At 39.1% G+C, this 72089-nt stretch overlaps 1 long non-coding RNA gene across 2 annotated transcripts; it reads left to right on the top strand.

The window, feature by feature from the left end:
• LOC110395290 lies at positions 22017 to 46568 on the top strand. Of its 2 annotated transcripts, XR_002436299.1 has the most exons (5): positions 22017 to 22104; positions 22433 to 22496; positions 22831 to 22951; positions 42528 to 43206; positions 43743 to 46568. It is a non-coding gene; the product is annotated as an uncharacterized LOC110395290 (long non-coding RNA). The 2 variants fall into 2 exon arrangements; XR_002436298.1 differs by having other exon boundaries at positions 42528 to 46568.

Here is a 72089-nt window from a genome sequence, read left to right as displayed (position 1 = left end):
CAAACATAATACAATTAGAGTAAATAGTGGCAAACAATACTGACTTCTTCAGCCTTAATAAGCTGATTAAGGACTGTGTTAAAACTCAATTTTATGTTACTGGAGATTTCTGTTCATAGCACTTTAAACATTTTTTGCTGTGTCAAAAGATGAAGTCAGGAGAAGTAACTTTGTTTCTATTTTACAGCTGAGAATTAGGCGGATGAATTGGAGTTAGTAGTCTCTTGTCATTGAGCTATTCTATTTGTTAATTTCATTAGAACTTCAGTGAGTCATTGTTTTTCTTCTTAACATGTGTTGTTTTCATATTTTTTTTGTCAAAAAAAACACTAACTTCATAAGAAATACACTGATTTTGAAACCTGTAGTTTAATTTCTAAAAAACTGAGGTCAGTTATGTCCTGTACCAACTTTTACACATTGAAGGCTTAATAATAATTATCATAGAATCATTGAATGGTTTGGTTTGGAAGGGACCTTTAAGATCAGCTAGTTCCAACTCCCTCCTATAGGCAGGTACACCTCCCTCTAGAACAGGTTGCTTGCAGCCCCATCCAGCCTGGCCTTGAATGCCTCCAGGGAGGGCAGCATCCACAACCTCACTGGGCAACCTGTTCCAGTGTCTTACCGCCCTCACAGTGAAGAATTTCGTCCTAATATCTAGTCTAAATCTACCCTCTTCCAGTTTAAAACCATTTTCGCTCATCCTGTCGCTACATGCCCATGTAAAATTATATGCAATTTAAACACAGAGCAAAATTGTTTCAGTGTTTTGTATTAAAAAAAAAAAATAAACAAGTGGCTCAACAAAGCAGTAATATCAGAATTTCATTCAGCAGATCAGATTCCATTAGGAGCAGCTCTAAGTTGTTTAGACAAATGTCAACGATGAATTCTGTAGAAACAAACGTTACTCTTTAATGAGTTTGAACTCATTAATATACAACTCTTTGAATAAGTAAACTGTAATTATATTGGAATATAATCCTCTGATGGAACAGCTCCGAAGTTTGTATCTTTCTAAAAGCTTTTCCTAATGCCTCACTGATTTCTGTTTCCTACTCAATAAATTATGTTCTAATTAGTGTAGAGCTTCATTGCAGAGAAACAGCTTTCACTGTTTAAATGTCAATCTTCTCGTATTTGTACTTTCAACAATAGTCTGTCTACAAGTGATGCTGTTCTTCATTGAAGTTACCACTTCATTTATAGTTGCAAAATGCTGAGGTGATAAGAGGTGTGAAAATCATGCTTATGCACACATATGCGTTTACTTGTTTCGCAGCTGTCTATGTATTATTTAAAGATAAGGCAGGAAATGAAATTCAGGAAGAAAAATTGAAGAAACAAAATTTTTTCTTAGTGACTATTATTATTACTTATTTAAGACTTTTACATTAACTTCCTTCCAGTGCAGTAGAAAAGAAAGCTTGAACCAGGATAGATCTCTTGCCTAGATCCAAGTACAGGCTCTTGGCTCTGCTGCAATCTGGATAAGGCATGAGCTGGAACCTGTTTCTATCAAGATGTGTGTCTTAGTTTACCTTTCAATCTCTCACAATACTAATATTCTTAATATGATTAAGATCTGATTAATCTGGTATTCTAAATCTGAACAAAATTTCTACTTGAACCTAAGAAACCTTTCCAAGTAAGATTTATTTCCTTAATTATTTCTTTCCTGTAAAAAGGCTTGTCTTTAACAGGTGGATATTTTCACCCCAAAATATATATGTGTATTTCCTAGAATGTGCCTAGTCAGCTCTATTGTGCTGTTGCAGGAGGAAAGGGGAGCAGTTTGCTACCATAAATCAAGCACAGCACTTACAAATAATTTGTGAAGCAATTAAAATAGCTACTAATATTTTATGGTGTGCAATTATGTTTCTTCCTTCAGAACATCATTAGGGGGAAGCTTGTTTACCCTTGCAAGTAGAGCTTGTTATATATAAAGAAAAATGCAACTTCCAAGCAATAAAGGGCAGATTAAGGGATGAATAAGATGTCCAAGGAGTTCTTTATGAATGAACTTTTTTTGTGTGCTCAGCTTTTGGTTTTGTATCCTTTCCTAGAAATAGAGCTAAGCAAATCTACTGAAGCCCAAATAGTTGGCAGACAGTTTTAAATGCAAATTCATGGATGAGTAATTAAAGATACCAGGTTATAGTAAAGTTAAAAAAAAAATAGCATGTACTGAAATTGTGTATTCAGTAGTATATTGTGACATTCCCCTGTTCATTCAGACATTTAGTCAATCTCTGAAAGGCATGTGTATGATTTTGAGGATTGTTGGAAAATTCAGGCTTCAGAATGTCTAGTTCAACTTTCGTCTCAGTGCAGGATTAATTGGAAGATTGGACCAGGTTGCTTAGTGATTTGTACTGTCAAGTTTTGAAAACCTCCGAAGGCAGAGACTGAATGACTTTTCCGGGCAGCCTGCTCTGCTGCTTGACTGGACACCAGATGGAAGTGTTTCTCCTTACCTGGTCTTACTCCTGTTGTCTTTGTCTTCCTTCTATGTGCCAGTGAAGAACCTGGTTTTGTCACCTTAATAAACTTCCTATAGGAAACCTGTTCTAGTTTCTCACCACCCTCACAGTAAAGAATTTCTTCCTAATACCTAATCTAAATCTACTCTCATCCAGTTTATCAAGAGAGGTTTGTTGCCAGCCAGGAGCTTGAATATGTGACATCACTGAAAGTTTCGCAAGGCTTGTCCATGTGTCAGACTACTACCCTCTGCTGCTCTTCCATGAGGACACTAACGATACTAAGAGCAAACTGAAAAAGATTAATTGGGATTTCAAAGCTCTGGGGATGGTGATCAAAGGTCTAGGAGCCCGGGTCATTTTCTCTTTTAATCTTGCGTGTGTGGGGGAACAATGTAAAGAGGAGTAGATGGAGTAAAGAACTAGCTGCATCAGGAGAGTATCAACAGGATGGGGCCAAGTTGTTTTCTGTGGTGCCTAGCAACAGGACTAGAGGCAACAGGCTCAAACTGAAACACATTAAGTTCCATCTGTACATGGGAAAAAACTTCTTCTCTGTGAAGGTGACTGAGCATTGGAACAAGCTGCCCGGAGACGCTGTAGAGTCTCCTTCTTTGGAGATACTGAAAACCTGCCTGAATGTGATCCTGGACAATGTGCTCTAGGTGACCCTGCTAGAAGCCGGGCGGGGGGGTTGGACTAGGTGATCCCAAGTGGTCCTTCCAACCTGTTCACAACCTGCTCTGTGATTCTGTGAACCACTTCTGAAAAACAATTGATGGGAAACACAGACATACTAATATTATATATACTAAGTCATCCTTCATTCTTTGTCAGAAACTTGAGCTTTTAACTGAAATTTTAAAAATCCAGAAAAGAATTAGTTTGAGATGTTCATTCTATTTAAACCTTTGTTGGAAAACAATAGAAACTGAGTAAGAATAAGGTCTGTTTATCCAAGAGAAAATTTCCAAATTGTATGTTCATGTAAGGTGTCCTCACGTTTTAGGGAGAAAGTTAAGGAAGGAAAAAAAAGCTTCTCTGTTTACTTGAACGAAAGAAGAGTAAGCTTTTCTGTTTCCTTGGCAGGCTGTTTAAAAGTGTTAAAATATGCTTCATTTCTTTTTTTTTTTTTTCTGACCAGTGCTCCTGAAGAGAAATAGAAGTAGTAATTCTTCTCTGCAACCGTATACTGGATTTCCAAGTATCCACACTGAAAGTGTATTTAATTTCTCTTTGCAGGCTACAGCTGAAAAGCCTACTATTTTGGCTGGTACTGTTTTCTTTCTGAGGCATGGCAGTTCATTTCCTTTAACTTCTGCAGATAAATTGATAGGTACTCAATAACTTGAGTAATAACTTCCACACAACTTTGTTAGGAACACCCACTCATTCTCCTCAGTTGTATTGGCATCTCTTACTAGCTTACTAGAATGCGCTACATGTGAACATGGGGTTTACAAATTAATAAAAGGATAACTTTCTGCCATAAATAATTATGAATCTAAATTAAATGTAATGCATCAGTAAGCCAGAGTTAGAACAATAATTTTAACAGCATCTGTCAGAATAACAAAGTAGCTTGTATTTGCAGATTCTTAAACCTTGTTTTTAAAGGTAATGTCCAGAGGACAATTATGATGCATTAATCCATGTTCTGACTCAAAAAATCTTGGAGTTTTCTGGTATTAAAACCACATAAAGTGGGATTTTAAGTTCTACAGGGTGGAACTCCCACACACTTTATATTTCTGGATATGCATATGACAACCAGTTCCAGACTGAAGGCTTGTTTGCATTTACAGTATGTGTAGGTTATTTCCCAAACATTCCTGCTTTTGGTGCTCTGTGAAGCATCATACAAAAATGTATGATATTTCTCGCTTCCTTTTCTCATCAACCACCTAAGATAAGTGGAATATTTTCTGTGTAGTTAGTATACAAGATTTTTATTTGTTTATTCATTTATTTATTTATTCTGTCATCGACCACCAATGGCCATCTATCCGGTGGCTAACCATTCCCAAAAATTACTGCACAAGCAGGTCCTGGCGTTGCTCCCTGAGTAGTGAGACTGGAAGCCTTTTTTCAGCTCTGTGTCTGGAATGCCTTGTGTCTTTGGGCACCGCCAAAGTTCTCTCATCCCAAGTCTTCAAAGCCCCTGAGAGGTCATTTGCTCAGTGACCTTGCATAGGAGATCCTGGTCCTTCAGTTTCTCTGGGTAACCCATTAGCAAAGTCATTTCTACATGCTCCCATCAGTTTGTGAACTCGTGACACAAGATTGTATTATGTGTGCTTTGCCTTTATCATCTTCCCCTTTCTGAGGATCTTTTTCATGAGATAAGTGAACCTCTGAGAGCTCATTTCTCAAGCTCCTCACAGTGTCAACATTGCATCTCTTTAACATCTTTCTAGTTTTGATAGCATCACCGGGAAAGTTAAGAAAAAAATAATAATAAAATGAGTTCTGTGGCAGATACTCTTGTCTTTGCAGAGAGAGTATATTGTATGATCCCTGCAGTTTCTGAGATCCATCTCATTCAGAGAACCAGTCTACCTGTGTTCCGTACAAAGCTTTATATCCCAAAACTGGAATCCTTCTTCAGCAATTTCAAAAGGGCTTTGCTTTTCTCCACATGAAGCAGTCTCCGAGGTTGTTTCTGCTGGCAACTAGGAAACCTAAATATATTATTATCTCCTGCTAGAGAGTCCTAAACTGGATAAATGAGTTGTGTTGTGGTCCAATGAGACCACAGTGTTGGAGACTACCCTGAACACTCACTGGATTTCAACAAAGGCTTTGTCTTTATGAATAGATAGCTGTATGTAGTAATGATACAAGAGGAGTCAGTAGTGTTGCCATTACTGACAGCTACCAAGCTGCTACTTTCATCCAAATGCAATTTATCAAACAATATAATACCTCAGTGCTTTGGGTAACTGATAAGCGCTGGCTAGTTTGGGCCTGCACTTTCTGGTTTGTACAGCATATGTCCAAGATTCATTTTGAGTCATACACAGTATGAATGTGCATATGGGCAATGACTCAGAGATGTAACAAAATGATTATTCAGCATATATACATTCATATGCACTACTGTGCTTTACTGTAAAATTAAAAACAGCATTGCTCTTGAATTGCAACTGCAGTGGGACACGTATGCATCCCTATGAACCAGTGATGTATTTCTTGAATCTGATTTATGGAAACAATGCTTTTGATAGACTGATGGAAGAGGAAGGCAGTCTGAATGCAGTTTTGTAGTGCCAATCCCTGAGCAGTAATCACAACAAATTTCTCAGAAAATCTAATTCCCGCATCTAATAAGGCTGACTGATGTTGACTAAGACAGTATGTCCTCTTCCAGCACCCGTGTCTATTTTTCAGGCTCTTGGTCACATGTAGACTGGTAGAAAGTTGGTCAATCTTTATCTCAGCATCTGAATACTCTATTCTCTTGTTCTTGAGTCTGGTTCCTTCTTTTCTCATTTTCTTGGCTTTCCCTTGTTCTTGACCATGCAGCTCCTGTGTTCACTGCCTTTTCTGCCTCCACTCCTGTCATAGCCTCAAAGCCCTTATTTGAGCCAAATAAATGATCTGATGACTCCCATCAAGAACAACACTGCTCAGAAAGGTTTCAGACCTCTAAAATATACTTCTTTTTGACTTCCTCCTCCCTCTTTTATTTTCAAATCTAGTTTTTTTATATAAATGAGTTAAGATGAAAGAATGGTTGCTGGAGCTGTTACTGTTCATTTTTGAGTAGTTATTCTTATGTCATCTGTTTATTTCTGCAAGAGAAGCACAAGGAAAAGTTCATTTTAGCAATGATGAGATTTTAGGATTTGAATTCAGGGAAAGTACTTTAATCTCATTATTTCTCAGCAATTAGCAACATTTATCGCACTGTCCTTTTAGGTGAACTTTCTGAGTCGAAGACCTAAATTAAGAACACACATTCTGATTTTTGAGCTGTGAAATCAAGGCCACAGTGGCAGCCTCTGCACATTGGGTAAGAAGGTGATGGATAGACAGTTTATTTGTGTGTGAATAGTTGGAAATAATGGATATAATGCATCTTCCAGCTCTCTCTGTATGCACAAGTATTAAAAAAAAAAAAAAAAAAAAAAAGCCTTTTTTATGAGTCTCGTGATTTATTCTCTACTAATTTAGTGACTTGGAAATTTCAAAAATCAGTTGAAAATTATTTTTGATTCATTGATTGCTTTATTCTGGTTTGGATTTAATATAGTCATTGTTTATTTTTAACAAGCTGAAAGATGACAGTAATTTAGCCATTTAGCAATTTTGTCATTGTTATATTTTTATTCACTTATTCCTGCAAATCAAAATCCATACACAGCAAAGAGAATATCTTTTCTTCACAAAAAGTCTTTCAAATTACATAATTAACTGCAAGATTGTGAATAACATAGCAAATAACTTCAGTTTTTAAGTCATTCCTCTACATTACTACTTTTGTCTGCCAGAAAGGCAGTCAATACTGAAAGGCAAATGAGAAAAGTTGATACATCTTGAGGGGAAGTTATTCAGTGGTAAAGTGCAAAATAGAGCATGACTTTCAGCGTCAGTCAGAATCTACTAGTGCCCTTTGAGTAGCACAGGATAACATGAAGTCTCCCAGGGATGCTATGAAAGGAGGAAACTTGACATTTGGACTGTCCTCCCATGTCCTGGGTTCAAGCTGTGTAAATAATATCCTGAGCAATCCTGTGTAAATACCTCTGAGTAATTCTGTCTTGTTTCAGGCAGCATGAAGAGCTCTGTGTGCCGGGAACAAGGCTTTCTCAGAGGGTCATTCGAGAGCAATTAATTCAGCTGCTCTAATAACCGTTAGAAAGTGTGAGCACTCTTTGATCCAAGCGTAAAACGTGCTTTTTTGATACCTTAAGATAAGCCTAGAAAACATAGACACTGAGCTCTTGCAGAACCGCTCTCTTTCCTCCCATCCCCCTCACATTTTCACTTACATAGCTAGAGTTCATCTTTCTTGAACATTCATTATCTGATACCTACACATGACTTGGAATGTGGTTTCTCCCAGTTCTTGCTGGTAATTAATACTGCTCTAATCTATTAGCATCACTTTTTCTGATACGTTTCCACAGCATCTCATTAATGGTTCATTTATTCCATGATGGATTCAGACTCCTTTAACTTAACTGTTAAGTTTTCTGTGGTTTTCAGCTAGATAACTGCATTTTAACACATTATTTTCAAATGTGTAACCTTCTCTGCTCTTCTCATTTTGGTACATCGTTATGTTTTGGTACATTTGATGTTTTCCCACTTTGTGTCTGTCCATTAAGTTTGTTATTGCATTCCTTTAATTATGAAAATACTGATATTCTTAAATAAGATTGGAAAACCTCCTCTGTCCTTTTAGTTTAAAATGCTGTAATTTTCCTTAATCCAACTGCTGATGGCTTATTTGGTTTGCACATAACTATGTTTTTTTTTTCCCACATACGATGTTAAAAAGATAATACTGTTCCTAATTACCACGTTATAATAATGCTGTTTGTCAGGTGCAGCTGTCAATAGATGTGTCCATGGAAGACCAGACTGCTGCATATGCTAACTACATTATTCTAATTATTATGCATGAACATTTGCCTGTTTATACTTCTTGAGATACTCTGAGCTACATCTCTTTTTTCCTCTAAGAAAACAAATATACCCATAAATCTTGAGACTTGGCCTTACACAGTATAGAGTGCAGAAAAAGTTCTGTGATGTTCTCGAGACGTATTATTCCTCACTTCATATGACAAGCTTATAGGAAACATTCATGGTAAAATGTTCTGATTTATTGCCTTTCCATGGTAGATTTACTGAATGCATAAGAGTGCAGTGAAATTAAATAGGATTTTCATGAAATTATGCATGCAATAGCATTTTGGTGTTAGATCACAATTTCAATTTTATTTTAATGTGTGCTTTGATCCTTTATCAGTTGCATAGTCTTTTCAGCTCTGGTACTTTATTGTAAATACTTCAATCGTGCTCTAATGTATTTATGAAAAAACATGGGAATTTAAAGTACTAGGACTTTCTTTAGGTGTTTTATTTGATGGGTTGTTAATCTGTTATAGAAGAGCATGCATGCGTGAAATAAAAAAAGAGAAATCTCATCTCCTCTTAACATCGTCCGGTGATGTATTTTAAGCAGAGCTCTGCTCATTGACATGAGGAAGGGGCAGCCCTCTCTCACAAGCAGTCAGTGTAGTGTGTATATGGAGTGAGTGAAGCATTAAAGCTCCTTGAGGGCCAGCTGCAAGAGAAAGAGAAACATAGGTGTGTTTGCTTTAAAACAAACAAACAAAACCAAAACAATACAAAAAAAAACCAAATGAATGCTCTCTTAAAATACAAAACATTAAAAACATAAAGACCACATGTGATTAAAACTGAAAGACCTTCAGTAGGCTGAGACCAGAAATCATGCCCTTGGAAAGAAAAGAGTATTCTAGTGCAGTGTATTCTGTAAGAATAAGTATAGCTATTTAATTGAAGGCAATAATTAAGTGTTCCTTGGAAACACTGTGAATTTGGAATAATTTGTAGACAAACATATAGCACTGGTTTCAAACTTGGCAATGCATTCTATGGTTTCAACTATATTTAACTATGTAACTCCCCTGCACTGAACAGGGACACCTACAGCTAAATCAGGTTGCTCAGAGCCCCGTCCAGCCTGACCTTGAATGTCTCCAGGGACAAGGCATCCACCTCCTCTCTGGAAAGCCTGTTCCAGTGCCTCAACACACTTATTGTAAAAAAAAAACTTCTTCCTTATATCCAATCTAAATATCTCCTCTTTTAGTTTGAATCCATTTCCCTTTGTTGTATCACAACAGACTCTGCTAAGGAGTCTGTCCCCTTCTTTCTTACAGCCCCCCTTTACATACTGAAAGGCTTCTCTCTGGTCTCCACGTTTCTTTTAATACAGCCCAGGATACGGTTGGCTTTCTGAGCTGTGAGGGCACAGTGCTGGCTCATGCTCTCCTTACCATTCATCCACCAGTGTCCCTAAGTCTTTTTTAGCAGGGCTGTGCTCAATCCTTTCATCTCTCAGCTTGCATTGATAGTGGGAGTTGCTGCAACCCAGTTGCAAGACCTTGCATTTGGTTTGCTGAATCTCGTGAGGTTCTCCTGGGCCCAATGCTCGAAGTGGTCTGCATCTCTGGATGGCATCCCAGATGTGCCGACTGCAGCACAGAGTTTATGTGTTATAAAATCACAAAAATAATTCAATTTTTTTTTTACTTCAGATCCCTAAACTAACATCTGAATTTTAACATAGGAGATAATTGTAAATTTTAAAGATTCTTAACAGAGCAGTGGTAATCAATCCATATAGTCATCTTCAAATTCTAAATCTTCCCTTTTATTGTTACAGGTGAATAGGCCCTGCAGTGGTTAAACAGTAGGCATTCTTTCTTGGTAATGTGTTCAGAAAAATCAGTCAAAAGTAAGAAAACTTTTTCTCTCCAAGATCTTTCTCCCTAGACTTACAAAATGTACTTATCAACAACATCTTACTTCTTAATCTTTTATGCTGTAAACCTAGGGAAAATCATAATCTTCAAAAGGTTTGGATAATTTTTGGTTTTGAACATTTTCAGCGTGTGCCACCAGGGATGTGTCATGATCACTGGAGCAAGACTGACATCTTTTATTCATCAGACTCCAATAGGAACAAGTTTAATGGCAAGAATCACAGAAGCTTAACCAATTTACTTTCTACAGTAAAAATGTTTTGCAATGGAACAAATCGTCTTTTTTAATTTTTCTGTACTGCATGAAGTACTTTAAAACAATTGCCAAATTGGTGTTAGAGTTTCTTTGTAAACTATTCTTTTGGAGACTGCATTGAAATAAGAGACAAAAGCACAAAACATGAATTATATTTTGTGTAAATGTGAACGTTAGGAAACATTGCAAAACCAAAATTTTGGTAAAGCTTTTATTCATGTCTCCTGCAAGAGCCACCTATCTTTACTGACTGATATATATAAATTGCAGTAACCCAGGAGTTCAGAATTTGACAGACTCATATCTGAGAAGTAACTTAATAAGTTTTATTACTTCATAAATGAATGTCAATACAATCTGCGCAATTATAATGTTTGTACTTGGTACAGTTTGTCCCCTGGAAAACTCTTTTACTGTTGAGTAAGTAGGTTGAATACCAGGGGAGCAGAAGGGAAGTTTGAAAAAAACCCTCTCCATGCAATGCAGAATCTCAGCAACACTCCTACATCTCTCTGTCTTTGTTAAATTTCAACAGTGTGCTGTAGTTGAAAAATAATCCCTGTAATTCATTATTTCCATTAAGTTAGGATTTATTGATTTCATTTCATTTAACCTTTCTGCCTTGTTACTGGAAATTGCATCAGTTTGCATTTTTGATGTAAGACAATAAAAAAGGGCTAAGATAAAATATGATCAATCGTACAAATGTTTAGCAACAAGCGCTATATCTTTGTTTCAAAATTTTTAGTAGAATTCTTTAAAGTTTCATAATTATTGAAGCCCTACTTCAGTAACCTTCAATAGTCTGCCAGTGACTGTTGCCTTCCATTCTTCTGTGGAAGTTGTGCTTCAGAATTCAGGAGATAGGACAGATTTGGAGCTAGTGAAGAAGGTAGTGCTGCAGGAGGTTTGAAGGAACCCAAAAATGAAGGTGGTTGTGGCCTGTATTGAAAATGAGGAAGAGTGGACTCTCAAATCCACACTTTGTCAGGCACCAGAAACTGCAGAAAAACAATGAGGGAGCGTTTCTGCTGAAGGTTGTTCAGCTGTAAGTGACTTAAATGAGCCCAATGTTTCTCAGAGTTGGGGCATGTTGTCCATGTATATGATATGACAGTGAATCAACACCAGAGAAATGCAATCAGTTCATAATTTCACAGAGGTAAAACTATTGACGATTATGTCTTGCCATTTCTATTTTTTTTTCCTTAAAACAGAATAAAACTAAGGAAAAAAAAAGAACTTTCCTGTCCCACAGGATAAAAATAAGTTTAAAAAATTAAATATATGAATTTTTTTAGTTTAAAAAATCACATAAAAAAAATGTTACTAAATCATATTTGTTCTTTTAAAATGCAAATTTTAAATCTGGAATACTTCTCCCAGCAGGATTATTTTACAGCTCAGTTTCCTGGGATAATATTTTTATCGTAATTGCATCTGCACAGAAGTCAATAAATAAATAAATGATGCATATTTTGTATTCTAAATCATAAGAAAGCCATAGCTTAATGACAGAAATATTGCTTTATGTGGTAATAAAAACTCTGAGATTTGATAATGAAGCATGCGTGCAAGTTACAGTGAAGTACATGCAGAAGACCTCACCTAATTATGTTCTTTGTCAGATTTTTAAGATGAAGAATCACTGTGCTGTTAAAGATCCACTTTACATTTATTGCGTATCCCATACTCTCACTAGAACTCTCAATAAAAGGGGGAATTGATTAAGATGGAAGAAAACCCAAAGGACTTCTGCTTTGGCTCTTCGGTGTGTTTTAAAATAACACTGGGCACACCACGTAATATATCACGAAAGTTTCATAAAGCAAACAGAGCTTGCATTTCTATGAAATTGAAGGGTTGCTGCAGAGAAACACAGTTTATCTGCTCTGAAAACACAGTAGCTTTTGTTTTTTCTGCACCAGTATATAAAATTTGTGCAGGTTTACTATGTGAATGTCACTTGTTGTAGCATGATGATTTATACACATCATTCTGGTAGCCATAGCAGGAGGATTTACTATTGCATGTTACATTTCTCAGCCTAGCTAATGAGGAAAAAAAAATATGATGAAATTATCTGAGCAACAAGAAAACAGTATATCTCATTTTGTTATGGCCATATTCTACATCATGCCCTTGTGTTGTATGCATACAGCAACATACATTAGGCTTTTGTCTTACACCAGCAAAAAAGTTCTGTCAGTACATGGGCATGGCAAAGAGCAGAATAGCAGGGTGAAATTTAGCAGTTTCTGAATCGGCTTTGGAAACTTTCGGAAAGAAGCTGGTGAGAGGGAGCTGCATGATGAGAAAGAAAGGGAAAGTAAAATGGGTTTCAGTGTCAAAGGCTAAATTGTAAAGCAAGTTCTTAATTTAAGCCAGGGGCTCGGATAGGGAGAAAGTCTTCAGGATATATAGCGCAGTACAAATAGAGCAAATTGGGGTGAGGGCAAGATCAGAGGTGCTGAATGAGCATGGAGGAGGGTGCGCAAAAGAGGTCATAGAGTCAACTGGAGATCCCTAAGAGAAGGAGGAGAAGTTTTAATTTGATTCAAAAATACCACAAAGACTATGGAAAGTGATTGATAAGGTGCAGCTTCTACATTAGTAAGTACACCCCACTCGACATGCAGTGTACTTACAGGGAAGGTCTTAAGAGAGGATGAGGAACAACCAAGATGAGAAAGACTACAAGCCTGAAAGTATTTAAGAAGACAGTTAAGACAGACACTGGGAAAGCAAGGATGAATTGTGTTAAGGTTTCAGGAGTGGGGATAGGCTTCATTACAGTAAAAATGATATGACGGAAAAGCATTTGTTAGCTATGAAAGCCTGCTAAGCTTTTCCTGATAATTGGGCTCTGAGAACAAAGTCAAGGCCTGAGTTTCAGAGCCTTATCAAGGTGCTCAGCAGAAAATCATACATCTGAGTCTGACTGGCCTTTTGCATATCTTCAGCCAAGGTGAACAGAGAGCAAAGCTCAGTGAGTAAGGAGAAACAGCAGAGTATGTCATTAATTACAAGATAAAATGAATACGCTCTTGTTTCTGTAAGCTTTAGGCATTCAAAATATGCGATCTAGGCACTCTGAGCCTAGGTTTAGATAACTAAATCTCATATGAACAGCAAGGGGAAAAGATTTGTTAAATTTTCACAGGTGTGATGTGAAGTCACCAAGAGTTAGAGGAGAGCACCAGTGTATGAAACTAACCAAAGAGGGAAATAGAATAGATAAGCTGGAAGCCTCAGCTTGAATGCTAGTATTCACATTTTTTAAAGAGCTGAGAAGGGGTCCCTCAGGTGTGTGGTGGCTACTCTACACCACAGCTTGTATGACACCAAAAAACCTTTTGCCATGCTAGAGAAATTCTGTCTCAACTGAGTGTCACTTTTGAGTGTTGCTTTTTCTTCTCATTGAGCTTCATGCAGACTAACTGGGACAGAACATGAACCCAGGTTTTCCCCTGGTTGTTTAATTTTTCCAATCCCTCTTACTGCTACTCGGCAATGTGCTAATTGCTAAGAGTTTTTGCAGCCTCAGCAGCACTAGTAATTTGTTTTATCTTTTGCTGTGCATGTTAGAGAGAGTGTTTTCTCCACCTGTCTGGTGTAGGTGATAAGTGAAAAGGGCACAGAGCTATCACAGCTGTTTCATTGTTCACCAACATCTGAAATGAGATGACAAAAGGATCCAGAAATTAGGCAGCTATTAAGGAGAAATTTGAAGATGACTGGAGTAAAATGGAACGTCTGCTCTATATGGAAGCCAGTAGCACTATACTAGACGTAAAATCAGCTCCCTTTAAGCCAGATGTCTCTAAATTAGGAACAGACTAATAAAGACTTAAGTATTGATATACTGTGTTGAGATACTATAATGCTGTTTCTTGGATTTTGTTCCTGACAAAGGAATCCAAAGCACAGTTAGGTATGCAGTCATAATAATCATTCAGGACTGTCTGTCCTGTCAGGGTGATATCGAAACAGCTAAAGCACTGAGCAAGGTGTTACGTAAAACTAGCTCTGCAGAGGAGAAGAGGGCTGTATGTTGAAGTCCTGCCTTGAAATTTCAGCAGGCTTCTTCCCAGTACCTCCGTGCAGACCCTTCTTTAGAGTTTGGTTACCATGTGTGTAGCCATCTCCACAAAGCATGTGACTACGGTTTTTCATAAGCAAAGGGGCAAGGCTCACTCTTTTCTTTTAAAGGACATCTATTTGGATGTGTCTCCTACTTCTTACGTGCACCCAAAAAGCTGAATATTCTAAGAAAGAAGTCTTAGGTTTGATGTTCTTAGTTGCCTGTATTCCTGGTTGTATCCCTTCAGAAGAATATCGTAGCCGCTTTCATTGTTTTAACTTGCAGTGTTTCTCTGCTCCTTTGCAAAATGGAATGTGAGTTATAGCGTTTGTGAGAGAAGATGAGTGAAAGTCTGGCAGCACAGCTGTTACTGTGGTAGCCAAGGCACCACCTTTTTCTGGCAGCAGCACTGTCTGTAGCCCTCTCTGTTGGGGATACTGGGCAGAGAACAGTGGCTGTAGGACTAGGGCAGGGCTGAGACCCAGCAGGGCTCAGAAGTGCTTTGGGTACAAGCAGTGGACAAGGCAAAAGTATGGGAAACTTTCAGGAAGGAAGTCCGTATCATTTTCTAGTGCATGACATTGAGATTGAGAAGAGTACTGTGAACACTGTGGGTAGGCATCACTTTTGTATTCTTACTTTGTGCATGTGCACGAACAAAAGGCTCTATTGAATTTTATGCATAGGCAAAACACAAATAGATTTTGTCGTAAACAATTTTTGAAAGTGAAATCTGGAGATAACAAGTGTTTGCTTCTTCTCTAAGGAAAAAAGTGTATCAGATTGAAAAATTAAGTCAAAATGGCAAATACAGATTGCTGGTTACAAGACAATTTATGAGATACTAATTGGCATATGGTGTATTTGGAAAAAAAAAAAAAAAGCATTACTGAGTAGAAAGAATACCAGCTGGTTATGTAAATTTTGATGAGACCATACATGCAACACCTCATCACGTCACCGTGATTGTGTAGCGGTCACAGCTCTGTAACCAGAGGAGCAAGGAGTCTAGGTAAGTGAAATACAATCCATGCTTCCTGTTCACATTTTCAGTTCTCATTAGTTAATTACTTTGGCAGGTATGCACTGGTAGAAGAAAATTATTATATTCTTTGTACAAGACTATGTCTCTAAAAAATCAGATGAGCCAACTGACAAGACAATATTTATTTAATGGATACTAGCAAAAAGATGAACGTACTTTGTGAAATCAGAATGAATGTTACATAGTGCTAATTAAAAATGCAAATGGTTCAGGTTTGGGGGACATAAATCTTTGGGTTTTGTAATGGCGTTGGCACGTCCTTGATTAGAACGATCAAACATCAACTGTACCTGTTTCTGGCAGTTTAATCTATAACATATGGATCAGCATTTTGGGGTAACACATTGTAATGAAGCTAGAATAATAGCAGCAGTTAATTATCTTCAAAAGGAGGAATGAAAGAATATTTAATAGAAGGGAGACATAGTTAGAAGTGAGAACTTCTTGGCAGCAAAGCTATACATTACTTTTTTACCTTGAATCTCATTTTTCTCATAACATATATTATCAAGAGTGGAAAGGGAATAAAATAAATAGCAGCGAGGATTGTGTTTGGGATTTTGTTGTTGCAGTTGTTTGTTTTTTAATATTGAATGTCAGCCTTTGTCATAAATACACACAAAAGTATTAGAATGCTTTCTCATCATTAGTGTTTTCAACTGAAGCAAGACAGTAAAAAAAAATGTGGCTTATTGAAATTGTACATTAAAAAGTTGTGTGCAGTTTGTATGCACATGTGTAGTGTTTGTTTATATTATTGCAGAGATCAGTAGACCTTATTCTAGTGCTTGTTATCCGTGGGCCAGATGGTACTCTGACTTGCACAAGGCAAAGAGACAATTCAGTATCTTTTTAAGTGAAGCGATCAATATAATACTGGAATGCCTCATTTGGAAGTGTTTGTCATCCAAATTCAACAAAGGGGCTGTGGTACAAAGTGCAGGTAGATCTGATTGTGTGTAGTGAAAAAAGATGACTGTATGTTGTTGTCATGGTTTTATGATTTTTGTTATTGGTATTCCACATCATAGCATCATGTAAAACACTGGGAGTTAAAGAGTTAAAGCCCCAGTTCCGTGGACTGCTGATACCTGGTTCTCACAAGAGAAGAAGAACAACATACCCCAGAGGACTTTGCATTCAGAGGGAAAGATAAAACTGCTCGCGAGTCACAAGACTGTCTCCTTTTCTGCTGGTCATCTTGGCAGTGCGTGTTCCCCAGCCATTTCTCCTTCAGTTTAGAGTAAGGCCTTCAGTTTCGGACACACTCTCTCTCTCATTTTATTTGATTTATTAGCCTCAGTTCCAATTATATTGTATTATATTGTGTTATCTTGCATTCCAGTATCATATTTAGTAAATTAACTATCCTCCTCAGATCATTGCTGCTGTTCTGTTTTCAGGCCCATCTCCCGTCTCCCTACCCTTCCCCCTTTTCCCCTTTCTCAGGGTGTTGGGTCTATGGGTCCCCTGCCCCACTAGCCACAGAACTGGGCCAAACTGGCCTGTAAACCATCGACAACCCTCCCCTTTTTTGGGCCTGTGGGCCTGCTGTCCCCCTGTCACGAACACAGGTATACTAGAGATAACCCTGTGACAGTTGTATAGCAGCAGATTTACTCTAGTTCCTGATTGTGCTGGTATTATCAGGACTGCTAAAGCTTTTTTCGCCTGCAGAATTTATACAGGCTATAAAGAATCATGTGGATCAAAACCAACTAAAAACTTGAAAAACACAAGGCTTAAACAAATATTTAGTGTACTGACATGAAGTGGGATAAAGTAATAATTAGGGAGACATAAAGATTATTGGTCTTACACATCACAGAGAACTGTGAGGTTTCCTCCTTCCTTCGCTCATACTCTCTCTTTTTTTTTTTTTTTGTAAGCTTTTTTAGCCTATTTATTAATTTATTAATCATTGTCAGTTACTTGTTCTCCACAAAGCAGTGGTAAATTAAAGTATGACTAAAAAGGAATGTGGTACCACAAGCTATATACAAGAAAGAACTGCAGAACCACAGTCTGCATGTAAATTATCAAGTTTATAAGTAGCTTCATAGAAACTCCCTGAGTTTTGTTTACTCTTTTTTTTTTCCTTCTTGCTTTCTAATATATTTACGAATTTACAACATCTCTTCCTTTCCATTCCTCTTAGAAGGAAAATCCAAATAATTTCATTAAATCTCTATGCTGTTAGTCCATTTTTTTTTTTTTAATAAGCAAGGCTTGGTTTCGTTCTCTTACAATATTTTGGCCTGTATTGTCTTAATACAGTCTTACTGGTTATAATCATCCTCCTGTATCCTTTATAAGGGCTAGAGGAGTTTCTTGCAATATGCCAAATGCAATAGTACATTCATGATAAGATGTAATTTTGAAAGGGTTCCTCAGGAGTTAAATGAATCTGTTGGGGCGAGATCAGCAGATGCCTTATTTTTTGAACCTGTCCCTATTAACCATCTGAGCTTAACTGTATGGAAAAAAAATGCTGCGTACTGAAAAATTACATCGAATTCATGAGAGTCTTTTCAAGATAATTTTTTTAGTTGCCATTTCAGTTTCAAAAACATACTTAAGTCCTTTCACTTAGCATTACTATATAAAAATTGTATTCTGTTGTCTTTGTTCACCATAAACAAGTGCTTGCTTATGTATAATGACTTAATAAATCAATATAAATGAAATTCCTGGGTTAAAAAAAAAATTTAAAAAAAAATTAACATATTTCAAGAAATTATTAGATCTTATTGGTGTTGAATGATTTCCTACCTGACAGCAACTACTTTGAGCTACTACGTTTAAGAACTTACAACTTTTCACTATTCTTGAAGTAATAAGTACTTGCTCACAATTGCTGCACTCAAAACGTCTGTTTCACTGCACATAACAGACAGACCTAACAGCCCCAGTTTATAATTTATTTATGGCCGAACCACACTGCTCCAGAACACCAGAACCACTAAGCTGCAGGTGCCTGAATGTCCCTTTGCAGATGTGCCTCGTGCTAAATTCTGTTTTCAGAGATCTCTTAAGGTCAGCTTGAGGTAGGACAAGGGATGTGGTTCTTGGCTGGAGGGAAACTGCATGATATTTCCTGAAATTTCTTTAGATTGCATTGAAGAATTACACTGTAGAACTAACTGATCTTGTAGCAGGGCTACTGCTGTAGAGACAAAGTAATTTTTATGTTGGAGTAGGGCTGTAACAGTTCGGTATTCCTATTACTTAAAATAATTTCCAGTTTTGTTTCAGATTTTGGCTTCTGATCTAATTGCACACTGTGTATAGCAAACAGTTTTGTGTTGGCACTAGTGGACTTCCACAGATTTTGTTAAAAATTAAATGAATAAGTAAAAATCTGGAAATGCTCGATGGTTTCAACAGGAAGCAAGAGATTAGGAAATAATTAATGCAATTTCTGCCAAATAGAATAAAAGGATCAGCTTGTAAATTCTGTTATAAATTTAATCTCAAGCTTTAGGACATCTATTCTGAATACCGGTTAATATATTCACTTTAAAATAAGAACTGTAAATATCTTGCTGATCTTATCTAGACACAAAAGTGGCATATGCTCAAATTCAGAATTTATTAGGAGGATCTGTTCTTGTAAAGCAAAGTAAAATTTTAGGATTTATTGTGGGGCTTTTAAAAGAATGGGTATTTTCTCTCCTAACAAGTTTTGTATCTTAGACGTCATTAAAAAAAAAAAAAAAAAAACACAAGAATTTGGACAGATATATGTGTTATATCTTTGTCCTGGGCTATTTTATTTAATTTGTATGTGATTCACTCTGTGTAAAAGCTCAGCTTTTATGTGGTAATTTTCTAATAAATTAATATGCTTAATAGCAAAATAGTGCATGAAAAGAATGTGTTATCACTGTCCACTGAGAATTTTTATTTTTTTTTGTACGAACCATGTTACTAGTTTTGTTTCTAATTTACAGTCCACTGACGAGTGAAATGATCCTTTGTCTCTGTTGTTCCAGCCTAATCAAACAGCACTAATCTTGTTCCTTGTCAGTCTTCTGCAGAGGGAAATAGCAGCCAGAGCAAGCTGAGAGTGAGACAAAGCAGGAGGAAACCGCAGAGCTCAGGGAAATGAGTGCTGTAATAATGGCTGCTGAAGCTGCTGTCCCATTAGAGAGACCTATTTTATGTAGTGTTTTCAAAGTTGTCCCTGTACCAAAAGGAATCAAGCATAGTTTCTCATTTGTGTGTTAATTCTGGAGATGGTATGATGCTTAGCATCCGGTGGGTTCTGGACGTGTAGCTGAAGACATAAAATCATCAGTGCTAACCAGGGTTTAAATTACAGTGAAAAAGACCATCCTGTGTCTCCCTGTGGACAGTTTCCAACCAAGACACATTTTGAATAATATTTTGACCATCTAAAGCTCTATGGTGATCAGGAGAGATTGCTCCTAAGTGTCATCCCTCATCAGCCAGAGCCAGTGGGCTGAAAAAAGGCAGCTCCAAGCCCATATTGTCTTGCCCAGGCCTTTTTGAAAATAATGAGGAGGAATGAGCAAATTTGAAAAGTGTCTTCTTGATGAACAGCCTGTCCCTGCATCAGGAATTGTACCCATGAGAAATGCTCCCTCCACATTTCTGATGCAGCTTCATATGTGTGTGGTGGTGCTGCCCTTCTCTTGGCTTGAGCAATGCCCAGGGTAGACTTCTTGGGCTTGTCAGTTGCTGTCCCTACTCCATCTCATAAAGGTAATATCCCTAGCCACTGCATCTCTATAAGTGAGATTTCTTGTCTTCCAGCACAAATTTGTTGTCTTCAGGGAGGATTTTTTTATCTCTTGTTTGTCGAACTTGTATGAGAAGCAGGCTGTAGGCAGGGGAATCTCAAGGCAACAAAACTTAGTTTTGTGGTTAGCCTGGGTTTTAGATGACGAGGTAACAAAGCACCTCTGACAGACAACTTGTCTAGTGTTCTTACAGATATCCTCACTTGTTATTTATTTCTGTTCACTACAAAGGATGGAAATGCTGGCATAGTCTTACATAATTACTAATTTAAATGGTTAGGTAAAATGGATTCTGAGATGCTTGCTTACTTTTGTGCACGATTTATACCTCTGTGGATGGGAACCCAGACTTCTCTTTAACTGTCAGTAGGTGTGTGGCATGGCACAGCAACGGCCTTGTGATGAATGAACTTCTGTTGAAAAGCTGATGTAGCAAGATTCTCTGTTAGTACATAGGTCTCTTCAATTAGTGCCTCCTATTTATTTCCATGGAAACTACAAGAGATACAAAGAACACAGTAACACTATTTAGTAGAGAAAATTCTCATCTCATCAAAACACTGTTTTTCAACACAGTCACCACAATTAACTATGTGGTTTTCCCAGTGATGAGCAAGAGCCTGCATGCCACACCCTGAAAAATCTGCACCAGCAGAGGTGATCCACTGGAGACCTGTTGTCACTGCTGAAACACACCTCACACTGCCTCACTGTTCTCACATCCACTGTTTGGTCTCTATAAACATTCAGCAAGCATCAATGAATGTCAGTGAGTGACATTTTTCACATGGGGGAATGCAGTAACACACCTTTGCTTCATATGCACTTCCATGTCAGACACTGTTTTGTCAGACTGCCCCTCTGCTGCCATCTGTCACGCAGCAACAACATGTAATGGAATATTACAGAATCACAGAATAGCTTAGGTTGGAGTGAACCCTAAAGATCATCTAGTTCCTGCCCCTGAATGCCTTCAGAGATAGGGCATCCACAACCTCTCTGGGCATCCTGTTCTGGCACCTCACCACTCTCTGAATAAAAACTTTCTTCCTAACATCTAGCCTGAATCTTTCCTCTTTTAGTTTAAAACCATTTCCCCTTGTCATATCACTATCAGACTGTGTAAAAAGTCACTCCGTCAGTCCCTCTCCTGCTTGTAAGCTCCCTTAAAGTACTGGAAGGCTGCGATGAGGTCTCCCCAGAGCCTTCTCTTCTCCAAGCTAAACAAGCCCAACTCCCTGAGCCTTTCTTCATAGGAAAGGTGCTCCAGCCCTCTGATCATTTTAGCGGCCCTCAATATTAGCAGGAAGGTTCAACATCTACTGCTGTACCACCACCATCCACCTCTGACACTGTGGACCAACATAATAAATAGGAGGCAATACTTTTGGAGGAGCACTCATTTATCAGAAGTTTAACTTTGGCAAAAAAAAAGATTTTTATGGTAGGCTTATTTTTTTCTGAAATAAAATGCACATTTGAGTTTTTGCTAAAAAAAAAAAAATTGACATTTTTATTTGAGAATAAACTTTAAAGAGCAATGAAGAGAAAGTAGTAAGTGGAAAACAACATGTATTTGCTTGTGAAAGGTATAAGAAACCAAATCATCTTCTTAGGGTATTGAAAGCTGCCAGAGCTATCATGTCGGAAGGGTAGCAAAATACTCAAATTTGTTTCTCAGAAAAGTATGGGAAGTCAAAACAGTTCCTTCTGCAGATAGCTTTTTGGCTCGATGTCACTGAAAATTTTTACTGTAATATTTCTTCAAACATGCACTTTCCTCTCTGCTCATAGTGCCAGCTCTTGCTCCCCTTCTTGTTTGTTTGTGGATACCATGGCTGCAGTTCTTCCCTCTGCCCTGAGGGAGGGAGACAGACAAAGAGGAGTGACAGAGGAAAGAAAGAAATTGTTATGAGAAAATATGAGACAGATGGGCAAGTAAGTGAAGGAAAAAGCAGAAAGCAGAGAGATAAATTTTGAGGAAAGGGAAAGGAAAGGCTTTATAGAAAGCATGGTAAAAACACATTAACAGATGGATAGGGAACTAGTCTGTTTACTGCCGATGTTACTGAGAAAAGTTTGAGTTACCATAAGAAGTGATGCTTTATTTTTTCCAACTTGATGCTATATTCACTTGTAACCTCACTGTTTACAGAAATGGAAATATGAAAACATGGCCTATTGCAGGCATCCAGAAAAGTATTTAGTATTTAGATTTTCCAGAAATTCAGAGTGGAGGTTCCAAATGGTGTTTCTTTATTTTCAGATCCTTGGCTTAGTTAGCAGAAGAGAAACTTTTTAATTTGGGCTGTTTTCTCAGTGGTCCAAAGGTGAGTAGTTACCTCCACCTTGTTGCAGCGAGCAGCAAATTAGAGGGGATAGCATTTCAGGGGCTTGTAGGAAGCTTGGTTGCTATAACAATAGGAAGATAAAATCCATAAGAAGACTTTACCTTCTGTCATGTTAGTTGCTATAATAACTTTTCATTAAGAACATTGTCAGGGAGTTTTGGATATTGGATATTTTCTCTGCTGGATCACCTTTATCTATGCACTCATTGAAACACTACCCAAGCAGCAGCTTGTTAGTGAGGCAGATACTGACACCATGCTGACCCTTTCCCAGCAGACTGTTCCACGTGCTTCGTGTTCTTCTTTGTTACAGACTCTACCACCTCACTGGAGCTGAAAGACTCATCTGTTTGTGAAGTCCAGGCTTCCCTGCAGAGTACTTGCCATAGAGTTATATCACCACTCGTTTGGTATCGTGGTTGTTTGCTTAACAGGTAACAAACAATGGCCCTGCAATTTCACATATGAAACCCTCCAGAGCTCTGGAATGAATACCAACCAGTTCCAAGGACTGTCTGGTACTTGGTTAAGTACCTCCTGTATATTTATGTCAGTTTGAAGTCCACTGTCCTTCTGTCATTACAGCTGTTGTAATTTTTGCTGAAGTCCTAAACAGAATCTTTCCTTTTTCTGCTTTAGCATCATAGGATTATGGAATGGCTTGTGTTGGAAGGGACCTTAGAGATCATTTAGTTCCAACCCCCCTGCCATGGCCAGGGACACCTTCCCCTAGATCTGACTGCACAGGACCCCATCCATCCTGGCCTTGAGCACCTCCAGGGATGGGGCTTCCACAGTTTCTCTGGGATAATTCCATGTTCCAATGTGTCACTACCCTAATATTGAATAATTTCTTCCTAATATTTAATCTGAACCTACCCTTTCTTGGCTTAAAACCATTCCCTCTTATCCTAGCACTACTCTCACTGATGGAAACCCCTTCCCATCTTTCCTATAGACCCCTGTTTAGAACTGGAAGCTGCAATGAGGTCTCCTCTGTGCCTTCTCTTCAATAGGCTGAACAACCTCAACTATCTCAGCCTTTGGCACATTAATTCAGTAGGTTGTTTCTCTGGTTCCTGTGTCCACATCTACTGAGAGTGTATGTATAAACAGAGACTCCTGAACAGTTTAATCAAGCCTCTAACCTACCAGTTTCTTAGGCTTAATATAAAGCTTAATATATGAGAGGGAAATATCCTGTAGGTTGCAAGGACTACGCATGATGTGACTTATAAAAAGTGATTCAGATGAACTTGAGCTCTTACATTTTGTTACTCATCTTTATCTAGAAAAAAAATCATCAAATAGTAGTCACTAGTGTAAATAAGTGTTCAGCAATATCTGTTCTGGTACCTGAGAACATGTGCAACTGTTTCCTTCACAACCAGCCAGCAATCCAAAGACAATGCAAGATGCTACTTTATGCCAGTGGAAGCCTGTGGAGCCAATTTCCTTGACAGTCACAGATGCCATCTCCTTTCCAGGCACGTTGTCTTCTGTTCATGCCTTGAAGTATTAACATCACATGGTGCAGCAAAATTGAGCACATCTGTTAATACCTCCATGCCAGAAGGGAATAACTAAGTGGTGTGGGAAGGGAAGGTGTTCAGCTCAAGGTTGTCTAATGCTTCCATTATGTAAAGTTTCATTGCAAAAAGGTATTTTGATTCAAGTAAAACTATTCCGATCAACAAAAAGAAAACAGTATACTCAAAAAAAATACCTGAGCAGATCATATGCAGTCTACTTCAGCACTTCTCCGCAGACTCTGGGAGCTGACGCTTAAGCTACAGATATATTCAGAGGAGATCAGTACAGCTCTAAGTTCATTCTTCCCAAAAATGCCAGCGATGGTTCAATGTTTGAGAAATTCCTTTCCAGTATATTGTGACCAAAGCCTGCAACATCCAAGCAGCATGATTAATCTAAAAAATAGTATTCTAACCAATACCATTAGATCTAAAATTGCTTTTATTTAATAACTAAAAGTGCTGGAATTCATACTGGCAGTGTGTTGTTCACCTTCTCCTTACAGCTGTTAGAGGAAGAGCTGCTTTGAGAAAACAACCCATAGCCTTGAACAAAGCATAGCACAGTGTTCCTATGGCTTCTGTCATGCTTTAAACCCTGCTTGTACAGCTGCAGCACATAAAGAGTCCATGTTCCTGAAGTAGTTGCTAATTAAGAGAGGGGGGCCTAAATCTTCCCATCTAGTATCTAGTGCTTCTGAGCTTGACACTCTTTATCCTTCTAATTAGGAGTGAATGTTTGCAGTGAAGTATTGATATTCTGGGTGTACTTATTCTCATAGGGGGCTGGTGGTGAAAAGTGTCAGATTGACTGCTCTGTTGTGCTGAGGAGCTGAAGTACACAGTGTTGCCTGTGCTTAGAAAACAAAATAAGATCTGGGCATTAGCTATTAGCAAATATTATTTTAAATAGTAGCAAAATATTTTACTGAAGTTGTCAGTGATTGGAAACAAAGTAAATAATTCACTGTCTTCCATCTATGTGTCTTGGTTATTATATTAATACAGGATAAAAAAAAAACAAAAGAAGTCTTTAGAGAAAGCTTTTCCCTTCACATCCTGGGACTCGTGTTCATGTGCACACATGGACACACAAACACACACAGAGGACATTATTTCAGACTGACTTCTTTCTGAACACTCCAAAATTATCACAGAATGCTTTGTGTTGGCAGGGACCTTAGGTCCACCTGGTCCAACCCCTGCTCAAGTCAGTCTCCCAGGTGCAGGTTGTTCAGGACCATGCCCAGGCAGCTTTCAAAGATCTCCAAAAGTGGAGTTTCCACAGACTGTCACTCCTGTAATTTTTGTCCATTCTCTCACTTACCCAGACCACTCCCTCTGTCATGCTCATTCTAATAGTGGGGCTTCCTGTGGAAATTGGTTATAAGCAGGTTTTGAAATGTTGAAAGCTGAATGTGTCCGAGACATCTTTAAGAACAAAAATAGAAGATTTGGGATTCTTCATTAAGGTCCTTACGGCTGCCTACAGACACAGTGGAGGAAATGACGATTACGACAAATGTGGTTTTTCTTCGCTTTTGGAAATATTGGCTCTTGAAGCAGTACTCCCTCAAACAAGGCAATTGTTTAGGTATATAAATATTAGGTATATAAATATTAGGTATATAAACACTCCTTTATTTTAGTAGCTGTGTTTGATTTCACTGAATTCCTGATTCAGTCACTTGACTGAGACTCTCAGAATATTCTGCTTTATTTGGGGGTTCCTTTGTATTTTTCACTGCCTTCAAAAAGTGTCCCGTCTTGGTCTTATTTCTTACAATAAAACATGCTTCAGACATTCCCCTGTATTTTCTTTGGCAGTTGTATATTCATGAAGTTGTGGGTTTTTTTTTTTCATCTAAAGGAATTGTTCCTAGAGAATTCTACTTATTTTTTCCAGCTCTTTTTCTTTTTCAGTTAGTCTAGAGCATTGCTTTTTGTTTTTCAGGTTTTTTTTATTTGTTACCTCCTTACAAAAATCAGAACCTGTGATTCTTTGATTTTATGTGGAACTCATGGGAATTTAGAGTGGTGAATGAGAACCCAAGAACATATCTAAGTGGAAAAGGGTAAAGAGGACAAGAAAAAAGCTCTCTTACATATTGATGTATTACAATGAATGCTTGTCTGCAGCTCTCTTGTAAAACTGTGCAGCAGTTAACAGCATGGCAGCACAGCAGAAATCCAGAAAATTTTGGAACAGTCCATAGCACATATTATGTAATGATTGCATAATAATTGATCTGGCTTGATTTCTCCATAGTAATTTTTTTAAACAGCTCCAGCTGGGCTATTCTTTTGGGGAAGTAAGTGTAGTGTTTGGGTATTAACTGACTGACCCTGCAAGACCCTATCATTACCTGAGCAAGTTTCAGATATCCTGTGTGAGCACTGCAAAGGGAACAGGAGTGGGACAGACCCTTGCAAACCCCTTCTTCCTTTCCATTTCCTTGCAAAATTTTCCTGGCCCCCTAGGTCTCCATTCGGAGATGACTTGGTTCTCCATCCCTCTCACCAGATCTCTGTGCCCGTTCTTGTGAAGTTCATTTTCTGTGTTCTTTCTTGAAGTCACTGTAGTGGTGCTAGCTATCACTATGTTGCTCATAATAAAATGCCCTTATATTATCAGTGCTGCCCTTCTGGTGTACAAAACTCATCCCTGCATACCTTGAAAGCCTTTTCAAATTCTGCTCCGTTGATAAAGGGTAAAACTGCTTTCTGTCAGCTTTGTGTACACTGTCCAGTGAAGTGCTGCACTGCTTGCTTATCTCCTTAGAGGTTATTTAAGGGAGAATCTCTATTGATTTGAAACATATAAAGCCATGGGTAACCCTCAGAGAAATTAATAGCTGACACAGTATTAAAGCATTTAATCAATCTCTGAAGATATTTAGGGTCTGTGTTGTAAAGCAATTTCTGTTATTCTGTGGCCAGCCATAAGAAGGAAAAAATAATGAATGCCCTTTTGCATGTGACATCAAAGTGCTGACCTGAACAATGTGTTTCAGGCTGTTTGTTCTGTGACTTAGTCATTCAATACCCATGATCATAGAATCATAGAATTGTTTGAATTGCAAGGGACTCTTAGAGGTCATCTAGTCCAACTCCCCTGCAATGAACAGGGGCATCTGCAGCTAGATTAGGTTGCTCAGTGCCCTGTCCAGGCTGACCTTGAATGTCTCTTGGGATGGGGCATCCACCACCTCTCGAGGCAACCTGTGCCAGTGCCTCACCACCCTTAATGTAAAAAAAGTTCTTCCTTATATCCAGTCTAAATCTCTTAGTTTGAAACCATTTCCCTTTGTCCTATCTCAACAGCCCCTGCTAAAGAGTCTGTCCCCTTCCTTCTTATAGCCTCTCTTTAGATATTGAAAGGCTGCTATCAGTTCTCCCCAGAGTCTTCTCCAGACCAAACAGCCCCAGCACTCAGCCTATCCTAGTAGGGGAGGTGCTCCATTCCTTGGATCATTTTTGTGGCCTTCCTCTGGATGCACTCCAGCAGGTCCATGTTTCTCCTGTACTGAGGACTCTACACCTGGACACAGTGCTGTGACACAGGGACTGTGTCAAATGCCTTACTGAAGTCCAAATAAAGGACACCAGTGGCTCTTGCTTTGTCCACTGACACAGCTACACCATCATAAAAAGCAACCAGGTTGGTCAGGCAGGACCTGCCCTCAGTGAAGATATGCTCGTTATCCCACATCACCTCCCTGGCTTAGCAGGGAGGTGCATTAGCAGAGCTTCCAGGGGGATCTGTTCCATGATCTTCCCCAGCACAGAGGTGTGGCTAACAGGTCAGTAGTTCCCTGACTCATCCTTTCTACCCTTTTTAGAAATGAATGTGATGTGGCCTTTTTTCTAGTCATAGAATCATAGAATCATAGAATTAGCAAGGTTGGAAAGACCTACAAGATCATCCAGTCCAACTGTCCACCTACCACCAATGTAAACCTACTAAACCATGTCTCTCAACACAACGTCTAAATGTTTCTTGAACACCTCCAGGGACAGTGACTCCACCACCTCCCTGGGCAGCCCATTCCAGCACCTGACCACTCTTTTGGAGAATAAGTATTTCCTAATGTCCAGCCTGAATCTCCCCCGGTGCAACTTGAGGCCATTCTCCCTCATCCTGTCACTAGTTACAAGAGAGAAGAGGCCGACCCCCAGCTCACTACAACCTCCCTTCAGGTAGTTATAGACAGTGATAAGGTCACCTCTGAGCCTCCTCTTCTCCAGACTGAACAATCCTAGCTCCCTCAGCCACTCTTCGTAAGGCCTGTGCTCCAGACCCCTCACCAGCTTCGTCACCCTCCTCTGAACACAGCCCAGGGCCTCAATGTCTTTCTTGCAGTGAGGGGCCCAAAACTGGACACAGTACTCGAGGTGCTGCCTCACTGGTCACCAAAGACTTTTCCTCACCACCATGACTTTTCAAGTATCGTCAAGGATAGCTTGTTGACTGTGTCGGCCAATTCCCTCAGGACTCTGGGATGCATCTCATCAGGACTCATAGGCTTATGGATCTTCAGGTTCCTCAGGTGGTCATTAACTTGATCTTCACTTACAGTGGGATGGGCCTTGCTCACTCAGTTCCCTCCTGAACCATCCACTCAAGGTCTGCATGTAAAGCATCTGCTAGTGAAGACTGAGGCCAAAAAAAATTCTCCTTGTCCATTGTTACTAGCCTGCTTGTATTGCTCACTAGGAGGGGGAGGATATACCTTCCTGGACTTTCGTGTTCCAGTTGATGTACCTATAGAAAGCTTTTTTATCCTTTTTTGCATCCCTTGCCCAGTCCAGTTCCAGTTGGACCTTCGCCTTCCTGTCCCCATCCCTACACAGACTAGCAGCATCCCTATACTCCTCCCAGATTACTAGTCCCTACTTCTACTGCCTGTGCATTTTCTTCTTACTCTCCAATTTGACCAGCAGGTCATGTTTCAGCCATGCTGATCTTTTGCCTTCTTTTTCTGACTTCCTATATCTGGAGATGGAGAGCTCTTGTGCCCTAAGGAAAGCTTCCTTAAAGATCTGCCAGCACTGCTCTGTTCCCTTGTCCTTGTGGGCAGACTCCCAAGGGGACTTACTCCCCGAAGAGCTTGAAGTTGGCTTTCCTAAAATTTATCTTTCTCATTTTACTCTTTGCCTGTCCAGTATCCTTCATGAGTGTGAACTCCAACATTGCATGGTCACTACAGCCCAAGCAGCCTCCAATCCTGATGTCACTAATCAGTTCGCTTGCATTGGTGAGCAACAGGTTGCATCCCCCCATGTGAGGCTGTCTGTTTCCTGGTCAGGACATTATCCTTTATACATTCCAGGAGCCTCCTGGATCACCGATAGCTTGCCATGCTACTTTTCCAGCAGATGTCAGAGTGGTTGATGTTCCCCAAAAGGATGAGAGCCTGTGATTGCAATGCATCCTATAGCTAGAGGAAGAAGTCTTCATCAGCAGACTCTGCTTGATCAGGCAGCCTGTAGTAGACCCCAGCCACAAGGCTTCCTTTGTTGCCTCAGTCTCTAACTCTCACCCATATGCTTTCGACTTGCTTGCGGCCATTCTTCAGGGACAGCTCTTCACACTATTCCTTCCTTGACATAGAGGGCAACTTCTCCTCCCCTCCTTCCTTGCCTATCTCTACTGAACACGCTGTAGCCATCAATAGCCACACTGCAGTCATGAGAATCATCCCACTAGGTTTTGGTGATGGCAACCACATCATGGTTTTCCAGTAGCACGTTTGTTGCACCTTTATTTGACAGACACTCTGGACCCAAGTCAGATTTATAACACGTCATTGCCCTCAGAGAGTAGAAGACGGACATCTGTTAACCCTGGATCAACTTTCCTCAATGATATGTTTGTCTTTTCACAATACTGAATTGAGTGCTGATTTCGTTTGAGTTTATGTCCCATCAAGCTAATTGTCTTCTCTTAACTTATGACTTATTCTTTCCACAACAGCTAAATTCCTCCTCTGTTTAGGGAAAGTGCTTAAGAACTGATTTATTTAGACTGTGCTGACTTTATCCAGCTTCAAAGGAAAAGGGACACTGGATGAGTAAGACAGGCAAATGAACCAGCTTGTGTTACAGGGTAAGGATCAGAACAGAAAAGTGTGAGTTGCCCCTTCAGCCCCCATGCCTGAGTAGAGGCTGTGTCCCTTTGTGCATCAGGCTGATGTACTGAGCCAGGCTTTCCCTGAGCTTGTCCTCAGGAAACCTATTTGTGCTGGCCTTGCTGTGTTGCACAAATGAATGGGAAGACCTTTTCCTGACCTACAAGACTTCATTGTACTTTGGAAACCCCATCTCAGAGGGGAGAATTTCCCCTTGGATAAAAGACATAGTCCACCATAGCCCTTCCATGTTCTCCTAAAGAAACTGATCTCTCATTGTGTGCAATGATGAAAACAGATGTTTTTCTTATTAGGTCTTAAGTTTTCACCTAAGGGAATCTTAAACTAATCCACAAATTTGTTTCTTATTTGTTTGTTTGTTTTTAATAGAAAAAAAAAAAACAAAACTGTTCCAAAAGTGAAAAGTAGATACAGAGACTACATACATGTAGTTCAAACAAATTTACAACTGTAGTTCATGCTGGAGTCATTGCCCAACAAACTGATTGCCTGGCAAATTGGACAAAGATTCAATGTTATCTTTTTCTTCACTTTGCTTGCTATTTAAGAATAACTGTGTACCTAGTGGAATAATTTTGTAAGTATTGTGTTACAGAGATTAAATATGTTCTTAAAAGAGAAAGGCGTAAAGTATGATTAGGACAACTTTCCAACTTCACTTATGAACACAGTTCTGGGTAGATAGAAGCAGATCACTTGATTCTAAGTCGGAAACTCCTTACTGATACTTGACCTTGTACATTCATGCTCTTTGTTCATTTTTCTCCACTACGTGTTCCTTTTCCAATGTGTAGTCTTAGTACATTGTTACATCACTTTCCTGCAACCTTTACTTTTTGATCTGTTTCCAGGTCGTGTCTCTGCTCTATAGCAGAGCAAGAGCTTTAGAGCAAATCCTGTTGTCATTTGTGTTCTGTTTCTGTAAAATAACTTTCCTAAATTTGATATTTATGGCATGTGAAAGGAAAACAACGCACCAAAGATTGAGATTTGTATTTCTGCAGGAGCAGTGAATAATCATCAGGAGTTGAACTTGCTGTGAATGCATGAAATAATTGTCACTTCAGCATTTGACATTCCAGACGATTCTTGCAGTCATAGAAAGAATTTGTAAACTTCTGTGCCAGATCTTGAAAATTATGGAAGTTCAGTAGAGTCAAGACAACTGAAATGAGTGTTGCAACAACACTTTTAGTTACATTGTTTCTCTTAGGAGAAGTGAACCAGTCAGAATACATCTGTGTGTTCTGGTGGAACAGCCATCATGGAACCACTTTTTATTTGTTAAGTCCATCTTCAAACAGAGAAAGTGAGAGTCCAGGGAACAACAGGACATTCATCCTCACATTAGTCCACAGGCAGATTATGGAGCAAATACTTCTAAAAGCCATTTCCAAGCTAAGGAAAGAAAGGACAGCCACACTAGATCTATCAATTGCAATTCGTGTCTAGTCAACCATCTTACTGGAATTTAGTAAGCCTTTGATGGTCTCCCATAGCTTCATTGTAGTCAAACTGGACTGGACAGATGGATTACAATTTGTGTGAAAAAAATCTTGGACCATTGGGCTCAAAGAGTTTTTGTCAGTAGATCAAAGCCCAGTGGATGGGTGGTGATTGTAGTGTTCATTAAGCATCAGTCCCAGGAATTATACTGTTGTCAACGGTTTACGAGCATTAGGCCCAATTCCGTGACAAGGGGGACGGGGGACCCAAGGGCCCACGTCCCGGGAAAAGGGGAAAGGGGAAAAGGGTAGGGAGATGGCCCTGAGAGCAAAGAACAGCGGCAACAATCTGAGGAGAAACAAACTAATGTACTAAATACGATATCGGAATGCCAAACAACACACTATAATACAATATAATTACAATTTAAGCTGATAAATCCAATACAGAGAGAGAGAATGTCCCAAAATCAAGGTAGGCCTTACTCTACTACCGACGATAAGACGGCTGGAGAGCGAGGTGCTGCCAAGACGAGAGACGGCGGAAAAAGGGACGAGGTCTCGTGATCTGCAAGTTTTTATACTGCGAGCTTCTATCTTTTCCCTCCGGCTGGAAAATGGTAACAAAGGAGCAAAGTACCGTGGGGACTGTAGTAGTCCTTCTCTTCTGAGAACTAGGTATGTCCACTACATGATGTTATGATGTGGAATACCAATAACCGAAAATCACAAAACCATGACAACTGTAAAACATCTTTATTAACAACCTGACCCATCACTTTGGTGCATTATACCATACCAGGAAAAGAGTTCAACATGTGGAAGAGTGGATCTGTGATCCAGAGGGATCTGAACAACAGGAAGGAACTGTTTGATGGGAACATTATGATGCTCAGGGGAGACAAAAGCAAAGTGTCCTCTTGGAGCTGAACAACCTCATGCAACAGTTCAGTCTGGGGACTAACTTGCTGAAGAGTGGCTCTGGAGAAAATGACCTGGGGATCCTTGTGGAGAAGCTGAACATGTATTGATTGTGTGTCCTTGTAGAAATGAAGGCTAACCACGTACTGGACTGTTAGTAAGCAAATATCTTCCACAAAGAGGAGATAGAGAAAAGCGACTATGACTCTGTATTTGGCACTGGAGAGGCCATATCTGAAGTACTGTGTCCAGTTTGGGCCCCAAGTGCAAGAAGAAGATCAGCAAATTGGAGACAGTCTGCCATTTTGGAGACCAACGTAGATGGTAAGGGCCAGATCACAGGACATACAGGACATACATAAAGGCTGCCCTATAGGGATGATTTCTTCTGAGGTTCACAGGAAAGTACTAAAGACAGCCAAGTTCCAATTAGATACAAGGGAAAACAAAACAACACGGAGAGGTTGGTTAAGCCATGGAGCATGTCATGCAGAAGCACTGTGCACCCTCCACCTCCAGAAATTTTCATAACTTGGCAAGGCCCTGAGCAGCCTGATGTAAGACTGAATTTAGTCTTGTTTTCAGCTGGGGTCTACATTCAGTGCCTCTGGGGGCCCTTTCCAACCAGAAATATTTTATGATGCCTTGATTTACACTTAGACCAAATGGAGTTAGCATGTTTCTATCTCATTGTGAGCTGTAAGGATTTGATCTGATCCTCCTAACCGTTTTTCACCCGTGCACCTCCACCACTCTTTAACTAAATTACTTGTGACAATAATTTCTTCACAACTTGGCAAATTTCCACACTGGTCAGAGGCCTAGTACAGTGTAACCAAAGCAGTGTGGGAACAGAGAAGACTGTCCATGTTTTGAAAGGTATCAGACCTTGCAAGTCCCTTTCTCAAATGATGTCAGACAGATGTGACAGAAGAGCTAAGCTGGGACATCCCTTTCACCTGTGGCAGAAAAAAAGTAACTACATCAGTTACTAAGATTTATTTATTTAGTTAGTTATTAAGTAGAAAAAAGCATAAATATCAGCAGTGGGAAAGAAAGCAAGCTTTAAAGTCCATCCGTTCACCTTCTTGAGAAGGTTTTCTGTCTTTCTGGACTCCCTATCGCCATCAGCTCCTATCCTGTTTTTTTCTGTCTCTGAAGATAGTCAGCAGATTTGGCAGTGAGAGGGGTTTTGAATGTCAGCCTTGAGTCTTCCTGCTCAGAGCATTTCCTTGTGAGTGTGTTTTGAAAGGTTTCTGCTAGAGCTGCAACAGATAAAAAATTCTCTATGGCTGAATTGTGTATAAGTTTACATTCCAGTTACATACTTTAAAATTTCAGCCTCACAGGACAAGGGGAAAATTGCCACCAGAGATTCACAAGATGTTTTAATGTCTGAAAAGCATATCTGCTTTTTGATCTTCGTTAGTATTGTAGAAAAAAAATGGAGGGAGGGGCAAGAAACTATTTTTGCCACATAAAGAACCAGACAGTATCTCAAATGATAGCTTTGAGGACACTGCCATAAGCAAATCAAGTACATGCCCTGCAGCATCCTTGTCCTCATTCAACCTTCCATGGAGGAAGAATTACAGTTCAGGTTGCAAACTGAGTATTACTGAGAAGAAAGATTAAATAAAAGCTTTAGAGATAAACTAGATGTGTAAATACTGAGGGTACAGTTTCTGACACAAACTGACACAAATACATCTCCCAAATATTGTCTTTTCTCAGCATTTCTTGTCCAGTATTTCAGACTTTACACTTGCTAATCAACCATGACTGTCCAATCAGAAACTATTATCATATTTAAGGCATCTTGCATCTCACATTAGCTAAAATATGCTGTTCATTGTAGCAAAACATGAGCATCTGCAGTTGTGGATACATTCCTTAGATTATATTTTGTGCATTTTTGTTGGATAATGACAAGATGAACATTCCCATAGTCATTGCTAGCACAACAGTGCAAGACAGAAGGTGGCAAACCTGAACCAGCTGCAGAAGTACACCCCAGCAGGTTCATGCAGGGGGCTGAAGAATGCCTAGGTAAAGACAAAAATAAGCATCTAATTTTATTCTATGTCGTTCATATCTTTATATATATATATATATATATATATAAAGGAGATTTGCATAAGCTGAAGATGTATCTTTTTCAAGTCTGGTTTCTGGCCACCCTTACTGCTTTTCTAGTGCACCTAACCACCCCAATCGTGTTTCATAGAATCATAGAATGGCCTGGGTTGAAAAGGGCTATAATGATCATCTAGTTTCAACCTCCCTGCTGTGGGCAGGGTTGTCAACCACTAGACCAGGCTGCCCAGAGCCACGTCCAGCCTGGCCTTGAATGCCTCCAGGGATGGGGCATCCACAACCTCTCTGGGCAACCTGTTCCAGTGCGTCACCACCCTCTGAGTGAACTTTAATCACTGTTTAATTACGGACTGAACACCTAAAGCACAGTTCACATTTCCTTTATCTTGACAGTATTTATCCTAATTTACTTGAATGAGACTGGTTTGATTCAATATAGAATCACAGAATCATAGAATCACCAAGGTTGGAAAAGACCTCTAAGATCATCCAGTCCAACCGTCCTCCTACCAGCAATATTTCCCAACTAAACCATGGCCCTCGGTACAACACTTAAATGTTTCTTGAACACCTCTAGTGTATATAGTAACTGCAGCTAGCAGACCATCTCAGAACTGTACAGTTTTGCACTGATAATGAAGTTTCACTCTGTTTTTGTTTCACTTAAGTTTTTAAAACCTTTCCATAAAACTGGAATGGACAAAAGGTCTCTACATTAAAGAATAAAGTTCCAAAAACTGTTGGAGAGCAGGTTGCTCGGCAGCACGTAGCTACTGATTGACTAATGATTTACCAATGATGTAATCCTAGGTGAGGAGTGTGGAGTTTTCCAGAGTGTTCTAGTATCCATAGTATTCTGTATCTATAGTGCTGTAGTTAATAACATATCCCATATATGGAGATAACTCAGGCAACGATATTGTTAGCGTGCGCGTTGCATAGAGCTTGTATCCCTGGACCCTGTATCCCTGGAAGCAAGTATACTATATAAGATGGTATGTTGCTACAATAAAGTTGGAAGCTATCAAGCACACTCATACTGGGTCGACTGCGCTTCCCCCACGCCTACCGGAGGGCAACCTTTTGGGGAACTTGGGGTGTTCCCCAACAAAAAACCTTTCGCTTGGAAGATGTAAGACTGGACAGTGTGATAATTAAAACGTCTCCTGGAAGTGTAAGAGAGATGCTGTGAGCTCCTAACAGAATTACATCACCTTTAACTCAGATTACACAAATTTGGCTAATTGGACTTCAAAATGTAGGTGGAGAATGAAAAATACTCCCAGCCAATATGGAGCACTAAGGCATCCTTTTCTGAGTTCTATTTATATTTGTTGTATAGGAGACTGATAGCACGGGGACAACTCAGAAGTCCTCAACTATTCAGTAATTTCATTTTGCACGGTTGTTGAGAGGTGAAATTTGGAACTGTATATTGATTTTGTGGCTGAGAGTAGTTTCTTACATGTAATCCTTGAAATATAAGTTACTGGGAGTAAATATAAGTGCTGTGTTGTCATCATGCTGTGAAAGGTTTAAACTGTAGCTTCCAGTCAATACTCAGCTAAACAAGAGTGCTGAAAAGTTAATGTTGTCTCAATAGCAATCAATTAATATATTAACATGCATGTCTCTGTCTTATCATCTCATCGCTGCTCTAGAGAATGTAGCCAAAAAGGAATGTGTTTCTTTCTCTATCAGTAGATATTTTCAAGGTTTAAACTATGTAGGTTGCTCCATAAGTAGGTTGCCTCCTACTTATTTCTGAGGAAACTACAATAGATACCAAGAGCACAATAACACTATTTGATAGAGCAAACTCTCACCTACAAAACATTATTTTTCAACATAGTCACCACCATTGGTTTTGTGTGTGGTTTCTCCTGTGATGAACAGGAGCCTGCGTGCCACATTCAGAAAAATCTGCACCAGCAGAGGTCACCCACTGTCACTGTCACCACTGCTGAAACGCAACACTGACCTCTTCACTGTGCTCACATTCACTGTCTGGTCTCCGTAAACATTCAGCAAGTGTCAGTGAATGTCAGTGGGTGCCATTTTTTCTGCATGGAGGAAGTCAGTGGCATACCTTTGCTCCATATACATTTCCATGTCAGGTGCCATGTTCACAGACTGCTGCTCTGCTGCCATGTCTCACAGCAACAAAATGGAACGGAGTATTGGTGGGAAGGTTCACCCTCTACTGCCATACTACCAACATCTGCCTCTGATGTTGTGGGCCAACATGATATAATAGGAGGCATTACTTTTGGAGCAGCCCTCATTAATGTGTTCCTTTAACAAAGGAATGTTTTTTATTCCTTCCACGAAAAAGAAAAAAGGAAACTAATATCTCACCAGATTTATGGCATCAGGAGGGAATGTAGGGTATTTTTTCTACATAATAGCATAATATCTAATAGTAGAAGAATATAGAAATGTTTATATATCACCAAAGGACATACTGCTAGTTGAATTATTTTATCCAAGATAAATTAATGATTATAAAAGATAGGAAGTCAAAGCACTTGTATTGCCCTTAAGGTGCGGAAGGACATCATGTAGCTTCCACGTCAGCATCCTATTAGACTTCTGCTGGCAGCTGCTTTCTTGAGAGTAATTCTTATGGAGCTGGAAATCCTGCTACTTAGAAAAGCTCTGCCTTGCAAATGGAGATGCTAAAAATTGCCTCTAATCTTGCATTTTGATTATTAAAGTCCTTTTCTGTCTTCATGGTGCTGGAATAAGTGTAGTGTGATGCTGATATTTTATATAACAAACATACAGCCGGTTTGTTCACCATGGAAAAGGACTTCTTCAGTCCAGGAGCATTCTCTCCTTTGAGGATCATGGTTTAGCCTGTAAGCATGTATCTTGTTGAAGCTGGACCAATACTAAAAGCAAAATTTGTTCTGCGTATGTGTCCAAATGTGCAAGAGAGAAAGAAGACAGGAGGCAACAAGGTGGCTGCCTGCAGTGCACTGATACAAATATTCCAACCAGAGTGGGAAATTTCCATGGCTGCAGATTCTGGGACCCTTTCTGTATTTTAACCAGAAGTGACTGTGTAGAAGTCCCACTTTAAATGTGAGGTTACTAAAAAGCTGGGCATTGCTTAGTCTAGTGATCTGCGCGTGCTAATCACCTTAATGATGCATCTCTTTAGTTGTGCTCTTGGCTCAGTGTGTCATACAGAGGGTAAGGACTCTGAAACAACTTTACATATACTAGGGTGGCCCCTGTGCTTTTGTGCTTCTAAGACATTGTTATAACATCAATATTCCTTCTATGTCTTTTGTCCAACAGAACCTAAATACCTGTTCCTCATTATTAAAGTCCATTTATAAACTGAGGACAAGTATCCTGCCCTTGCTCTGTATTAGCCCACGAATGTGTATATATGACTTTTTCATCTTGCCACACAATGCCAGTATTTCCACTGAATTCCTATTGGGGAGGCAGTAGCAGCAAATGACAAGTAGCTTTCTGTATTTATCAAAATGATGCACCTTTGTTCCTGTCAGAGTCACGCTGCTGCAAGTCACGTGTGGGAAGGTTCTGCCAACAGAATGACAGAGAGCAAATGTGAAACTGCACTGCAATACTTTTGGGAAATGCATTTTCAATTCATTTTCTAGGAGCACTGGCACCTGCACATTAAGCACATCCTTCAGCCTAGCCCTTGTCAACAAAACACTTAAAGATTTGGCTAAGTGCTCTCTTCAGCTGGGGCTTTCACCTCCAGTTCTGAGTTCACTGCAGTCAGTGTGAGCTCTGACAAGAGCCAAAAGTGGAGCAGCCCTAGCCTTCCAGCTTCAATGAATATGAAGTGTCCTTTAAAGTTTACTTTGATAACCTTGTCAAAATCTCCTCCCACTGCAACTCTCCTGAAAATGCTGTTCTTTGCCATGCCTTATTTTTTCTGCTTCTTGAAGTGTTAAGTGAAGGACTAATATAATCTTGCCCTGGAGTGTTTTCATTTGTTTTCTGGGGACAGCAGTTCCCATCCTGCTGGTTGCAGAGGCTCTACAGGTGCTTCAGCAGAGGTCTGCACAGCCCTGCAGCCCTCACACAACGTGGAGCTGCAGCAAAATCCATTAGGCATCATTTTGTGTGGCACCTCTGTGTTGCCCCACTTGAGTAGAGAGGAACATGAGCATCTCTCTCTCTGCTGTTTTATGACATTTTTGCCTACTGTTAACTCCAATCACACCAAATCTTTACAGGAAAAGATGGCACATCTATCCAAACGCAGCCTGCTTTGTTCATATTTTGTTAAATATGGAAAGTTTACTTCTAGCATTATTTTATCATTGAAAGCTGAGGAGGACTCAGAAGTGAGGTAAACACAGGCTTATCCAGAACTACAGCACTTAACCCTTATCTGTTTAAATGAGAATTGGTTACATGCTTAAATGCTGTTATGAATTAAGACTAAAATCAAGTCCCAGCAATTTAGTTAAACTTTTCTTCTGGACCTACAAGCAAAGGCTCTTGGTAGAAAGCAGAGAAGGAATGTACCACGGTCATATATAAACTATTAAAGATGACAGCATTTTCAGCTTGTTCAGTTCTAAAACCTCATTTTAATTTACTTCTGGGAGTGTTAGTGCTTTCAAAAATATGACTTTAAAAAGCAATTACTCTTTGAGTTAATCATCTACTGTATTAATATGTAAGTTAGATCAAGTGAAAATTGCCTTCTAGAAGTTGCCAGATCAAAAAGCTTGTTTTAACTAGGTCTGGCTTTTCCCCTCAGGTTTAATATCTTTCTATTCATCAAGAAGTGTCAAAGCTCTCCCTTTCTAGTGCAAATATGGCAAGAAAAATGCATCACAGAATCACAGGGGTTGGAAGGGACCTCTGGGGATCATCTAGTCCAACCCCCTGCTAAAGCAGGTTCCCTACAGTAGGTCACGTAGGAAAGTGTCCAGGTGGGTTTTGAATATATCCAGATAAGTAGACTCGACCGCTTATCTGGGCAGCCTGTTCCAGTACTCTGTAACCCTCAAAGTAAAAAAGTTTTTCCTCATGTTTGTATGGAATTTCCTGTGTTCCAGTTTGTATCTGTTGCTCATCATTCTGTCCCTGTGCACCCCTGAAAAGAGCCTGGCCCCATCCGCTTCACACCCTTTAGATATTTATAAGCATTGATAAAATCCTCCTCTCAGTCTTCTCCAGGCTGAACACTCCCAGGTATCTCATCCTTTCCTCACAAGAGAGGATGTCCCAGGCCCTTGTTGAGCTTCATCAGATTCCTCTCTGCCCACCCCTCCAGTCTGTCCAGGTTTCTGTGTGGCAGCACAGCCTTCTGGTGTGTTGTCCACTCTCCCAGCTTTGTATCATCTGCAAATTCGCTGAGGGTGTACTTTATCCCTTTTTCCAAGTCATTGGTGAAGATGTTGAACAAGGCTGGACCCAGTACTGATCCCTAGGGAACACTGCTACCTACAGACCTCCAACCAGATTCTGTGCCACTGACCACAGCTCTCTGAGCTCTGTCAGTCAGCCAGTTCTCAATCCACCCAACAGCCCACTTGTCTATCCCATATCTCCTGAACACACACACAAGAATTTCATGGGAGACATATGTTCCTATGCCTATTGCCATTGAAATGGCATCTACATAGCAGTATTTTCATTTCTGGATATAATTAATGATTTACATAATATTTAACGACAGTATATTTAATAACAATTTAAGAAGATGAAAGTTTATGACCATTTTTGAATTAATCTTTCAAGTTCTATATCACAACTGAAGTGCTCATTTTAACATTCAAGTTGCATTCTCAGCAAATTATTTCAATCAATTTATATTGATATTTTGTGGTTACTCTCGTTCTGCGTGTCTCTGCTTTTATGCTAATATAGAAACAGTGTGAGGTTAACCAGCATTTAAAGGAAATACAATAGACAATTATGTATTCCACTGCATGCCTGAACTATTTGCAGTTTTGAGTGACATTGAATTTTGGTAAACTGAATTTCTAATTGAACTTCAGGAAATATTTGGCCTCACAACATTATATAGAAGATAAAAATTTTGTAGAAGCTTTAGTATTTTTTTTAACTACAAAGGAAGGCTGTCTGTTACCTTTCAACCTTCAGTAGAATTCAGCTAGAAGCAGAGATAATGCCAACGGCAAACCTCTGCCTCAATTAGAATTACGTAATACACTTTGATAAATAACTTATTTTAGCTCTTCTTGATGAACTTCATTCTACAACATTAAAAACACTGGCTAGAAAGGTCTCAGAGCCAGTAGTAGTCACCTCTGGGAATTCTCCAAGGATGGATGAAGTCCCATAAATTGACAAAACTGCTGTTTGCTTTTGTTTTGTTTCGTTTTCCTTAGGGACAACAAGAGTGAGGAGTAAGGGAGCTCCACACCGTCCAGGAAACTTAATACTCAGAAAATCTCTGGAACAAATAATTCAGAAAAATCTGATCATAACTAACAGGAAAATTATAATGGGATGTTTTGCCACCAACTCTCTTCTCATCTAACTTGTTCTTGGCAAATCCAAGTAATTCTCTTAATACTGGGGAAATGGCATTTGCGGACACAAGGGGAGCTGTGAATGTTTTATACTTTGGTTATACTTAGTCTTTTCACTATGTTTAACACAATATTTACAGCTACAGAATCATAGTTTAGATGAAGCAACCCTTGCCTTCAAGCAAAAAAATGCACAAAAAATACTGTTCAGTAGATTCTTGACAAAAGGGAGGTATATATTTATGTAGATCTATGAGGATTTACCTTCACTCTAGTCTCGTCTATGTTTTTGCAAACAGTTTGGGTGAGGAGCTTGATAGGGTTCTTATATTAAATAAGACAGAAGTACTTTTATCTTTTTTGTGGATGAGGCTTTTCCAGATGGTGTTTGTGATCAGGGAAATTAAATATCAATATTGACTATACTCACTGTTATTTCTACTTTGGTTTTTTTGTTTGTTTGTTTCTTGAGCAAATGCAGATACTTTCTTAAGTACTTTCCTTCATTTGAGAATTCAAAACAGAAAATTACAAACTCCAACAAGTTTGAGCATAACTCTTCATTTGGTCAGAATCTCATTTCTTATGGAACAACAAGTTATTGCTTTATTTTGCTTACGAATATTTGTTGTGAAAATTTCTCCTTTATTTAAATACAAATCTTGTTTCTTGGAAGGAGTATTCCTGTTGCACATATCAATTACTTCAAAAATATTTTGGTTTTTCTGGAAGTGTTTTCTGGTTCCAATTTTAATTAAATTCATTTCCAGCTTAATTTTTCATCATTGGTAATGCCTGAAGAAAAGAGTGAATGTATGTATATTTTGTCTAGATACTCAATTTATTTGCAATTTTCTGTCAGGCAAGTTTCACCGATTTCTGCAAATGCTCAAACTGATCTCTTTTATCACTAAAAGTATACATATTCTTTCTGTGGAGTTTGAGATTGTACAGAAAGTACTGTTCCTTAGGTATTGGATTTCTCATGTGGTTAGTCACATATTTATGACTCTTTCCTTATGTGTCTTCTCAAATGAGACATAGTTTTTAGATTATTGCAGATGGCAGCAACATCTGAATCAGTCATGCAAATCGCTAGCTTTTTTCTCATAGGGTGTAGATATGAGACCTTTGCAAATACTCTTTCACAAGTTAACAAATTGCCCTTTAAAGTGGTGATAAGGAAAGGAAGGGAGTTCAAAAATAGCTGAAAAATCAGCAAATGAATGGTGCTGTCATTTTTGCAGGATTGCTAGGTCTGAAATCTTATTCAGTCTTTGGTCAGCTTCAGTTGCATTGACAATCACTGCTTGGCTTTCTGTGATGCGGAGAGAGCTGTTGTCCTCCTTTGTTTTTCTAGGGGTCATGCTAAAAGCTGTGGCAAGTCAAGACAAGAGGAGTTTCACCAGCCATTTGGAACTGCCTGAAACATCTGCACCTTTACTCCTGCCCTGCTGGGAACTGCGTCCCTGCCACTATTGCATAAGAAGATGTAAAACTTCCTGCCTTTCCAGATCAAAGCTTTGAAAGAAATGCCTGGGTCTCTCTGCATGGACTTACAGAGATGGGCTCACAGTCTCTTCATGCAGCATAATGCTTCCTACCCAAACTAACCCTTCTCTGAGACCTGCAATGCTGACATCAATGACTAGAAATAGTCATAATCAGAAGAGTGGGTCCGTGACTCAGATTTTTTACTCATTAGTTGATGATCTTCTTGCCAACTTTTGGGAACCTTATGAGCTTTCTCTCTCACTCATGCAGCCCACTTGGGTAAAAAAAGAAGGCTTTAATAGGGTGTTTTGCATTAAAATGGAGATAAACAGTATGTTTGATGGAAGCAGAACACTGCAGAGTAAGGCATATCTTCAACTGATGTAAATTTGTCACATCTCTATAAAGATAATGAAACTAGCACTAATTTAAATTAGCTAAGATATGTATGTCATACAAACTCCTCTACAGATCTTCATGGAGCTAAGCAGAGACACTGGTGACAACATGCAGTCCTGACAGCTTCCATCCAGCACATGCTTCGGGTAGGTCAGAAACATTCTGGATCGTGCTTCCACTAACGATCGCTGACAGATAAAAATTAGTTGTAAGTAAAAGGCTGAATTTTGTTAGTTTCTCCTGCTCTGGCTTTTAGTCCTCTTTGACAAAGATGCTCTACATTTTGCTTTCTCGTTTATTCCTGACTGCTTGGAATTTCTCGCATGCAATTAAGACTCATGTGTTTACTTCCAATCTGGCTGGGATCCACTACACCCTCTCTGCCATTCACCTCTTCCCCATCTCCTCCTACCTCTTGATTGTTAGGTGTTGGGGAAGGTTTTTCTTGGCTTTTCTGCCTCTTTTAACACTTAATCTTCCCGTCTCGGTTAGTTCTTCCACTTAAATCAACTTTTCCTGTAGGAACACTTGCTAAGGAGGAGTAAGCTCATATTTATATTATGGATATTTATACATGAATATATTTCTAGCTGATATCACTCTACCATTTAAAGTGGCAAAATAAGTAATTTAAATTTCCAGTAAAAGGGTTGAAGCCTGTTGTTTCATCCTGTAAACACAGGAAGCCATCAGCCTTCAGGAGCCCAAGAGAAGAGCCTGAAGCACTGTGGATTCACTGCTTGGGACACAAGCATTCAAGTCCAGCTTCAATACCAACTGAAGTGCTAAAATCCTTTTCCAAAAGTGACAATAAACAAAGAGAATTGTGTTTGCCCCTCCTACTTCCCTTCATTGGAAAGTCCGTACTGGTTTCATGTGTTGTGCCATTAGTTTGTGTTTGTGTGAATGGCACTGTAAACAACAGCCCAACAGCCAGGACAGTGGGAACACCCAGAGCCCTGTGACGATCAAGCTCTGGGACAGCACAAAGAAGCCAATGAAAAATTTAGCAGAAACAAAGCATTTCTATTCCATTCAGAAAAATTAATGTTATCCATCCCAAACCTAAATTCCTTTAAGAACTTGTTTTTTAAAATGAACATTTTCTGTAGATTTGTGTGTAAATACATGAGATTTATGAACTGATTTTTCTTTCAGAATTCAGTGTGAAAAGATTCCTGTAGCTGCAGGTACATTTTCTGCCTCTGAGTCAGAGTATCCACTGAGATGTAATATTCGTTTCATTAGACTCATCAGCGATAATTCTGTTCAGCTCCATTAAATGAAAACAGTAAATTAACATGTGCACTAGTTCTCCCTCACTAACTAATTGATATATGATGAAAGTTCCCATGTTACCAGCTGCTACATCTTCAAGGACAGTAACTAGAAATAGTGGGTTAAGGGTTTTTTAAAATGCATACTTTCATTAGTGGTGGTAGCCAGTATATGCTATTTAAGAAAGAAAAGCAAAAAACCACCACAATTGGTACAGCACAATGACAAAATCCTGCCTATCTTTCTACCCTGGGAGTTTGAGCAGCTATTGTTCATATGCAGGAATAGTCTTTGAATATGTATTTCAGCAGCATTATGTACTTTAGCATAAGGATTGTTGTTCTGAAGTCTGCCCTCATAGTCAGATTTTTCAGTGGACTTTTAACTTTTGTTTGTGTGCTTGCATCTAATTGAAGAAGCGCTTGCAAGGCTGTCTTTGCTGATTGCTAGGCAGAAAAGATCTGAATTACTATTTGTTTTCCAGGAAGTTAGAGCAAGATTCTCATCTGATGTTAACTGGTTTCTCTCTTTAAAACTGAGTGGAAGTGTGCTGATTTGCATCAAAGGGTGGAAAGAAATTAGTAGAGAAAGCACTGAAGGACATTTCTGTCCATGACAAACATGCCTAAGTGGTCTAGAAGCCCAGGAGGCTTCAACAGCCTGCAGCCAAGCACCTGTTTCAAAAGGCAACTTTGAATGACCAGTAAGGGGAATAAATGAAAAATTATATGCTTCATCATCCATGGCTTGTGGGTGGCTTCAATCTTCCTGAAAAACCAGGTACTGAATTCTGTAGTTATATATGCCCATAACACCATCAGAAGGAAGAATCACAGAGATCAGAAGGAAAGATGTAAAAGGAGCAGAAAATAATCCACATGGAGAAGACTCTAAATATGAGCTTGTACCTCTCCCAAGCCACCATATCTTAAAAAGGGGAAGGGATTTCTACAGTGACTTTGTAGCTAAACTGACCTGTTCAAATTGCAATGTGCCTCTGACGATGTCTTGCAACACATGAGGCACCAACACCACACAAACTATACAAGGCACCAAGTGGCTTAAAAGTCACATTTCCCATGGCTAGTAGGTCTGAAGCTGTGAGATGCTGTCAATCTATAAGCGAAAAAAAAGCTGGGAGTCAGAAGTTTCTGAGTTCACATCTTCCAGGAAACACGCTACTTTTTTCAAGACAAACACATTCCTGGTTTTGTCCTGCTGCCCACTGGGGCTGCTGAAATGTGTGCAGTGCCAAACCATATGGGCCTCACAGGTAGGGCTTTTCTTGACAGAAAAACACAGAAGTACTTGGCGAGGTAACCTGAAGGCTACCACTCTCACTGCATTTCTTTAAATCGGACAGCACTGCAGTAGCGCTGTCCACTGACTCAGAGGAGCTTTATACCATGGTAGATAGATTCCACTGAACCATAAGAGAACTTAATGCGTTCAAAGTTTTTGTGTTATTAATCCAAAACTGATTCCTTCCAATTAGTTTTTAAGAAGTATCTTAGCGTTGTTATGCTCCATATGGACAAGGCAAATATCCTGTCCTGCAGGCAGATGGACCAGATGAAGGAAGAATTATAAAGGCAAATAGAATTATTTAAAATTAGGATTGCTGGTGGTTTTTGGTTCTTGTTTTTTTCCAGTCACTGAAGTGTCTTTCTCTTATGTGATATCTCTTATCTTAAGGCAGTAGTGTCCTATTGTGTTTCTTAGTTCTTCCTTATATATTTTTGACTAAATGTTTTATATTTTGGAACTAAATGTGAGAGGACTGTATAAAAAAAACTATCAAAATATCTTTTAACTACTGATATATATTTAAAATCTTTTTCTGAAATGTATAATATACCCCTTTCCTTCTGAGGTAGAAGGTGGGCTGGTACAGTCTCTGCCCCTGCTCTCCACATATACACAATTTTTATCTTTATTTTGAATCATTCCAGAATAATTTTATACTGTGGAGAACTAATATTGATTCTGCTTGAAGTTGTAAACTTTTTGAGCACTACATCATGTTTATCTGTATCATATATACTTATTGAGCCATAAGTTAGTTATCTGAGTGATATTTCCTACAGCTGAAATATAGAAGGTCTATTTGTGAAGTCTAATGAAAATGGCAAAGTGCAGAACTGCTTCGGATCTGATGTTGGCTTCCCTTCACAAACTTCATTTTGAGTTACCACTGAGAAAAAAAGGCACAGCAATGATATTGTAAAAGTTTCGTATTCTTCTATATTTTTGGAAGAGATCAATGATGTGGTAGTAAAAGGTATGAAGGAATGCACTCTGTTATCTATGTCCTCCTTTAAATGCTACCTCGGGTGATAATTTGTCCTTTTATGTCTGTCAGCCATACCTATTGCTGACAAAACACTACTCATGAAATGGTTGTGGTTTGTGTTTTCTTGCTCTTGCAATTAAAATCTCTAAATTTGTTAGACTCTGACAACAGCAATATATATTTTTCCACTTTCTTTAGCTGGCTTTTTATGAAACTGCTGGGACAGTTACCATGCAACTGCTGGGACAAGATACAACACAGGCTTGGTTTTATTTTCCTCTACTTCATATTTTAAGTTAGCAAAGACTTAAAAAACATACTCAAAGCCTTCCTAAATGAGATGGAAACTCCAGTGTTTCCCTGGAAGAGTTTTGGGTGTTTTATGTCTAGCCTGTGCAGATCCCTGGCCCAAGCTGCATCATCCATGCTCCAGCTTTGAATTAAATGATTAATTATTTCTGTGCTGACCCAGGAAAGCAGTGAGCTGATGTTGCAGCTCACTAATGGAGTAGTGATAAACAAGACCTTGTCTTTCACCATTTTTTTTTTCTTAGCCCACAGGTAACATCATAAATCATGAGATTCCCAGTTATAATTGAACCAGTGCAAGGTCTGCCAGAGGAAAGGCGTAGTTCCAAGTGACACCCCTTTCCCCACCCTGATCCAGAGATGTGTTTCTCTGTAATGCAACATCTTTCCTATTCTCATACCACATTTAACTGTACTGGGGAATTTAACAGCTGAATGACAAAGCTCAAATAGTAGTTAGTAGGAGCCAATGAGTACAGCCAGGGTGACCTATCCAGCTACTATTCTATTGCTCTCTGGAGAAATCCCTCATGCAGATCCAGGTGGATAGGTTTGATTTGTAAGGTGTGAACAAAACACGGCCACTTTGGTGGCACTGCTTTGGCAGAGGGCAGCCCTGAGGTGCAATATCATGGCCTGGATCACTGCCCTCCAAAGGGAGGATGCTCCTGCTTGGCTGTTAGCTGTGAGTCTGAGCTGCAGTGGTGGAGCCCCTGCAGACAGCCCAAGTTTGCAGGTCATGTATGGCCAGCACATTCCCCTTTTGGGAGTTTCCGGTGCCCTTCTGATAAACTCTTCTTTGCTTAACATAACTGATTTCAGAAACCTTTGATAATAAAACCACAGAGATAAAATCCTTTCACTTAAATTAGCTTTTTACAAAGCTATGTTTATGTAAATCATAATATTCAAGAACTCTAAAATCCTATGAGTTTTTATAAATATTTAAAACTGTTACATTCTTTTTTAAAATTTCCCATGCATTAGAAATGCAAGATACTGTAAATTAAATTTATACTGCATCTTTGAATTGATGGTAGGCACAGAAAAAGACCAGATTTTGAGGAGTTTTTCTGTTTTCTTTTTCTTCTTTTTTTCTTTTTTCTTTTCTTTTTTTTTTCTTTTTTTTTTCTTTTTCTTTTTTTTTTTGGCTCATATTTCTTATTTTTGCATCATGGGTCTCTTTTTCCTGTATCTTGTAACCAAGTCACATAGACTCTGGGAATGTAATATGTGTTTATTTCCATCCAGACTCTCTTATACAAGTCATATTTAATTTGCTTCAATTTTCTGTAGTCTGCAACATAAGTTGAAAGATTCTCTGAACTCTTCAATAAGGGTTCTATCTGTCACTACTCACATTAAATTAATTGTAGACAATTCAAGCAGAAAACTGAAGCAAAGCAAGAGCAAATTTTGATTTTCTTAAGCTATGTCCTTTGTGGGTCGCAACGGCTGCTTATTAAGCAATAGCTGCTCATTAGTACTCGATGCCGCTATGCAAGAATAGCTATTGCACCTGCGCGCATGACCGAACGAACCTGGAAGTTCCGAAAGTTGGGAAAGTACCGATGCGGTCAAAGAAGAATGTAGAAGACAGAAGAACCGACCAGAAGGAGGGCGGGCAGCCCATGACACAGAGCCTCGTGCACAGTGCGTGACCAAGGCTGTGATTGGACGCGGAGCCTCGTGCACAGCGCGTGACTGAGGCTGTGATTGGACAGAAGTTACGAAACCAGCGTGTGTCGTGGGTGCAGCTGGGTGTACAGGTACAATAGCAGGAGTGTCCTGGGGAATAAACGAGATCTGCTTCCACCGCATTGCTGACTGAGAGACTCTGTCCAAGCAAGCACAGACAGCCTTGGGTCAGGAGGATGGACAGCCACAGGAGGAGACAGCAACAGTCCTTCATTTCTCTTCTGTTTCTTACTTGTTTTCTTGCTGTCCTCAAAATACTTCTGCTGAAATTTTCCAATATGCCAACAGAAAAGCAGTGCTTGGGCTTTCCAGTTACAGTTTCCTGGTGCCATTTCCTCACAATCAACAACCAGGTAAACTGGCAATTTTGTTTCTTTGTGGTTATCACTACTTGTTTCTTTTAAACAAAACACATTAGATTGGTCAAGCAGCGTGAAAAGGCTAGGTAATTTATGCAGCTTCAAGATTGCAAAGAAAGAGGTAATCTTCAGTGTGGTTTGGCTTCCTCTACTGCAAGAAAAGAGAGCGTTTCACACACTTTGCCTCATATTGAGCTATACTGTCAATCTGATTTAAGGCAGTCCCTCAGAAGGCATCCAGTCCTGGTGTAGAAGCATCTAGAGTTCTCCATCTCTAGATGGAGATCTAGATGGTCTAGAAAGTTACCCTTTCTGTTTGAGCATACGCATAGAATTTCAATTGAATTATTTTTGTAGTTTGGCTATTGATTTTTGCTGTGTTCTTTTCTTCTTTTAGGAGATCAACATCTTTTATAGAATATTATTTTATTTCTGTGATGGTAATCAAGTTGTCTCTCATTCTTCTTTCTTATGGACCAAACAGACTGCTCTCTGAAACACGATAAAGATGGAATGCACAGCGTGAGCATGGTGCAGAGGTAACAGTAATGAGAAAGAGAGGCGCAGCCACAGGGTGCATATGTGGGCTGCAGGCGGTGGAGGGAAGAGCTGACAAAAACTGCACAGGTTAATCACATGTGTTGGGAAACAGAAAGCCAACTAACTATGCCCCTGTAAGATGCATAGACAGTGTTTGGTTCACAATGGTTTCACGGAGGAAGAGGCAAGAAGCATAGCTTGGGAGAGATGCCCAGTATTATGGATCAATTAACACTGTGTGTAAGTCTTAACAGTAGATGCCAAGGATCTTAGGTCTTGTTTTACTACAGTGGTAAGTAAGGGAAAAATAGAATGGACAAAATGGGAGTGATTAAAGTGAAGCACTGGAGAATGTAATAGACGTTGGCTTCTGTATGCATTTCAGAAGCCAAGCTGCTGCTACATAACAGGTGCTAATAATTATATGGTGAAAGAGGCTAACAGTGCTCCTCAATCACCAGTAAGAACACTGATGGCCATTAAAGACATAACCCTGGTTAGTAAGAGAAATACCATGTCCAGGAGTCAGCAGAGTCAAAAGAGGAGTTTAAATTTATTTTGCTCTCAGCAACATGACTAGAGAAGGGTAGTTAAGTATGAGTTACGGCTTCATTCCATGTACTACAGCCTGTAGCAGTGGATATTCTAATAAACTTCACTAGGAAGAAAATAAAATGAATTTTGTGAAAATACCTGAGGTGTTTTGAAGATACTGGAATCCAAGGAAATATATTTTATGGCAAACATCCCTGTAACGCAAAGAAGCGGGGGACATGTAGGTACGTAATGAATATAGAACAGGCTTGAGAAAATAAGTGCTGGCGAATCTAAGAAAACTGTGTGCCTTGAAATGTAAAACAAGCGAAGCATATTTCTTCTGTACAGCAGTGAGCTTTAGTATGCATTTATTAACTGCAGAACAGCAGAATTCCCCATCATGCCAAGTGCCAAACCCCAGATGGAATAAAATGTTTTGATTGGAAATAAATGGTCCCTCCACACAGCACAATCAAGCACTTTAACAGCATTTGCTCCCCTTAAATTCCCTTCTAGGGTGCTGTAGAAGTGTCCATGCTGTCCCAGTAGGCAGCAGCCACTGGGAGAGGGATGTCATGGAGGTGGCACCGTGCTGGTAGCAGAGGATAGGGCTGCAGCCAGGAGCTGCCACCTCTCATTCCAGTGTCACCTGCAGCAGCACCATTGCTTGCAGCTGTCATGCCAAGTGAGACTAGGGGCAGGTCTTTGGTTCTTGGTCAACACAGCAGGGACTTTAGCTTCTGGGAGTTGTGGAAAAGAGCAGTCAGTCTGCTGTTCTCTAGCCCAAATCTATACCATTAGCTGGGCTTTGTCTTTGAGAAAAGCTCTACATTTAAAAATCTCTGTGTTGTTCTCAGGAATATAAATCCTCAACTAACTACTTGTTATATTTTCCCATCTCTTCCTCTGGTAAACTTGAGCAGCTTCGGTGACAGTTCATAGAATCACAGAATATCCATGGTTTGAAGGGACCCACAAGGATCACTGAGTCCAACTCCCGGCTCCATACAGCACCACCCAAAATTCCAACTCTGTGTTGAAACGTTTCTTGAATTCTGGCAGCTTGAGGCTGTGCCCACTGCCCTGGGGAGCCTGTTGGAGGGCCTGGTTTTTGTTGTTGCTATTTTTTCTATGATGCACCTCATCTTACTGTTCTGGGGACATGTAGGATCACCTCGCTTGGGCTGTAGGAAATAATGCTGCTATGCTCTTGTACAAGCTCTACCTGAGCCCTTACAGGAGCAAAATGTCATTTTATTTTAACAGAAATCTAACTTCACTCACAGCTTCCTGCCCTGCTTCTCATAAGCACTGGGTCAGGTGCTTGTGGCAAGATACCAACCCTCAGTCATTCTTGGGCTTTGCTTGCAATGGGGACTGTGGCTGGGCCTGGAAGCACCTTTGTGCTCCTGAGGAGCTGCCTGTGATTTTTGTCTTTCCAACCCATTTCCCTTCAGTGAGTCATTAGGACTTCCTCACTGTCCTTTATCACCTTCTCGGGGTGGCCAAGGGCCTCAGTCTGGTCTTTGTCCTCTCACCCTGATGGGAGACCTTACTGATTTGAGTCTTTCAGTTTGGATACACTCAGCCACGCGGGTATCTCCATGACCTACTAGTCAGTGTGCTGTCAACACGTGCTGCTCTTATGGCCCTCCTATCCCTTCTGGTGCCACCACATCCAGGCCTGTCTCTGTTCATGTCAATCTTCATGTTTCTGTTGTGGTCCTCTAAAATATTTGACAGAGAACTTCAGTGACCCACATCCTCACTGCTAACACCCAGGATTATCATGAAGTGAAATAAAAAGCTCAGATCCACCTGGCCTTGCAATTTCTAATAATTCAAAACATATCATTCAGCATCTGCCTTTGCAAAATTCAAGCTGTCAATAATTTCATATGAATGATAACTCAGGAAGAAATATTAAGCTGCAATGAACATATATAGTGAAGCCAGAAAATGTCTGGGTTCAGTGAACCACTTCATTTAGGTCCTTTCTTTGTTACATGCCATAGTGATTTTGCAAAATAGCTTTGGTTTCCATGACTTGATGTTTTCCATGACTATTCTTATCCCAAGCAGATGAATGCATCTTTTCCAGGGTTTTAGTGCTTCTTGGTTTTGTTATTGTTAGTTTTGAAACAGAAATTAATGTAGTTTTTCTCTAAGTTTTCTCAGCCAGAAAAAAATACACTGCAGTGCATAACTGGTGCAGATGCTTAGCTATCCACACAGAACTCAAACAATAGCTGCAACCTTGCTCATTAAGGATTTTTGTGTAAATATAACATTGATACATGAAGCAAAATCTTAAGGGTCTGTGAGTTAAGCAAGACTGAATAGTTAACAATATAAAAATCCAGTTAGTAAAACTAATATTCTGATGTTTTAGTTGGTGTGATTCCTATATGCATTTACATACTTATAGCTACCCTGATAGCATTTCTTCCTGCCATGTTACTGTGCTGTAACAGAAAATAGCTTCTAAAATGTAATGCCGTACAGACTCTATGGCTAGGGCAGAATCTTCTCTCGGTAGTAATGTGAGATGTTTGACATTCGTTTAGAATGCAGTGTCATTTTCAAGGAGTTACGAGTTAATTCTGAAAAAAAATTAAATACATTGTATAAATGGTTCTTCACTCATCCACATTCAAAGCAAGACTTTTAAAAGAGGTCTCTTGTAGCTCATATCTGCAAGTATGATCTCAGGGAAAAATAATTGCATTCAAAATTGCGGTTATTCAACTAGAGGCAAAATTTTAAAAAGTCTACCTCTTTAAACAAACCATCTTGCATTTGAAATTTATTTTCAGCCTCCCAGGTGGTTATCTTTGTCAGTATTTCAGGAAGCTAAATAATATATATATGAGCCAATAGGCACTGGATAATAGAGGTCTCCCATAAAGACGGACTACTGTGTATGTAAACATCTCAGCAGTGCCAATAAAAGTGGAAGTGTGCTGAAAAGCATTTTTATTGTATGCCAGACAGTCTCAGATAATTATTTTCTAAGATTTCGTAAGGAGCAATGTTACTACTCTATTTCATGAAATTTAAGCATCCACTTTATTTTTTGTTAAAAATGCTTCTTGTAAAGATGTATTGCACCTCTAGGTACTCTTGGAGAACAGCAGAGCTGTTTTAAATTCCTTTAAAAAATAAAGAACCTCTTGAACGTTACCTCAGAAAACTGCAAGAGTTTACAAAATGCTCATTTGTTCTCATTTTATGAGAATGAATATAAATTTTCATTTTGAACAAAGGACAGCAATTAACGAACTCACATTTTCTAGATTGAAATAAATGAAGTCTGTTTGTTTGGATGTATAAATCTCTCATGTATTCATAGAGACACAGAATGGCTTGGATTGGAAGGGACCTCAAAGATCATCTAGTTCCAGCCCCCTGGCCACCTCTAGGGATGGGGCATCCAGAACTTCTCTGGGCAACCTCATCCAGCACCTTACCACCCTCTCAGTGAAAAATTTCTCCCTGACATCTAATCTAAATCTCCCATCTTCCAGTCTAAAACCATTCTGCCTTAATCCTATCATGATCTACCCATTCAAAAAGCTGATTTCCCTCCTGTTTATAATCTCCTTTAAAATATTGGAAGGTTGCAATGAGGTCTCCCTGCAGCCTTCTCCAGACTGAACAAGCCCAGCTCCCTCAACCTGTCTGCATAAAAGAGGTGCTCCAGCCCTTTGATCATCCTTGTGGCACTCCTCTGGACCCAGTCCAAAAGCTCCTCATCTTTCTTGTGCTTGGGGCCCCAGACCGGGATGCAGTACTCCAGATGGGGCCTCACGGGGGCAGAGTGGAGGGGGACAAGCATCTCCCTGACCCTACTGGCCACCCCTCTTCTGATGCAGCCCAGGATACTGTTGGCCTTCTGAGCTTTAAGAGCACACAGCCAGCTCGTGTCCTGCTTTTCTTCCATCAGAACCCCCAAGTCCTTCTCTGCAGGGCTGCTCTCAATGAGTTATCCCAGTGTACACTCATATCTGGGATTGCCTTGACCCAAATGCAACACCATGCACTTGGCCTTGTTGAACATCATTAGGTTCATGTGGGCCAAATTTTTGAGCCTGTTCAGGTCCCTGTGGGTGGCATCCCTTCCTTCTGTCATATCAACTGCACCACTCAGCTTGCTGTCATAAGCAAACTTGCTGAGGGTGCACTCGATCCCATTGTCTATGTCATTGCTGAAGTTGCTGAATAGCACTGGTCCCAGCATGGACCCCTGGGGGACACTACTCATCACCAGCCTCCACCTGGACATAGAGCCGCTGACAATAATTCTCTGGCTACAGCCGTCCAACCAATTTCTTATTTAACAGAGAGTCCAGCCATTGTTTCTGGAAGAAGGCAGAACTTCTGTACTTTAAATTAAAAAAAAAAAAAAAAAGGAAGGAGTGAGTGGTGGAAAATTCATTTTAAAAATTTCAGACTTCACATCTTAAAAGAATAAGAAAAATCTCATTGTAATTGTTCCTTTGGGTTTATTGTCTACTGTTCACATAAGCAATAATTATTTTTGATGAATAACTTGATTTTATCAACAAAGCTAAACTACGCACAATTTGAAAGCAGATTATTGCCATATGCACCTTGAGTCTAATTTAGGGCAGATAATTGCATAGTCGCAGCAGCATCATCCCTATAACAAGTAGTCTAAGTGTAGAAAATTCAGAGTTATGTTTAAAAGAAATTGAAAAGTGTCATAGAATCACATCTCAAGGCAAAATTTAAACTTATTTGTATTCCTGTTAGTGCAGTGCATGGGGGAAAAAAGAGGAAACCTGAAGGTATGAAAAAGCTGTGAAAGGATGCTGTGTCATATTGTTACTGCTCTTTGTCCCTAGATAACAAAAATATATTGCCCCTTTTACTTTACAATTTTGTAACAAAATGCTTGCCAAGGAATTTTCTTTACATTGATAGTTTTCCATTCTGTATTTGTGTAAATGACAACTGTCTTTCGTAAACTTTACAAAATTCGAGTCAGTCGAAGAAAAATTGAATAGCAAAAACAGTTCACAGTGATTTTTTTAAAATCTGAAAAAAAAGTTTAATAACCAGATTGTTAACTGTGTTGTTCAAACACTGTACAATCTGTTTAAATATTGAAGTTTTTATTCCACTTACACTATTTTTCTATATTAAGGTAATTCTTATGAATGACTTGACATCCCTTTATTACATAGTCAGTTTTCAATAAAAGTGCTTTAAAGACTGTAATAATGATAACAGTTTCATATGTATATTTTCTACCAATGTAAAAAAAAAAGAATTTTAGATTAAAAAGCCTTTTTTAAAGAAAAATTAGAAGTCCTTATGCGCTGGAAAGATTAAAAATTTCAATGAACTTCTCTGATAGCACCCTTACAAATTCCTCATTTATTATATTGGAATGTAGCATAAAATCTTTTCTTAGCCTTTAGTTGAGTAATATTACTATGAACTCTAGTTATAATAATCTCCTGATATGTTCCTCGATTTTTAAACTATTCTTATTGCCTTTTGACAATGTTTACAGCACAGGATAATAGGTAAAGGACATAACAATAGAGATATCCACTTACAGAGCTAGTGTTAGAGATTTCTGGTTGATCCATAGACTCTTTCCATTTCTCTGCAGAAGTTTAACTGCCTTGCAAGTTCTTAACAATCACTTAGCAACAGCCGTGAATTGCCACTGCATTACTAGACATCCCAATAGGAACACTGCGCAGGGGTAGGAACAGTCCCAGGAATGTTGATTTCATCAGAGCAGTCAAGCAAAGATATAGTATTTCCATGCAAGTTTACATAAATTTTTTTTATCACTTCCTTGGTGCTTGAGTATAATGATGCTTGGAAACTCTGGATGTATATTTAGGATCTTAGCTCTAAATGAAACAAGTCACTGAGAATATGTAGCGTTATATTTGCTGCTGGCTCACAGTAATCATTGTGGTCTCCTTTTTTCAGTCCTTAGTAGGACTGTACCTTGCATTTTTTGGAGTCATTTTTGCAAATAATTGACCCTCTCCTTGTTTTATGTGTTCTTCCTTGGACAGAGATTTCAGAAGTGTTGAAGTGCCAATTTTTCACTTGTACAAAAAAATCATGTGTATGTGTACAGCCATGGACTTTGTTCACTGTTATACTTACTGGATTTACGTGACATTCAGGTTTGCAAAAATCCATTGTTTTCCCATCCATGGTATTGTGAGAATTGTCTTCCAAGAATGGATCGAACATTACTGATGCTCTCTATAAACAACCCCAAACAAGACTCTGAGGAGTGTAAATAAATCCAGAGCTCATTAAACCAAATAAAGTGCTAATACTGCAGGGCTCAATGACACTATTCAGAAGTCCAGGCTAAAACATCTCAGTACTCCAGGAATTTTTCCTGAGGCAAGGCTACAAATATCTTGCACAAGATTTACTACATAACTGTACAGCACAAGTCTCTATGAGGTTAAATACTTCTGAATAGGATAGGATAATTTAGGATGGTGGCTGAAACAGCGTTTTTGGAGAAGTAGGTGGCACAAAATTCATGTGCTTCTCTCACTGACAGCGATGACTTCCCATATCCATCCACAGGAAGGAAATGGACCTTGGCAGAAAATACGAGCTGCCATGTAAAATATGTATTGGTTTGTTCATAAAAACATAGGTAGCAGCCAAACTTTCCACACATGCAGCTTAGTGCTTTCTGTGCCAGTGCATATGGGACTCATGGGGTTTTCCCAAGGAATGAACAGTTCTTTATTGGAATATTTACCCTCGCTGAAGATAAAAAAGACAGTTTTCCCTAGCTGCCTCAAAACACTACAAAGGATGATACAACAAGAAACAGAATATGCCTTGCAGTGCCTTTTTGCCTAGCAGTCTATATACCAAGAGCTGTCACCCAGAATGGAGACTGAAGTTCAGCACCCTTTCCAAGCTATCCAGCTCATCTGCAGACTGGACATCTGCTCCTTCCTTCTACTCCCAAAAAAGCTTTAATTGGAGCTTTATATACATATCCTAAAAAGTATGTGTATGTGCTTACATACATATGTATATGTGTACATATTCTAGTCTGTTTTTCCCAACTACATGACTAGATTTGTTAAAGTTCAACTCATGTTCAAACCTTCTTCTCCAGCAGAAATCTTCAGAACTGTTACGCAGTCCCATCATGCACACTTGCCTATCTGTCATGTAGAAATTATGACTTTTTACAGTATACTATTTTTAAGTTCACGATTATCTTAAACTCTAACCCTATTCTCCATTCTTTCTTTACTCTCAGTTCAGTGTCATTTGCAGACTTCATTCTGCTGTACAAGTTCTTACCAGACACACTGAGTAATACTCATCTCATGATAGACTTCTACAAAGCTCATTGGTGCATCTTCCATTTTGACAAATAGTCATTACTACTTTTAGTGATTGTCAAATACTCCAGCTTTATACTCCCTCATAAAAATCTGAATCTGACAGTTTTTCCCTAATTTGCTTTCAAGATTATCATATAAGGGTGTCAAACTTTGCTGAAGTCAGAGAATGACACCTTCTACTTCCCCTATTATTCTGTCAAGGAGTTCTTAAACCAAATTTACTGTTTCTAAATCAGCTGCTTTACATCTTCTTGTCATCATCCAGATGCCTACAAATTTCACTTTGAGAATTTGTTACTATATTTTTTTCCAGAAACTGCATCTTTGCTGTTGTCTAACTTCCCAGTACTTTGTTTATTCTTTCTTTGAAACTTGTGTTATGTTTGCTTATTTTCAGTCTTTTGTACTACATCTGTTCTTTGTAAACTGTAAAAATTATGTAGTTTCTCTTTGAGATTGTGTCAGTCAGTTCTCTAACTGCTTTGCAATGAAACTTACCTGTCTTAGACAATTTCAAAATATCTAACTTAGTTAGATGGAGATTTTTCACTGTATGTGATGTTAGCTATCTGTTGAAAATGACCATTTTAGCCAAGGCAAAAGCAAAAAGGGTGTTAGCATCTCAGTCTTAGCATCTTTTCCCCCCTTGTTCCTTCCTCCTTGCTGCTAATATAATTATGCTTAGTAAAATTTCCTTTTTACTATACATGGCAACCTTTATTAGGGTAATTTGTGCTTATACTCTTAAAGTTATTCCTTTAAGGACTTCCGAGCCCTTAATGTTAGCTCTCCCTTTTTTTTTTTTCCTCTCCTAATTTTCTTCCCATGAGTTTTTGCCAGTTCTTTTGAGTTTAGAAAAATCTATCTTCTTGAAGTCCATCATACAGTTTCCAAGGAATTACTCCACTGTAATGGGGAATGTGACTTTTTTAAAAATTAAAAGAAATGCAAGTCTATATTTTCTATTGGAATCTTTCAGTGTATATAGGATTAAAAACTCAGCCCTTGTATGAGATGAAGCAAGATAAGAAGCTGAGCTGCATCTAATAATGTTTTCCAGGGAAATGAAATAAATCATTTAAGGTTCTTTGTTGTGATTGTTGTTGTTTTTTAATGGTCCTTATAAGTATAGCAGTAAAATATTGTGAAGAAAACATTTATGGAAGGTAGGACTCTCATCATTCTGTCTCTATTATCAAGACTATTGTTCCTATGCTGTAAATAATACATATTTCAAGAACTGCTCCTTGGCTGCACGCAGCAATGAACATCCAGCAGGTAAGCCTGCTGCAAGCGTACATACTTAATGAGGTAGCACAGGGAATCTGCAGTTTTTGTTTATCTGTTTTCTGACAACTTTTCATTGTGCTAATTTGAAGCAAACAGAAGTGCACCTATACTAAAATACTTGATCAAATGTAGACATACCTCAAGCTGCAGTACCTAGGGATGGATAATAAGTGGTTCACCAGTCTGTTTCTCCTAACATTGCCTACCCTGACAATGAAACCATATATGTTTGTCTGAAGACTATGTGTCCCAATTATATTCTGGGACACCACTTTGATTGTGCATGCTCTTGGTAGACAGATCTTGATGCAAATAAATTGCAGTCTAAATATTAGGAAATACGTATATACAGACTGGCAAGGACAATGAGGAAGAATATCCTTGAAAATGGTAGGAAGTAATGTCAGTGCATCTGCAGCCTAAACAATTGTTGAAGTTTATGCATGCCATGGAGGTGTTCTGAGCAGGGATTTGAAGGTGACAGCACAGTGAAGTAATATGGAGTCTTATTCCCAAGGATGAGGGGAGACATATGATAGACATAAAGATGTCATTAAAAATTAAAAGTAGAGGAGCATTGCAACATGAGCTGACTGACACTAATAGCTGTCATTGCAAAATATTAGTAGCTGGTGATAGAAAAGGGAAAAGCTTAAAAGAAAAGCAACCAGGTAATATTTATTGTTCTGGAAAACAAGTAAGTGATGGGGAATGAAATGGAAAGCATAACATAGTAAGAACAATGCTGAAAAATGGTCTGAGAAGTAATACGGACATGCTGAAAATATGTGAACAAAGCAAGGCTCCATTTGGCAAGATCAGCAGTAATCACGTTTCTTCATTGTTTCAGTAATCAACACTGACATACTGAAAACTGAGATGAGGATCTGACTTATGTTGACACAAAAGTCATGCAAAGGAATCAGCAAAGTCAGGCTGTAACTCAGATTAAACATGAGGACGTAAAAAATGAAGGGAGGGCATGTAACAAGCATACCAAAACAGGTGGTCGAAGTCAAGAACCAGTAAAGAATAAAAGAAGAAGTGGTAAAAGGAGGGAACTCACACTTCAAGGGGTGATTTTTAAGTCCAGAGTTAAGAACAGGAAAGCTGTACATATATTTTCTGTGCTTAGGGCATTTTATTCAGATGTAATGTAATTACAATTTGACATGTCATGTAAGAAGGTCTCCTAAGCGGTGATGGACTCAGAAGAAATGGTGTATCTTTAAGAGCAGCCTCCTCAAAGAACATGATAGGATGAAGTTCAACAAGACCAAGTGCCAGGTCCAGCATTTTGGCCACAACAACCCCAGGCAACGCTACAGGCTTGGGGCAGAATGGCTGGAAGACTGTGTAGAGGATATGGACCTGGGGGTGCTGGTCAAAGCTCAGCTAAAAGTGAGCCAACAGTGTGCTGAGGTGGTCAAGGAGGCCAATGGCATCCTGGCTTGTATCAGAAACAGTGTTGCCAGCAGGAGCAGGAAATCTGGCATCCCCCTGTACTCAGCTCTGGTGAGGCCACACTTCAAGTACTGTGTTCAGTTTTGGGCCCCTCACCACAAAAAAAGACATTGAGGCTCTGGAGCGTGTGAAGAGAAGGGCAATGATCTACTTTCGTGCATCCCAGGTCTCTGTGCCTTGTGTCAGTGCAGGGGGAGAGCAGTACTAACCAGAGCAGAGGAGGATTCAGGTAGAGAATAAACTGGACGTGCAGAAGTCAAAATGACCAGATTGGATGCATATGAGGAAGCCTAGGGATCTGGCCAGTGTCGTTGTGGGGACACCCTGCCATCTTTGAATTTGATAGCAAACAGTTTGCTCTAATCTCCAGCAACAAAGGAAAGACAAATTCATTTGTTTTCAAGAAGCCTAAGAAGAAGCATCTACAGAACTTCAGCTGGTCACCCTAACTTGGTTTCTGGGACTACTGAGGAGTAAGTCCTCCAGGAGAATATGTCCAGCCTGTGAAGGTGACTAGGAAAAGACAACTCTTATTTACCAATGGCAAATCACATGCAACCAACCTGAGTGCTTTCTTTGATGGGATTATGGATTCAGTGAACAAGAGGATCATGATAGATGTAGCTTGACTTCTGACAATCCTACAACTTCCTTTTAGACAATTAGGAAGGTGAGGACCGGACAGATGGACTGTGAAGTGGGTAAATCCTATCTGGATGCGTCCTGTGAGAATAAGAGAGAGACGTGCACAGCAGCAAGACCAGTGGAAGACTGATCTTTTAGTAGATGGTGATGGAAAATGAGTCAAACTTCTCAAAAGTATGGGGTTTTTTTGTTGTTGTTTTCTTTTTTTTAAAAAAAAAAAAAGGCTATGGGCATAGACTGCTGTTAGATATAAGGAAAAAAATATCACAGCTAGTAACCACTAAGCACTGTAACAGCTTTCACAAAGAGGCTGTGGAATCTGTCTGGGCAAGGCTATAAGCAACATTAGGTAGAACTGAAGTTATCCCTGCTTTGAGCAGGGGTTGGTGCAAGATGACCTCTAGAGGACTCTTCCAGCATAGACAATTACAAAATCACAGAATTGCAGTTTGGAAGGGACCTCAAGAGATCACTGTCTCCAACCTCATTTGATAAAGCATTTTCCCTACAGTATGTCACACAGGTTGGCATCCAGATGGGTCTCGAATATCTCCATAGAAGGAGACTCCACAACCTCTCTGGGCAACCTGTTCCAGTGCTCTGTCACCCTAACAGTAAAGAAGTTCTTCTGCATATTTTTATGGAACTTTCTATGTTCAAGTTTTAGGCCATTACTTCTTGTCCTGTCACTACACACCACCAAGAAGAGCCTGGATTCATCCATTTGCCTCCCACCTCCCTTTAGATATTTATAAACATTTATCAGATCCCCCCTCTTCTTTTTCCCAGGGTGAACAGACCCAGGTTACTCAGCCTTTCCTCATACAGGAGATACTCCAGGCCTTTTATCGTCTTTGTTGAGCTCCACTGGACTCCTACTAGGAGATCCTTGCCTTTTTTGAACTGGGGAGCCCAGAACTGGACACAGTATTCCTAATGCGGCCTCACCAGGGTAGAGTAGAGGGGCAGAATCACCTCCCTTGACCTGCTGGCCACACTCTTTTTAATGCACCCCAGGATTCTAATATTCTGTGTTGAATTTATCACTTGTCTTTTTTCTTCTAAAATTCAAGGTTGAGTTTTATCTTTGATGAATGATCATAATGAAGTTAGACATTAGCATAGCAAAATGATAGTTTAGCAGAACCTGAACTCTCTTCATTTTCTGCCATTTATGTTCCTTTCTGCTCAATGACAGCAGTCATGCCCCATCCTTTTGAGTTAATTGTTGTTACTCATCAGCTGGGTTCTCATCTCTTCTGAGAATAAAATGCATAGTGCACATGAATGACAAATATTTGTAAACTGCATCACCATCGTTATGAAATGGTGTTTCAGATTTCTAAGACTTGCTCTTATAAATTAGTTTTGCTGTTTTCATTTTCATCTCATACTTCTCTTAATAAATTTCCAGCATAATGCTATCAAGCGTAACTTGAATGGAAAGAAAACAGCTTTTTTTGTGTGTTTTAAGACTAGGTGTGCTATATCATAAACCTAGAAAAAACAATAGTCGATATCACCCAATTAAATGGACTAGCCACAGGATTCTCCTTTAACTGGATAAGGTCAGATATCTCAAAGCAGATCTCTCCCTTGGGATGCTCACTGGGAGATCAGGCCATGCTGTGCTGAGAAGAGATTCATCATTTACACTGTAAGTCAAACAGCTTGATCACCTCCTCAATCACTGTTTCATTTTGTCAGGGCAAAAAGGAGGCCTGTTAAAGTATTGAGGCTTAACTACAGTCCCAGAGTTTTCCCACTTTACCATCTCTTTGAGCTGATCTCCACATTCTGGCTGTTAGTTTCCAGGAAAGCAGATACATTCGTGGCTTTGTTCACCTCCTCAGGTACTGTGCCTGGGCCCTGCCTTTCTGTGTGCAAATTCTGCAGCTAGTCTGCCCACTCAATTGCTTTTTCTCTTCCGATAGCTGGCATATGCCTTGCTGTAAAATCTACAAGCTTGGCTATCATGGCCACTGCTTTATACAGTGTTTGTCATGGCCCTCGCTGTGTTGCATGTGTCCTTTATGGTATTCAGCACACATAAGCATCTCAAAAATAATGTATCTGATCATTTATTCTGGAGAGTAATTTCTAGTGAATGAGAGAACAGCAACAACTAATGTATCCTGCCAGTGCTTGGCAAGCAGACAACCCAGCAAGCTGGCCCACCTGCCAAATCTCTTTGTTTGTCATCATCTACTGAGCAGAATGTCTTTCAAAACCTCTTTCTGAGCCCTTTATAAGTCTTTATGTTTTCATTTTTATTTAAAATTTCTCCCTTGACATCTTTCCTAATTTGCCAAGAAAAAAAAAATCCCAGCCATACCTCTGGTAAAATGGGATGTTAGAGTGCATTTCTAAGGGCCTGGGGACATTGACATTAAAGAATGTAAGCCTTTCCTCCACTGAGCCTTCAAATTTATTCTTTTTTTTTTTTTTACCAATATCAGAGTTTTGCTGACATTGTATTCTAACATAAAAGGATTTAACTGTATGCTTTATATCACTTTTCACTTGCAACTGAGGTTGAACATTAGGAAAAACTTCTTCTCAGAAAGAGTGGTGAGGCACTGGCACAGGCTGCCCAGGGATGTGATAGAGTCACCATCCCTGAAAATGTTCAAGAATCATGTGGATATAGCACTGAGTGACATGGTCAGTGGGCATGGTGGGGATGGGCTGACAATTGGACTAGATGATCTTAGAGATCTTTTCCAACCTTAATGATTCTATGATTCTATAATATGCACTAAAGTTTTGACATAAACATTTTGTTTATGATTCTGTATATTGCCTTACTTATGAAACTTATTAGCTTTCAAATCCAACACATACCTTATCTCATCTCTTATCAACTGTTCACTGAAATGATTCACATCAGTTCTAATGACTAATTTGAAGGGTTTTTTTAATTAAGCTTCCTGAATAACTATTTTTAGCATATTCTTTTAAGTATTCTTATGCTCAGCCAAGTTTGAAGGATGCCACTATGCCATATGAACATGGCTGGCAACTGTGTAAACAACATTAAAAAATCTTAAACCCTTAAGAGATGAACTCTTGTTTTAAAAAGCGTCCTTGGTACAGCCATTTCTAAGTAAAAGCACACGTATACTTCTAACTTACTGTCCACATAAGATATCATACTCTTATTACTCTTATCATAAAAAATATCACAAGAATTTCCCCAAAAGATTAAGCTTTGTATATCTACTGTGAGGTAGTGCCATATTCTCATTCGCAGATGCTAAATTCATATCACAGGGGCACAAGCAACAAAAATGTTAACGCAGGTCATTGTCACTGCATTAAATGCTCGTGCACCTCCCTTGTTGATCTTAGTTAAACAGATAGATCCATGTCTTGTTGCTCCCCTATGTGGAAAGATATACAACTTTTTAATTGCAGTCTGTAGGGAAAACTCAAAAAGAAGGGAGCAGTGGCAAAAGATATCACTGATGTTTCCTAATGGAGACACAGCCTTTGGTGCTCAGTAATAATCATCAGCAATTCCTCAGTCAGAATATGGACTCTGGGCACTCTCCTCAGATATGGCGGACCTCCTGAATCAGCCTGATACATTCAGCATCCTCCAGGGTATTTTAATAAATGCAATAAAGGAAAAAGATACTGAAATAAATAATGAAGAAAAGGTGGTTCCCTAGAAAGAGGTAGTAAAAAGGACTTTCAGTGGAGTAAAAAGGCATTGTCTGGAAAAGCAATTTTTTATCCCATGTATCTAGTAGCCTAGCACATATGCCCTTAAGTGACAGGTTTGCCTGGTTCCTATAGAAGTGATCTCTGGCCATCATTATTTTCATAATACTTTCTTCCAGTAGTTAGCTGAAAGTGCCATCCACAGGCTATCCATTCAATCAGGATTTCAAATTCATTATGACCATTTTTCAGAACAAGGAAATCCATTTTCTATTACCCGGAATATGTTAGCTTCATGTGTTTCTGAAAGAGCACGATTGTGATGGCGGCTGACGGTGAGTGAGTAATTGACCAGAGAAACTTTCTGGATCCACTTCAGTATGATAAAAAAGCCAGAGCTGTTCAAAGGAAACATTAAAGGCTTTTCCTTTGCACACAGAACTCATTCTTTGACAAGGTAGTAAGTGCAAATAATTCTACACCATTTAGTTGAATAAAAATAATATAGATGACATAAAACAGCTGGATAACAAAGAGGAGGAAAAAAATTACTGTGTAAAATTTATAAATAATTTATAACAGGATGGAGCGCTTGAGATAAGAGGTCTGCTGAGCAAGGAAAGCAATCTTACTATTAATATCAGACCCTCGAGTTAAAAGTAAACAATATTTTTTCATATCCTGCTTGATCACTCCCAGCTGTTACGGCTTCAACTCTTCATGTTGCCATGCATTGGGCTGTGCCACAAAGCAGTGTTGGTGCAGCCCTGCTAAGGGGCTTGGAGGTAGCAGGTGCCATGGGAAATCTCACCAAGCACAGAAAGTACAGAGTCTGTGAATTGCCACGTGCAATGCATCAGTGCTCTGACTGGAGCTTGGTTACATACACTTCATCTTTGTTGGTCTTGTCTTTCCACTTGGTAGAGGTAGCAGTAGATTAAAGGTCACATTTCACATTAACATATGTCCTCTAAAGTGATTGTCCAATTCAATCTTGGCATGATTGTGGCATGAAAAGCATTTTTAGAAACTACAAGAGGGACAGATACGAAGTTGTTAAGTAGCAGTAAATCCCATTTGTTCAACCTCTTCATCCGGTGAAATTTTTTTTTTTTGCATTTTATGTTTTGATATTCATGACTCAGTTCAAGTTTGGGAGTACTGTTCTTTTCCTTTACTTAGCAATTGAGTATAACAAAACTCAGATGAGCTACTATATTGCAACACAAATTATGTTTCCCTTATTTGTAGCAAAACATAGTGCTGCAATTTAATATTGAATAAATGCTGAAGTTGAAAGACATGACAATAGTTTAGCAGAGAATAACATGCTCTTACAAGGTTGTGAACCTCAATGGTTAAATAGAAAGAAGCATTGAGAGAATTTAAACGCCTTTGAGGAGGATTTTGATAACTCATTAAAAACAAAGGACATTACAGAAGGAGTGAGAACTGCAAATGAAGTTCCCAATTGTAAGCCAGACGAGAAGGACAACAAACATCCAAGCTGCCACCAAATATAAAACTGAAAGTGTGATTTCAGTCATCTGGTAGACAGGAGAGCTCAAACCATGTATAATTTAATAAAAACCAGTCATCCTGCAGAATATGACAGAAGGCAAAGAGGGCAGCTACCAGCCCAATACAACAAGCCCTGGCTCAGGGACAGGAACCCCCATGCACGGGGCATAGGCAAACTTCTCTGCCGAGCACTTGTTTGTATGTGTCCAGCAGGAGGTAACAGAAGGATAGCCGAGATCACTTTCCTATCAACAGAGAGAATTACACCCCTCCTGAACATGTTCAGCAATAGGGCATTTTGTCAGTCCTGAGATCATTCCTTTCATTAAAATACCGCAGGGTTAATTTAGCCAGTTCTACCCAAAGCTCTCTTTTGTTTTTGTTTTGATCTGGTGAGGCATTCAGCTGAATGCTGCCTCTTCTAACAGTGAAATGGGTAAGTGTTTTGAAGGTCTCCAGGTGGGCATCCTTGCTCCTGAAGTTGAGTGTTTATTCAGAGGTAGAAAGAAGTGAGAAACTGGCACAATTAAAAATAATTCAAGTCACCATTGATGGGTTGTATTTTCAATGCTGCTACTGAGCTTACTTTTCTGTCCTCATCACCTCACTTATCCAGTCCAGAATCGAGAAAACTGCAATTGAAAACATTTTGGGGGGGCTTTTATCCCTTACATGAAACAGACCATATTATTTTGAAGTATTTATCTCTTTTCCTAAGGCCATAATGATTGTTAAGAAAGTTATTAATCAATAGGGCTTACTCTTGAAGGTCAGTACCAATAGATACTCATCAGAAAGCTTTGTTGTTTTTATTATGGGTCACGTGCAAAAGTTCTTTGCACGAGTTCTTATATGCTCAGATAGCTGATAAATGTTTTGCTTTTTTTGCTGTTAGGATTTGCCTTACTGTCTTATTCTTTGAACAAATTCAAGGAGGTTTTCTTTGCCAACATTTTAGCAACATTAAACACTTACTAGATATCCACCTCATGTTTTGATACCTCATATGATTCATATAATTCTATGCTGACTTAATCAAGGTCATGTTTATGCAGATAATAAAAACTGCCTCTGATAACAGATTTTCTGACTGAGGGATTTTTGGCATTTGAATGCATGCAAGACTGATAAGAACAATTTTCCTTTTCCACTTCTACCTTTCTTTGTAATATGTTTGATTTAGAAAACATCTGAAACAGGCTTCTAAATCAGACGTGGTTTGATTGTCCCAAACATATCTTCACACCCAGTGCACACAGAAGTCTGAGCCCCAGACAAGTCTGGTATGCCGTGGGGATGCAGCAGATGTAGCAAAGGTGCCTTCTTGGTACCCTGGGGAGACCAGATGGCAAAATTAAACTTCTAGAAGCTGAGTCTGTGGATTTTTGTTGCTGCTCTTTTACAGGTACTCTCTACAGTTTTTTCAGATTCCTTCCACCTATGGACTTAATGGACCTGTGCTGACTTCTGCTTCTGGCACGTATCGTAATGCTTCTTTTTGGGTGGATACTCTATGTTCTCTTATAGAGAGTAAAAAGTTACCATCAGCAGTAAGAAGAATTTGGAGTGAAATATCATATTACTAATTCAGTTTCCATACTCATTTACTGCATTACAGCTGTCAGTGAAAGGCAGTCAGAAGTTCATGCTTTATGCTATCTTTGTAAATAGTGATGCTATCTCATTATTTTCTGGCCTGTCTGCAATTAACCTCCTATTTTGAAGGTGATGAAAATGTGCAGTAAGAGCATACAACATTTCAAACATATTTCAAAGCACATCTTGTCACTTCAGTCATTCATGAGGGAAACAAATGTTTCCTTACTGATTTGTATGCATGATGGTCATAAGTAATTCTTATCTTTAACATCATGTATTTGAAGAAAAGAATGAACTTTGTTAATGGATTAGTTCTGTGTGATCATTGTCTGAATTTTGATAGTTCCTGAGTCATGAAGGTAAGTAATGCAAGCAGTAAACTGGTTGAGAGCTGTAAGGAGATTGCCCTGCCCCTGGGGCTGCCTATGATGAAGACTGGCTAGAGGCTGATTCTGAAATGAGGTCTCTGTGCTTTCACTCATGCCCTTAGGGGAATGTGCAGTACTCCAAATTAATACCAATTTGACGTTGTTTACACAAGCAATATAATGCAGAATTGCTATTTTATTTTCATCCTCATGTGCAATTTGGTGACATATCCATTTCAAAACTGATATCCTGATCAGTCTGTGCACTTAAAAGTTGGTCTTCCGGACCTAAACTAAGCACCTCATCTTCCCTCTGTAAACAAATGCAATGCTCCGGAGAACAATTCACCTCATCCTCAGATGATGATTATGACAGATGAGGCAAACTGTACCTCTGAGTTGCCTGTTCTCCACAAGAACAAAGCTGGGAGTGATGAGCTGTGACTTGGACAAGGATCCTTTAATGTCTAGTATTGCCTGGCGTGTTTTTTCTCCTTTTCTTCAGTGAGACAACTATTCTAAACTAATCGTCTGGGTTCTCACCTACAGACAGCAGAAAGAGATGAGACTCTCGAGGGGATGATTCATCCTCGCCAATGATAAGTATCTGACACAGGTGGGTGTTAGTCAAAGTAGAAAATGTACTGTAAATTCATGTCTCTTTGCATTGTTCACTATTTAAACAGTCTCTTAGGAGAAGAGCTTCTTACATGATTTTTGCTTTAGAGAAGAGTCTTCTCCTAGAGAATGAGATCTCCTGGATGCTAGTCTGAGCATTGCCTCAGTGTAGACCACATAACTGGGGGAGTGCCTGGAGAAGAGAAAGCCTCTCGGGAAAGTAATTTGGGAAAGCAAGAGGGTATATCTGAAGCAAATAAAAAGGGATATTTAGGAGTAAAAGAATGGAGCGTGAAATGAAATAGAAGAGAGAATAAAGACCACAATGATGTGGTAAGAAAAAGGTAAGAAATACATAAGATGCCATAGGAAACGGATGGTTGATATGGGATGAAACTGGGAAGCAAAAAGAGCCTGCAAAACAGGAGAATTGCAATAAGTTATTTACAAAATAAGAATAAAGGAGAAAGTTGCTGTCAAGGAAATAAAATAGGTGTTTTATTCCTTCCACTTCAGGATAAGCTCCTGACAGATGGCAAAAATAGTCGGCAAAGATGACTGATATTCCCAGACCATAAACAAGTGAATTCTATACTGTCTGAATCAGAAGTAAAAAAATTCAATTTATCTGTGCCTACTCTGAGAGCCCATCACTGTGTCCTAAGTATACAGCTGTGTAGAGTTTGTTCATTTTGGTTATAAACCTTGGCTCTCAAATGAGAATATGTCAGGAGTGTGAATAGCAGAGAAGAGGAGCATCAAGAGACACGAGACCCCAGTGTAACCTAAAAATCAAGTCTCCTTCTAATGGCTATTTTCCATGTAAATGGAAGAAAACAAAACAAAACGTCTAAGCCTCCATGCACCCACTGGAAAAAAAAAAATTCTCACATTCAGAATAAAGCATTTTTTAATTAATATTGATGAACATATGGAAATACTGTGAAAGAAACCAGTCAAAAAGGTCCTCTCCACCTCCAGGGATGCGTTCTATTAAAGGCAAATCAGGAATGTGCACTGGCAGCTAGCTTACCTAATTTGAGCACATCACTAGTCCTAGCTCTTGGGACCTCAGTGAAGGTCTTCTAAACCAAATATCTTAAGGTGCCTTCCTGATTAGTGCCATGGAAGAGAAGTGACCATCCTCCTGAGAAAGACCCAACTGTACTTGGGTGCTTCTCTATTATATACAGGACTTAAGTTGGTGACTACAGTCCACAGCATTCACTTTAGGAGCTGGAACAGCAAAATGAGAAAACTGCAGACCTACAGTGTACCTACTGCATAAGGTAGCCCAGAGCTGCGCCATAACTAGATTAAACTAATTATTCCTAAGCCTTTTCTTTCTACATGTTGATAGTGTTCTTGATGTAACAAGACTGCAGGCCTGACTACTGCTCTTGCATTCTTTTATAATATAAACAAATCATAACAATCTGACAACAGACCATAGAAGGTTACTGAAGCAGACATTTTTGAGTTCTTGCTCCTGTCAGAAGGTAGATGAAAGAAGCTACGTTCTTTTCTCAGTATTAAAAGTAAATCACTTAAAGTCCCTAAAGGTCTGTAAGCCATTTTTCCATGTATGATTCAGCTATTGCTAGCAACGCTCATAATTCTGAGAAAAAGCCTCCTTAACTGGCCATCAGATATGCTAAGTGGTCAGCAATAAATTACTTCAATGTTTTGTTAAAATGTTGACAAAAGTGAAAATTTCTTGCCTTTTTTATTTCAGGCTGGCAGCTGAGCTTTTTTCTTACCAAGAAGGTGAATGAGCACAGCCTGTTTTAGTGTCAAAATCTGAGCACTAAAGTCTAACAGTGATTCTGGGCCAAAACTGATCCATGAACTGGTAGAGACTCAAGAATATCCCTATTTTCCTTATTTGACTAATTTGTTTACTGTTGTTGGGAATTCTTTGTACTGTTTCTCTTATAGTTCAGGTAAAATACATTCTCTCTTTTAAGATTGTAAGTTATTCCTAAGCAGAGTACTTAACTGAAAACTGAGATCCTTACTTTGTGTGTCTGATAGTACAATATATGCATATGTGACCAAATTCCTTCCCCTACAGAGCAGAAAATTAAGCCCCCTTAAGGCTTCAGCAGCTCAGAGAAAGACATAACAGTTGTCTTTGTAGGAGACTTCCATTCACACTCTATCTGTTTATTGACTGAAAGTCCTTGGTTTCCAAGTAGGGTAGTATGTGCATAACTATGGCTCATTATATCAAGTAGTGCACATAGATTTTCAGATTACTTTTCATTTCAAATAGACCCTATAAGTTGTTGTAATGCTTGTAGTAGTAAGACTGCAGGGGCTTCTGGTAGAACATATTGGGTCCAAAGAAGAAGGATGCTCATATACAAAACTGACTTGCAATAACATCTGAATCCATCATCACATAGCTAGGACTTGTGTGAGAAAATCACTCTTTATGTATCTAGTTCATTTCAATGCCATTGCACATTGGATCAATACATTGGGATTAGATTCTTGAAATAGGAAGCTTGCTAGCAAATTATAATTTAAAGAATGTAAGCAATTTTAAAAGGCAGATTTAATTATGACTGGCTCAGATTCTTTTGTACATATATTTTATTACCTAAAAAAAAAAAAAGTGTTAGATCAATTACTATCCATTCCTAAAGGATTTTTTTATTGTTGGTCTTATTTAAAACTCCAAATGCAGCAGAAAATAGGTGTACATTCTGGAAATTACGTTACAGAACCAAATGCCCACATAGTTTATGTTCCAAATGACTTGTGCCCTACTGAAGTGTGCTCTGGAAATAGCAAAGATGGATGTCAGAAAACACAGAAATACCAAGAAGAGGAATACCAAGAAGATCCAGCATAATACATATTAAAATGAAAGAAGAGCAATACATTATTTCAAAAGTGAATTATATAGCCCTGCTTATATCAACTGCAGATCTCTGAGTGTATCCAGAAATCTCTCAAGATATGGTTTTTTTATCCACATTTTCTACTCTGTGCTGTTCTATTCTATCAAATTCATTCATGACTTTATTCTTTTTAGTCCTGAACACATATTGATTAGCAATTTTTGTGGAAAATCTCCACCAGGTAGGCTAAAGAAGCTTTTTTTTCTGACAAGTTATTCCGTGAAAACCTCTAAATTGATTTTGCTATCTTTCCTTAATAAACTGTTGTGATAAGTTCTCACTTCTTTCAATATGATGTAACTATATGACATGCTAAAAATATTGTATTAAATTCCTTCCTCCTCCAAAATAGCATTAGATCCAGTTTTGAACTAAAATACCTCCTTCGGTGAATGGAAGGTTATAAAGATAACTTACTGTTAATATTTCAACTAGTACCTATATTCTCTGCAATCTGAGGGAGGAATACGGCTGTATATTTCAGGCACAGAATATTAATTTGAAATATTCTGATTTTCTCCTTAGATCAATACTACCATAGCATATATAT

This window comes from Numida meleagris, chromosome 3 (assembly GCF_002078875.1).
Source record: "Numida meleagris isolate 19003 breed g44 Domestic line chromosome 3, NumMel1.0, whole genome shotgun sequence".
NCBI lineage: Eukaryota > Metazoa > Chordata > Aves > Galliformes > Numididae > Numida > Numida meleagris.
The sequence above is the reverse complement of the archived record's forward strand: the minus strand, read 5'-3'. Positions and strand labels throughout refer to the sequence as shown.